Genomic DNA, 60,931 nt, shown 5'->3' with positions numbered 1-60,931 from the left:
AGGTTCAATGATGTTTTGAGGTTCTTTTGCTGCCTCTGGCACTGGGTGCCTTGAATGTGTGCAAGGCATCATCAAATCTGAGGATTACCAAAGGATTTTGGGTCGCACTGTTTCTGGGGTGCCAACAATTTTGGCCATGACTGTACATAAACAATCCAGATTTATCAATAGATAAGGATATAGGTGCCAAGGTCCACAAAACAATAATCCTGAATAGTTGCTGTCCTATTTTTATCAATAGGGAAACAAATGGAATTCATAAATGAGCAGTTCCCAACAATGCAAAACCTCTAAACTGCACACTTGTCTACTTTGCCAGGTGATTTTTCCAAGCAGAATCTCTCTCCTTTTGTTTGTCTGTCTCTGGATTTATTGCAAGTGAATTTATAATCTTGAAATGTTTACAGCTTATGCATACTACATAAATGATTTGCATGCAGCAAATACCCAAAGCATCAGGATTTTTGAAAGGCAAATATAGATGTTATCTAAAAACAACCCAGTTTCTAGGGTTACATATTATATGCCATATGTATTGTTATCTCAACATTTTATCTTCTGACTCTTTGCTAATATAGAAGTTTGCTGATTTGGATTACTCTTATAAATGTAAAATCAGAGTAGGTCTTAATATCTTCGCTAATACCATTCCCGACTTCTATTTTATTAAGGATTAAGGGTAATTTTACATCACACTGGTAAGATCATTAACAGTGTAAAATTTCCTACAGAATGTTCTCTACTTTTTATAATGTGTTTTGCAAGTAAAGAGGTGTATTAGTAGAATCCTATTTGTGGACCTGCAGATTTAGTCCAGTAATAAATAACAAATAAATGTTGTAAACTACCCACCTCTGTTGGTCAGTTGGATAGACAAATAAATGTGAATAATTAAATAAATAGTTCAAGATACTCTGTATTTTTCTTGACTATAAACTTTGGTAACGAGCCACTTAACCACTATGACTAAGAGCATCTGTATCAAGCCAAAATGGTGCTATTACTGTATGCAATTATATTTAAGTACCAAAATCAGGTAATATGCATATTGACATCTTAATGCACGTGTCATTAGCCATTCTGCTGCCCCGTGAATACCTACGATTGTAAGACTGTCCTCTTCAAGAGACCTGGGAACAAATACTGTTTGCAGTTCATGCTATCCCAGAATATTAAAAATATGTTCTACTCTAAACAATCCATACTGACAAAACTTCCTATCATCCTAAAGCATAATGGCTTACTAGACACATATTCGGCCAGAAGTAAGCCACAATAATTAGCTTGGTGGGGGAACCTAGTCATTACAAAAAGTTGCATTCTAAATCCAAACATTTTTTTTCAACCTGATGCCAAATAAACCTGTTGAATATACTCCATCATTATTCATAGCCAGCATAGGACAATGCATATAAGCCAGTATTCTTTCTCTACTTTGAGTGATTCCTTTCATGTTGAATGTAATGATGCTTTATGAAAAATATGAATCACTAGAACTCTAGAACATGGGATTATAATGCATATGTACTGCAGCACTAGCTGTTTGAAAGCTCCATTTACAATATTTTTTCTATTTAAGATGGATCAACAAGTATAAGGCAGCTGATACCCCAAATATCCCAAAACCATATGTATGGTTAAAAACACCAAAATGTCATACACTATACACAATTCACTTCCTCATTGTTTATGTCTGCTTACGGTATATTCAAGATTTTTTCTTATTTTTTAAAGCTGCATTTTTCATGTATCTGAAATATATGCAGTTGGTTGAATAATTTTCCAGTGGGTAGAAAGAGGGCATATACTTTTTAGCCCTAATAAAACAAATGTAAAATCATAAAATTCCGCAAATTTATTCATAGGGGGGATAAAATCTAGGTTTTCCCATTGAAATTTAATTTTCGGCATGACCACTCAAATCAACATACGATAAAGAAATATTCAAGATAGGAAAACAAGCAAAGCTGTAACTTACTGTTTCCTTAACATGAGGAAAGACAAGCTATCATGCTGTCATATTCACTTAACAATTTATACTGCTTAAATCTCAGTTATTTGTAAAATCAGCATCAATGTTGCAAGGATGCAATCTGACTGTTCAAGAGCATGTCTCCCACCGACTTTTCTGCAGGATTTTTTTGTTGTTCTCTTCACAAACTGGTTCTGCATAAACAAAGTGAGTAGTATTCACACACAGTAATACTACTGCTGAATTTCTAATGAGAAGCTATAGTGACATCTATTATTTGGTTTGCATTTTAGGTACAATACTTCATATATTATATATTAATCAACAAGGATGAACAAAGGAAGGAGTCCAAATTATGAATCAGCATTAGTAAGAGCTATTGTAACCACAGAAACTGTAGAAAAATCTTTTCATCAATTGCTGAAACAAAGACAACATTTCTCTATCAAGTATATTTTTTAGTGAGATCATTAACAGGAAAATTGTGCATACAACCACCGTTTCTATGCTTGCAGCCACATCTATTTAAAAAAATGATTCACATCAACCCATTTCTTTGGCACTCTAGTGAAATTTCAAAGAATTAGTAGAAACTTTCCAGCAAATAAGGAATTCAAACCAGGACCATTAGCCGCTATTTTTTTTTTGCCAATTTGAGGATTCTAACATGTTTTGGAAAGCAAATAGATGTAAAATCTTTTAAACCACCACTTTTATTAACTGATAGAAATAGTACAAATTTTTCAGTTCAGCTGTAATTTCTCTGTAACACCAAAAAGTCCTTTCTGGATGGCTACATCGTCAATTCCTGGAAAGAAACAGAAAAGAGCAAGTGAGAAACAACCTCTTTGTTTGTTCCCTTAGGTGGTAAGATGGGAATGTTCACAGCAAATTGTTTAGCCACTCAACACAGCCGAGTGACCCTGAGGGCTATTATTATAATTGCCTGTGAGGTCAAGGAACAGCAAGGGTGCAATTGTTGCTGTGACAAAGCACAGGCAAAGATACAGTGTCTAGTTCCTGAATAGTTGCCTAGGATATAACATTGAGCACTAAGGCATTTATATAACCACCGAGGAAACAATATTGCTGTATTTGTATTAAAAGCTTAAAAGAGGTTTTACTGGACTATCATGAAATGGAAGTTTCTCCTATATTAAGACACTTCTCTGCTTCACTGCAGAGTTAATCTACAGCAGTTAACCTAATTTTTAGAACATATGGCACCCAATGATATCCATTTCCCTTGTACGCTAACAATTATTAGCAAGCATACTGAGTAAAACCAGAACAATATTCTTGTAATGAGTTGGATAATCCAAGTGAAATAACCACTTAAAATGCCCATGGTCAGTTCACCCAACTATCTTCTAGATTTTGGGGTACAGCAACCTAGTCACATACAGCATTCAATCAGGCACTTACCATAATTGCATTTACGATATCGTTACTATTATTCTTTAGGGCACGAACGGCTTTTGCCCGAGAAACATTTGCTTGCGACATAACTAACTCAATGTCTTTCACCTCAACACCAGTCTCATCAACCTGGAAGGAAAAAGATAATCTCTCAAGGCATCTGCCAGGTTTTCTGTCAATCAGGAAAGAAACGCTCTATTACACTGTAATACTCAAGATTTCACAGTAACTATACGAACTTCTTAAGATGCCACAAAATATAGCCCAATGAACAAAATATAGCCTAATGAAATCTTAAAGATTATTACAGACATTCTAGTGAATTTAAAAAACTCATCTTTCATTTTTTATCACATGAGTAGCATAGAATGGTGTTTTCCTGGTCTGGTGAAAAGTATACCCAAAAGAGAGCTTGTTATAAAATCCAGGGAAAACAAATCAAGAAAAAGAACAAAATGGAGACTCATTGCTGTACAGTATATGGTATCATACACATCTAGGAACTTTAAACAGAACTTAATGAACAAAACACAGCTTGACCTGATTGAATTCTGCACTATCACATAGAGAGAGAGTGTGGCGTGATTAGAAAAAAAAATTATAGAGCAAACCAGTAGGTCTGCTATGTATACATGCTCACATTTCAAAGCACTTCCAACCCTGGGTTTTGCTCCATCCCAGAGTCCGTGCTAGGCACCTACTACTAATACCAGAGAAGTCTATATGCACTGCAGGGAACAGGCCAATCACAGAGCTTGGTGGTGTACAAGTTGTTATCTAGACATCAGTGAATGGCAGCTAGGTCAAAAAGGGATGACGCTCAAGCACAATTATAGTTATTAGGATTGTGCATGGCACACAAGATAGTTAACAAATGGATGCCTCTAGCAAAAAATCACTGAAACTAGAGATAAGTTGCATTTTTTTAATACACAGTATTCCAAATGCTGGAAGGGAGACACTGAAAAGACAATGTTCATTAATAGGCTCAGTTTCTTTCTGCCTGACACTTAAAACAGAAGAAAATATTTGAAAATGATATTTGAAGATTCAAAAAAGGATGTTGAAAAACTGGTAAGAAGCCAAGTGGTATGGCACTTCGCTGGCTGCGAAAATAGAGGCACATGTATACTATATTTTGAAGTACTACCATGACATAACCATGATAGAAACCTGGAATGAAACATACCACCTGCCTATTGTGGACCTGGAGATATAAAGGAAGCTGGATGTTCACAAGAGCTGGAAAAAGTCAGCACAGGCTGGCCAGTAGACATAAATAGGACACAAAGCAGTACTAGACTCCTTTTCTCAATGCCATTTCAGTTTGATACCTCTTTTTAGCCTAATATACGCTAAGCCCCAGTAAATAACTTTATATCCCCCAGGTAGGCTCTTCTGGTCATACATACGTCTCAGCAGACAAGATTACCAGCAATGATTTAGCAAAAACTACTAGGTGCATGTCTTAAACTTCTTGGAAAGTCCACCTCACAAATTTAAGAGGGCACCTTACCTCTTCCTCCTCACTTTCTTCTTGTACAGTGGGAGTCTGTGTGTTTTCCTGGATGTTTGAAATAGCTTCTCCTTGCACTTTGAATTTCTCAGCAGCAGCCAGCTGTGCTTGCTGAGAGAGATCTTCAATCTGGTAGAAATGCATGAGGGGGGAGAAAAAAACCCAATGACTTGTAGATTTTTTGGTATCCACAATCAAGTAGTTTACAATTGACAATGCTAGCGGAATGCAAAGAAAGCAAAATAGAGAACTTTATAAATACTACGATGATAGGCACTGCAGTTTGGAATGATTTTTTCCCTTTCGAAAAATGTTAACCACTTCCCATAAAACGAACCACACCCATCCATATGAACCTGTTGTCAGAAAACCCTGCAGAGGAAGGAAGTGTTCTTGTTTGAATGACAAGCCCAAAGTTCTAACTCAGGGGTGTCAAACTGCAGGCCCGCGGGCTATTTCCTCATACCGAAGCTGCACCCACCCCAATGCCGGCAATGCAAAAAGTGTCGTGTCGTGATATGTCACGATACGTGACGTGGCAAGTGTGACACCCGTGTTCTAACTGGTAGCAAATCTATTGACTGTTGCAAAAACAAATGGTAAAGATTTCCTTGCTGGGTATTCCCTAAATTTATTTTACCTTTGCTTCTCCAAAGACAATGTAAGTATCTGACGCAGGACTTTTATATACATCTGGCTTGGTGATGACAAAGAGGATATTCTTGGATTTCCTGATCGTAACTCTGGTTACACCTGTGACCTGACGAAGGCCAAGCTTGGACATTGCCTTAAAAACAAAGCATAATTGTTTGAGGAAAAGATTTAAATGCAGAGCACCTGAGTATTTTATTTCACTGCTTTATTTAATTTGATAGCCACCCACTTCACACGCAACTCTGGGTAGCTTACAATAAAATAGACAAAAACAATTAAAATATATTATATAAAAGTGCAAGGCAGCTGAGCTTTATAAAATAATGATCAACAAAGCCAAGAGGCAGCCTCCATCACAGTCTCGGGTTCCACACTGTGGTTTTAAGTTTTTTTTTTTTTTTTAAAAAAGGCCAACAGGGTCAGGGCTAAACCAATCTCAGGGGGAACGAAGTTCCACGGGCCAGGTGCCATAGCATTAAAAGGCTCCTCCTGCCAGCTTATACCCCCTCAATTGATGGCACTCAGAGAATGCCTCTCCTGCTGGATTAGATGGGATGGGTACAAACAATTGGGGAAAGATATACCCATAAGTAAACCAGCTGTGAAGGGATTTAAAGGCAACTACCAGCACCCTGAATTGTGTCCAGAAGCCAATGCAGCTGGAGCATATACAACGAGAAAACAATGCCATTAACTGCTTGTGCCACTGCATTTTGCATCACCTGAGGCTTCCACATGTTCCTCAATGTACAGCATATTGCAATAGTTATGATCTGAAGGTCATAAGGGCTGTAAGATGGGCTGTGTAATGGAAGACACACTCTTTACTATTTGATGAATGTAGAACACCTATACAATCCTTTTCTGAAAGGGAAGTGGCACCTCCCTCTTAAAACCCAATCCAGAATTTTGTGCCATTTTCATCTTTTTCTATAAAACAAGGACTGCACTTCAGAGTTTGACCATTTTTAGAATAAGACTTCTCTGGACACAAAAATTTCCTGATGGAAATCCAACAGACTCGAGAGATTTATTCAAATATATTCTTTTCTGTGATATTACAGTTTTGGGATGCTATCTTTTAACTCACCCTAAGCCCTCTTTCGATCAACAGCTTTTGCAAAATACTGTAAGAAATGACTTGTAGAAACAGCAACCAAAAAAATTATTTTGATGGTTGCAGTAGAACAGGCATTGCAAGACAACCTAGGTGGTTTGTTTAAATGATTAAAGATTCAGGGATACCAACACCTTTTGTTGGCTGAATCAAGCAAGCCACCAGGAACTGTTAATCTGATCTTACCTTCCGTGCTTTCTTTTCACTCCGGCTCTGTTTTGCTTTGCTAACGGGTTCTTCATCTATTTCTGCTGCTGCTGCAAGCTGCCAAGAACACCACATATTTTTTTTAAAAAAAAAATACCCTGACCATCACAAGAACTCCAATGTGCACATGCATTTCTTCACCAAAAAGCCTCCAGATTAAAATACAGGGCCAGAGTTTTGCAAGACAACTCCCAGTTCATTTAATTATTCCCAGCTTCTTGCACCACTTCAAATACTGAACTGAAAACTATTATTTCTGTACCAAACTCAGATCATAATGATCTGTGGAGAAGCAGCTTTAGTGGGTAGTGTCCTCTATTATCTTTGGAATTTTCCCTGTGTACTCTTTGGAAGAGAAACAAGTTCTGATTGAAACTGAGTGAGGCCAAAGATAAGATGACAAACATTAGAATCCACAGCAGGGAAATTCCTTATTTAGCTCTACAACTGCAGCACTCCCCTTCAGATCAAATGTTAAACAAAGCCAGCAAAGAAAAAGTTAGGAAGGGAAAGGAAGCAAGGCATGAAGAAAAACCCTCGAGGTCTCTCAGGAACAGCTGTATTTCCATTATTTTGGGAGAAAAATACAGCAGAAACAAATTCAAGAAACTGCCCAGTTGTTTCCATTGTAGTTTATCTAACTCATGAAATGTTCTGTTCCTAGCATGATTCATTTCAACCATATCCAAACTCTGGATGTTTTGAATTGTTACCCCCATAATCTTTGCTCCATGCTAGATGTGACTTATAGAATGCAGATATATTATACTTCTTCCTGCTTTATTACTTTGCTGTTACTTTAACTATCTACCTTGCAGAAAATTCAAAAGGAAAACACCCGCTTTTCAAGATGTGTAACGTATGTAGGATACTCTTCTCCTAGTTTCATGTTTGGGAATTGTAGCATATCAATTTTAGATACCAATGCATTGTATCTACCATTTCTCTATCTAATATAGACAATGACATGGATAAAAATTAGGTTATAACCATGGCCCAAATTAGAACGTGCACCAATGTGCAAAATACTGCAAATTAGGGTACAAAACTTTTTGTTTAAGCGGAGGTCTACACATTGCCTTTGAAGTGTGTATGTTGGATGATGGGTACAATGAAAGCTAGGAACAGGACAAAAACTACCACTGAGCTGACCATGGCTAACTTTTTCATAATTCCCATATCCACGCTAGGTAGGAGGTGATATGTAGAATGAGAAAGCACTCCCCAATGCTGCTGGTGATATTGCCGATCCTGATTGGATAGCTGTGCAATTTTTTTAAAATATATTTCATGTTAGTTTTAAAAACCAGTTGGTGAAAAGTGTCAGCATCTCAGCAGCTGGGAGTCCATCAAAGATGGTTACCATCTGACCAGGATATTCCATAACATCTATTATTAAAATAGGGGATAAGTGTTTACCTTGGGCAGACAGAACAACGGCAGTTGTGCCATTGAAACAGTATCATCTCCTTGTACGTTTACTAATTTTCTTGATTTTAATAAAAATTACATCACAATGGCTAATTTTGGAGTGCCAGAACTATACCCCAGGATTTAGGGATGATATTTACATGCAGCCTAGATCTCAAGTTAAGATCACCTGTTGTAATGGATGTCTTGAATATTGCAGTGTTGGATCTAACCTAACTAAATTATGCATTCACAATTGCTGTGTGAGATTTTTGAGGTTGAAATATACTTACTTTTACAGCCCTGCCCAAGCATATCAAATAAAGTTTATGGTGTTCTTCTTTCCCTTTCTCACCTGCGCCTGCTGTGTGGTGGCCTGCGTGGAGTCTTGTTCTTCAAGTTCTGGCACTGATTCATCGCTGTCGGATTCTGTTCCAGAACCTACGGAAATCAACATGCATAATTTCTTCCAACTTGGTGTATCTTGGGAGTGGCAGGCAGGCCCAGGCAAAACATGCAGAGCTTTGCTGCTTGGTCATGAAGAAACAAACTTTCATTCTTTTATTGTGCCAACATCGTTAAAAAATACTTTCAAGCCAACAAACTTCAGAAATGTCTGGTAGTAAAAGAACATATTCCCAACATCACCCACAGACATAGAAAAAAAATATAGACAACAAAATTCTGAAATGGCAGTGATTTAATATAATAGTGGTTTAACTTACGTGGCAATAGGACAAGGAGTTTATCTATGCTCAATCAAGCTTCCTAGGAAGAACATGTTTCTTAGAGCAAGGTGTTGATCACATTCTCAAATAAGGATATTATTTGATTTGAATAGTACTTTTTTAAAAAAAGAACATGACAGTTTCATTCTGGCATAATTTGGCCCATGATGGAGACTAGGAATATGCTATGGATCTGAACATTCCCTTCCTTTTCACAATTTGTGAGACCTAGAATTTAGCATGATGTGTACATAGGACAAACAACAGCTAGCACCAATTAAGAGTGCTTCAAAGTGGATTCAGACATCACTCTAATCCCTATTTTAATTATGAGCTACTGTTCATAGTAGCCTGAAGCAGTTGGGTACACACATGGTAAACCAAAAAAATACTGGTTTAGTACATATTATCTCATTCAGAAGTTTGGTTTAAATTTGTTCTGGCAAACCGGTTATCCTACATCGTAGAACAAAGGAACCTGAGCAAAAGAGAGGAAGATGAAGATTGCTCAAGTTCATGGCACATTCCCAAGGTTTTAAAACAACCACGTTTAAGAAAGATGTTTGCAAGAACTAAAGTACACACTAAATGATCACTCACTTATAAAGTAATAGTACTTTAAAATCTTGTAATAGCTTGTATTTGTGTCTTTCAGAAAGATAACCTCAAAACAATCCTCCCCACCACCATTATATGACTGCCATCTCTGGATGCAAGTTTCAGTGAACTGCTAGCTCACATGCCTTAACATCTGTGTGACTGCAATGCAAGGCAACAAATGGGATTGCTGGTGAGAAAGTATATTTAGGACAGAGGTTTTCTGGAACAAGCACAACTGATGTCCTTCCTTGTCTGTCTCAATAATACCACATTAATTTCAGCTGATGCAAAATCCTGATACCTTTATCCCAAATTGCATATGCATGTGACTACATTTAAGTGATTGGTAACGGGACAGAAACACCAGACTACTTGTTTCTACTCTCTAACAGACAACACATGAATTTAACACAAAATATATGTAAGTATTTAATAGGAAACTTCCCATTTATACACACCCACACATCTTCCAAACTGCAGTTGCAAATATAGACACTGCACAATAATCTAAAGAGGGACATCAACATTAGACCACAAATTCTTCTAGAATGAGGGTAAAATATCACCTCACGGCACAGAACATTTATGCAAGTGCTATTAACAATATGTACTAGATATGCAACCACAGGCAAAACACTAGAAACTAAAAAGCAGACTGAAACGACCATGTGCCATTGGAAACAAAGCAGCGATTACTGTTTCTAGGTTAGTTCTCACCCAGAGATAGCAGCTTGGACAAGGCTTATGACACATCTATTAAACACACACATCATGCCCAGTGATTCAACCTTTCACATTAGTAGTGTATATAAATAAATCATAACATGACATAAATCACAAATCACAGTGTGCGCAACAAACGTCAACTACGATAACTTAAATCTAGGTTTCTTTTGACTTAGTAAATTTTAAACGGTGTTTTTCTAGTCTAAGAGTTAAAGCAGAGGGAATTCACACTCCATGCCTGTGTAACTAAGTTAGTATTCGGTGAGCGATCTTTAATATCCATGCACACAGCAAACCGAAGAGGCAAATACCCTTGTCATTCTTCAGGAAAGGCTGTTTGACAGGAGGAGGTGGTAAAGGAGCAGTTGCTGGAACCTCAGCAAGGGGCACAGCTGTCTTAGGAGAGAAGTCCACCAGGACTGGCTGCAGAGGTGACTCCTCAACATGTACCTCTGGTGGGATCAAAGGTGGCAGCTCGTCGTCTTCAAGGGTAGCAGAGATAGGGCTGGGGGTCATTTCAGGTGCTAAACCAGGTGCAGGTGCAACAGGGGGTGGTTTGGGAAGCACAGAGGAAGGCTCTAGCTTTTTCACAGGGGCAGAAGGAGGGGGTGCAGGAGAAGCCAGCTGAGTGAGAATGCTTGCAATAGGAGTAGTAGAAACAGAGGGATCAGCAGGTGCAAGAGGCAAAGGTGCCATTTTCTGGGAAGGCATCACCTCCCCAGATGAAACGGGAACCTGGTTTGTGTCTAAGGCCGAGACAGTGGAAGTAACCAAGCCAGGGGGCAATTTGGAGCTGGAGACAGGACTAAGGGTTGCTGGAATAGAAAATGCTGCTGCAGGGGAAACGGGAGAAGCCACTGCAGAAGACAGAGGTGCAATGCCAGGAGGAGGGATGACAGAGGCTACAAGGCCAGGAGAGGAAAGAGGTTCAAGAAAAGCAGCGAGGGTTCCAGGAACGGCCACTGGTGCAGGCGCCTCAGAGGGTACTGTAGAGGGTGCTGGGTGAGAAACTGGCATTGTTGGGCCTACAGGAGAAGTTAACGGGGCAGGCGCAGCTGGTGTCCCTGGAGCTGAAGCAGTCTCTGCTACCACTATAGATGATGCCTGAGGTTCAGAAGGAAGTACCTCTGATGCTGCTGCTGGATGGGAGGCAGGTATCAATGAGCTAGGAGTAACCCCTTCAGAGGCCACAGGAAGGGCTGTAGATTCAGAAATGGATGCAGGAGTATGGGCGGTAGGTGTTACAGGACTGGAAACATACTCCGCCATAGACAAAGAGCCAGAAGCAAGTTCAGAAGTTGAAAATGGCTTCGTAGCAGATGCCGGTGAGACAAGACCAGGCTCTGCTGTAGACCCAGGGCCAGAAACAGCTGCAGGCTGAGTTACTGAAGCAGATACTGAAGAAGCAGGAGCTGGTTCGAAAACAGACAGAACCATCTTGGAAGCAGGTGGTGAAGGGCCTATGGGAGGCGTTACTGGACTAGAAACAGATGCTGAAAGGGAAGCAGATTCCACTGGGGGTCCTGTAGGAGCCACAGGACTAGAAACAGTTTTCAGAGGTTGCCCTTTGGGTAGTCCTGGAGCAGAGGGGAGAATGGGCTCGGGAATAGGCACCGAAGAACTAAACTTCACTGGGGGCGATAGAGGAAGCGAGGGGGTAGGAACAGAGCCTGATGATGACATAGAACCTGAAGAGATTTCTGAAGAGGAAGCAGATTTTACAGAAGGAAGTACCATAGGAGCTGAAGCAGGTCCCTCTGGCTGTGAAGAAAGTGACACAGGTCTAGAAGGATCTACTGGGATTCCAGAAGGGCCTATAGACTCAGAAGCAGATTTCATGATTGGACCTGCTTTGGCTATAGCGTCAGGATGTCCCGATGGGAAAGGGGGTTTCACGGGGGACTTGGCAGGAGCCATCTGTTTAGAAGTCATCATCGTTTTGTCTAGAGACGTAGTTGAGTCAGGGACAGCTGCCAAAATAGGAGTTTGTGGCTGAGAAGAAACAGATAGTGGACCAGACATAGGGCGTACTTCTGGGGCTGCGGGACCAGATGCCAATTTCACAGGTGGCGGAGTATCAGAAACAGGTTTGCCTGCAGGTCCTTCTGGTAACGATAGCGTAGAAGCAGGCTTTGCCGGGACCGTGATAACGGATTCAGGACCAGAAGTGGACTTTACAGGTAGCACGGCAGGAGCAAGCTTTGCTGGAGATAAAGCATCAGCCCCAGAAACTTTAAGAAAGGAAGCAGGGATCTCAGCGCTGGAAATAGGTGTCACAGGATGAGATGCGGAGTCTGCAGGTGACCCTGCAGGACATCCCAGAATTGACATAGGCATTGGAGAAATGATGGAACTGGGAACGGTGACAGAATCAGGAAGAGAGGGAACAGGATTGATGGGTATGGAAGGCTGTTGAGAGGGAAGAGAGGATGAAATGTGAGCCCCTGGATTGAGAGGAGGAGTTGCAGTATTAAGGAAAGGAAGTGTTGGTGACAAGGCAGGAGCGCCTGCAGAATTTGGAGGGAAAGGAGTTGGGCTAGAAGGTGAAGCCACAGTAGGAGGAGCTGGAACTTCAGCGGGGATGGGAGCTGTAGCCATAGGAGGAGACACAGGAGCAATTGGGAGAATGAAAGGAGCTGGGACAGGAGATGATGGAATTGGAGAAACTGAGGCTCCAGAAGTTGTCCCTACTGGGCTTATAGGAGATGTTGATGGAGCAGAAGTAAGAGATTCAGAAGAAATTACTGAGGCTGGGGGAGAAGCTACAGGCCCTAAAGGTAGGGATATACCAACAGGTGCAACACCAGCCATAACAGGTGGTTTCATGGGGGTAAGGGTCTGAGATAATATAACTGAGTCAGCAGAAGACAAGGCAGCATCAGGAATGGCTTGCACCGAAGAGACAGAGGTAACCAGTTCTGGTGGAGCAGTAAAAGGACAGGGGCTAGCAAGGGGAGAGTTAGCATCATGGCACAAAGAGGAAGGGTGGAGGGGGCTATAAATAGAAGAGGTGGAAACAGCTGCTAAAGGAGAAAAAGTAAATCAGCATTGGAAAAAGAACATATAAGCAGAATAATTAAGTTTACCTATAAAGCCTCCCACATGGAAGTGCTATTATTTGTAGGGGAGAAATTATTGGAGCTGCTGCCAGAAAAATTTTTTTTTCTCCCATCCCAAACAACTTTTCTTGGACACTTATTAATTTTTAGCCATTATATCATTGGCTTGCTCTTGTGTACTGTATTGTATTATTCTTTATTATGTAAAATGTTATATTTTTGTGCAGGCTTTTCAACCAGTGGTACGGGTATCACCTGTGGTACATTGGCACCTGGCAGGTGGTACGCGTCCATCCTAGAAAAGTGGTAGCGGGGGAGGGGAATGAGCTGAACCGGTGGCAGCACCGCACAAGCCTGAGCGAGAGATGGCTGGAGCTGCAGGGCTGTCAGGGCTCAGCGGAAGCGCCAGGATCAGCACTTCTTCAGTGCTGTCAGGGCTCAGTGGAAGTGCCAGGATCAGTGCCAGGCGCTTGGCGCTGATCCTGGCGCTTCTGAGCCCAGAAGAAGCGCTGATCAACTGGAATGTTGCAGCATCTCCAGGGTCTTGTGATTTACATTCAGATGCTTGGCAACTGATTCATTTTTTCAGTGCCATTGTAACTTTGAACAGTCACTAAGCGAACTGTTGTAAGTCGAGGACTACCTGTACTTCATCACTTTCTCTTTTTTTTGTTCGTCAAGTTTTTGACACCTTGCTAGGTGACTGGTGGTACTTGGATGTTGCCATATCCTAAAAGTGGTACAATGGGTGAAAAGGTTGAAAAGCCCTGTTTTAGTGTGTTCCAAACTGATAAAGTTCAGATAATTTGGCAGCATGCACATTTGATGAATAAAACAAAACTGTCTTTGCAGCCACACTTTAGAAAGACTCAACATTTCCCATGAAGACACAGGTAGAATTAAGCACTCGAAAGGCAAAAGTATAATCTTGAGTTGAACTTATTTCCTAGTCATTTTCTTCTGTTTGAGATATTATTTTCTCATTCTAGCCATTTCCCATAGTTTCCTACCTAGTTAGTTGTTCTGAGATCAGCCAAAGTCAGCTACTATACCAGAGGTAGGCAACTGTGGCTCTTTTATGACTTGTGGACTTCAACTCCCAGAATTCCTGAGTCAGCACGGCTGGTTCAGGAATTTTGGGTACTGAAGTCCACAAGTTGTAAAAGAGCCAAGGTTGCCTACTCCTGTACTATACCATAGCTAAGCTTTTCAGGTAGTTGTTGGTTAATAACTGCCTAATTCTGTGTCTCTTTGAACAGTCCTGGAAAAAAGTAGATTATGACCGGTCCTCAAAATATGGCCAGTGTAGCATCCTCAGTCACGTGACCATGACTTGGGCATTTTGCAAACAGTGGGCACCTACAATGGTCACAGCATCCCATGCTCACGGTATTGCCATTTGTGGCTCTTATGGCTTCTGACAAGTCAAGTCAGTGGGGAAGCTGGCAGTAAGTCGCAAGTCATGGTCATGTGACAGCAGGCTTAACTACCATGGGTAATTTGCTTAATGACTGCAGCGGAAGAGTGTAAGATGGGTACAGTCATGTGATGTTTCACTTAACCACATCACTTAGTGCTGGAATTGTCAGTCCCAATTTCGGACATTAAGTGAGGATTAATTGTAGTTGTTCTTGCTTTGACAACTGGCACAAGTGAATCTTACCACAAATCCAACTTTTTAGCATGTGCTAGTAGCCTTTTCTTTCTCTCTCTTTCATTTTAAGATGGCAAAGCTGCTAATTCAGGAAACAAGTTGCAGCATTTAAGTTTGAAGCGTTCAGTCCAGTGTGGTGCATTGGAATTTGGGAACTTTGTCATCTATCTTAATGAGAAAAGCCTCTGTGACTTCATATAAAGTTTATTGCAGAAGCCTCAAGCAAGTGAAAGCATACTGTATCAACCCATTTTAGGCAAACCATCTTAATCTATGAACCCAGGCATTTCATAAGCTAAACTAAGGACAGAACATGAACATAGTTTTGGAGCCTGGCCTTCAAGTGTAATGATACCAACTACCACCCACTCCCATCAGATTAAAGGCCACATTAAAGTAACTGTAAATATACTGCTTAAGATGGCATATGCTAAGATTAAGAACAAATACCTGAGGCTAGAATGGGAGGCTGAGAACAGACTGGAGGTGCTTCAGCAGCACCAGGGAAAGAAGCAGGAATGGCAGATGCTGAATGAGCAAAATCAACAGTTATTAAAAGGCACACTGATAAAACAAGCTCTACTCTAGAGCAATCTAGAAGACTCAGCTCGATCAATACAACCAATAAAACCTCCACAATTAAAGGATTTTGGATCAATTCATGGACGTCATGAGTATCCAGGGCTATTGATGGCACTGTAAATGCCTCTGAAGCCAATCTACTGAGAAACTATGGGCTTCCTTCTACAGTTGGTTCATTTTGAAAACAGACAGCTGGACTAGATGAGCTGGGGCTGTGATAAAATAGGCCATTGTCTATGTTCTTGTATACTACACATGCATCAGAAAAGCAAACAGTTGCATTACAGTGACCTGCAAGTCTCTTGGGATGAAATTAATTTAGAAAAAGCTAGAAGCATAAGCTCAGAGAGGTAATATAAAATATGCATTTGTTTGATTGCATCGGACAAGGAATGTCATGTGACTGAAGGGCTCTGATATCTTCAAATCTTCCTCTAGTTCAGGGGTGTCAAACTCGCAACGTCATTGCTGGCAACACACACACACACACACACACACGTACACATACACACACACACACACATACATACACACACACACATATACATATACATGCATACACCTACACACCCACACACCAATCAAGTCCTTTATTCCTTCATCTAGACCAGACATGTCAAACTTGCAACATCACGTGACGTATCGGAGCTTTTTCCCCATTGCCGGCAATGGGGTGGGCGCGGTTTCGTCATGACGCATCCGGCCAGTGAGCCGGCAGTTTGACACCCCTGATCTAGACTAATGGGTGAGCTGGGCAAAATATTTTGCTTGTGTAATAAGATTAACAGTGTGAGTTGGGATGACAACAGGACTGGGATGATGTCCAGAATTCAAGGCAAATATAGCAAAAGAGTGATGTAAAAGCTAGATTAAGCATGTGCTCAGACTATATCAGTATGAAAACCAAATCTGTGAAACTCAATCCTATTCCATTTTGAAGTTGATGCTTTTCTGCTGCTTGCACTTAAAACTCATTTCTTAATTCAAAATATTCCAGAAAAAACGCTGGAACCCACAAAATGGAAGGGTTTAATCTTAATCTCATCATAATTGGCTGTTTTATAAACTATGAAATTACCTGGTCTTAATCCTATATTTTTTCCGTTAGGCAAATAGAAGAGAGAAGGCAAAGACTGAACTGCTGCTTAACAGCTCGTTTAATAAGGAAAATGGTCACATTAAAAGATTAGTGGTTCATATGTCAATTCCTGTGCATCAAATCTTAGCAAAACTGGTGAAGCAGTTGTAACACATAATTGTAGGAGAGAACTGAACATATATTCCAAAATAAGAGTAAAAAAGTTCTAGAACAAGGTAGCAAAGCAGCCCAGGATATAATCAGAAAGTGATAAGGTTCATCTTGGCAAGTAGAACTATTTCTCTGTGAAGCACTGTACATTGCCATGAGTCTAGCATTAATTTGAAAGGATTATTTATTGATGTTTCCACCATTAGAAACATTTTAGAAAAATTAAGATGCAACATTTCATCTGACTTTCCAAATAAAATGCCTATAGGAAATAACAGAAGGCAAACCTTATACAAATAGTCTTGAAGTTACGACCAGTCGCTTAGCAACCATCTGAAAGTACAACAGACCCCCCTCCCACCCCCCAAGCTATTTGTGACCTGAATTCAAAGTTCTGATGGCTATTCCCCATCATATGACCTCATTTTGGGTGCTTGGCAACTAGCCCACATTTATGGCTAGTCAGTGTCCTGTAATAATGTGACCATGATTTATTACTTTTTTTTTGCCAGAAACTGGCATTTACTTCCAATTTCTGGTAAAAAATGCCCATTGGGGACAATGGATTTGCTTAATGACCATGAATTCACTTAGTGATTATGGTGATTCCCTTAACGACTGCTGCAAAATGTGTTTTAAAATTGGGTCAGTCATGTGATGACCCACTGGCACAACTTATGAATGTAATTCCAGGCTTTCGGTTGTGAGTCAAGGACTATTAACACTTTTGGAAAGGATCAAATACAGTACTGACCAGCTGAAGAGAACCTACCGGTAGTTGTTTTTTCAAATTTATCGAGAAAGAGGGAGAATCAAATATAAGGCAGCCGATTAAACAGAGATGGCATTTCAAAAACACTGGAGTGTTACCGTGCTTTTTAAAAATTTTAAATCATATATATATATATATATATATATATATATATATATATATATATATATATATATGTGTGTGTGTGTGTGTGTGTGTGTGTGTGTGTGTGTGTGTGTGTGTGTGTGTGTGTCAATTCTGCTGTTTTAACTTCAGACCTACCTGAACACTCTAAAGCAGTCCCAGCCTGAGAATCCTTGCCTCCTACCTCAGGATTCTTGGCAGCAACTGGCTTATTCATCATTTCCATGGGGGCCCCAGGAGCTGGAGCTACAACAATAGTTTCAACCATTCAGAAATCCTACAATGCCCCTATATATGCCTTTTGAGGTTAGCTGCTCAAGTGGAAAATATATCCAATCATGCAGAAAGATGTGTTATCCTCAAGTTGCCAAAGACAAAAAGCACAGGAATAATAATAATAAAAAACACTACAGAAAATGCCAATATTAGAAATAGACAAATCAAATCATCTAACCGAATACTGGCAGATTTGAATTAATTAAATGCCTACTTCATGGCTTCTTCAGATTGTGACAAGTTGTTTACATGCACTCATTTGAATTCAGTTAACATCAGCTGCTGAATGTTAGTAATGATGCATCAAACGCCAATCTAGATGAACTCATGGTGCATTAGCAGGCACGAATACAACCACTTCATCATAGGATAGAAACCATTAAAAGATAACTTAAAAAAAATGAGTTGTCAGAAACCGCTTGTGTTAGATTTGAATTATCAGCTAGAAATGCATTTTAGATTTATAATGAGTTTTTTTCCTATACCACCGACATGACAATTTAAAACCGGTCTCTCTCTCTCTCTGTTCCAGAAATAGAGCTAGATAGATATTTTTTACAGGTCTTATAATTACAAGCCAGTTTACAAGCAAATCTGATTTATAAGTAAATCTGAAGGAATATGGTAGAGGCAAATTAGATTCCATAGTTGTGAATACATGTGGTCCTTCTTTAGTGACTGCCTCATTTAGTGACCATTCTCAGCTAAAATGATGAGTAAAAACTTTAGAACTAATCCTTGCATTTATGATCTTTGCAGGTCTGTTAGGCAAAGCAAAACTGAAGTAAGATTATAAACAGAGACACAGTTACTTAGCGATTGCTTCGTTTAGTAACCAAATTGCTAGTCCTAACTGTAGTTGGCAAGTCCCCATATCCAGTTGTCCCCAACCCTTTTGGCACCAGGGACGTTTCATGGAAGACAATTTGGGGAGCACAGAATAATGTCGTTTGTTTCTCCTATAATGGGGGGGCATTTTCTGGGGTGGAAGTTGGGTTTGGAAGTCCATCTGGGGCTGTGGGATGGGGAAATAATCCTTGCTGGGAACTGTTTTCTGTGTTTATTTGGTCAAATGATGGTTTTGATAAACTGTAATAATTAACAGCATTTTACAAAGGAAGACATAGAGGAACTTCCCATTCAACCCATGCAGTTCTTCTCTAACTTGGATTTGGTGCAAAAGGTGAAGATTGTTTCCTGGCTCCAGTGAAATGCCATGTTTACCTCCCCCCCAAAAAAGAAAGAAAGAAAGAAAGAAAGAAAGAAAGAAAGAAAGAAAGAAAGGAAGGAAGGAAGGAAGGAAGGAAGGAAGGAAGGAAGGAAGGAAGGAAGAAAGAGGTGGATCTAAGTGTACAAGCAATTATATCTAGCCGGATGATGCAGAACTAATTTTTGGCTGAGAGCGCACCTGTGTCTGATTTCCACTGGGCAGACTACATATTCTTTAAAAGCATCACTTTCCAAGTCAAATAATGCAGGGATGATTTGCACAAGAGTGACCAGGACTTGGGCAAGTACTTCTAGAGTCAGTTAAAGGTTTAATCATAGCCATTCATAGTTAGATAGCAGAGAAAACTTCCTTTAAAATATCTTGGTGCAAGATTGGCAAAGTGCTCTTCACTGCTCTCCGGTGCTAGAATTGAGGAGAGGGACAACTCTTATATGCAAATGGCTCGGTTACATCACCTTGTTGAAGTCCGCGTGTAGGAAAGGCAAGACCTGGGAATAAAATCTGATGTTGTATGTAGACCCTCCCTTCATTTTGGGCTCAGTAATAGAAAGCTCCCCATGTGAATTCATACATGTAGATGGTAGAAAGTCACTTGGATTTTATAATAGTCTGTATGATTTTGTAACTATTTCTAGTTTGGTAAGATAACTCCAATCTCCTGGCACATAGGTCTAGTAATGTCCAGAAGCTCTTTTAAAGAAACTGATAGGCTGACTAGATTGAGGTATCAGTGTTTCCCGATGCAGTTGGGTGCTATTAGCACATTCAGTATAATTCTGTTCTGCAGCTCTGAACTAGTCTCAGGAGCCTGAGTTAATGGAGATTGGGGAAGGCATGTAGCAGGTCTTTGGGCCATGTGGCTTAAAGGTGTTTACTGCCCATAATTCCTGAGACAGGGAGCATGAGATGAAGTTATTTTGCCTTGAGTGGATGGGAGCTATCAGAACATCATCCACTGTTAGCTTCTCAACATAATCTGCTTGAACGCCCTGAGGCTGAGGTCCATTACCTGAGTTCTAAACCTCATCAGTTGAACTTATCTGATGCCCAGCCCAGAAGTTTGTCTTATTCATCAGCTTTGATTTGCTTGCTTGAGCTTTGGTAATGCTATCTTTTCAGAAGTTCTTTTAGATTATCCCAGAGGAAAGAAGCTTTGAGTTTCCTCTTCTTAAGCTACTTATCCTAAACAATTCAGCCTCCTCTCCTAAGGGTGGTCTCTCTGATTAATAAAGCCTGGTCAGAGAGCTTTCCAAGAGTCACAACCTGAGAGGTGTCTTCATTTTCAGTGGAACTGATAGGTGTCTTCTGAATATTTGGGCTAGTTGGTACTGGAAAAGGAGAAGCGTTTACTTCAGGGAAAGGAAATTTCAATAATACATTGATACAGGCAACAATCTAACCCTGGAGACTGCGAAAATTATACGTTTCAGGCAGCTGGTTTGGAGGAATTGTGTGACAATCTGTTGGATGGGTCTTTTCTGTTCTTTACAAGAGAGATCAGATCTCTTTGGTGTCCAACATGTGTCCAGGTGTGGTAGGGCATGTGCTGGTTGAAATATGTTCTTGACTCTTTGATGGTATAATAATGATGCATATGTCTCTCTTTGCCTGTTCTGTCAAAGGGAACCTGAATAGCAGGTTATTTACTCAGAGGTACACATGTACTCCCTATGATTTGAAGTGGACTATGATAGTTACTATCGCCTTCATGCATATTCTGTGAGCTGACTGGATAAATGAGAAACTCTCCGATGCTGAAACCCAAGGAATGTTTTGTGGGATGGATAAGTTGGAATATGTAAATGGGCCACCTGTTAAGTCTAGCAAGCCTGTGGCATATTTTTTTCTAAAGATTCTCTCACTGGCTACCATGTTTTCAATCTTGGAACATGCAGTATTTGATATGGCAAGATAGTCTGCTCTTCCCTGTTCTTTTTTCGGATATCATTAATATGAAGAAGAAACCATAAACTCTCTCGCCCATCTGACCTCTACGCTGTGATTTGGTGACAGCGTATAGCAGATGTTTGGTTGTTCTTTGTGACTAGGAAGAAGTGACACACTTGGGACAAGGGGGCCTGGTAAATGTGATGGTATCTGTGAGATTCTCTTTAGGAATGTTATACGTGATATGAATCCAAAGGTAGGGCAGTGTATTGGCCATCTCATTACCTAAAGGAGCAGTGACAAATCTGCTGGATTTGGACACCACTATGTTGGCTAAATTCCCTAGGAAAAAAATTAAACATGGAATTAAGAAGTTAGAAATTAAAACTACTTATTTGGCCTCCTCATAGAAAGCCCCACAAAATCTCCAGATGCTATGTTGCTGTCCATTGCTGACTACTAGGTTAAGGTCTTCCAAAAAGGAAAGTGAAAGCCATGAAAACTAAATAAAAGAAAAGGAAAAAGTGTCATCAGGGCAGTTCTAGCCATGCTAGCTTGCAGGCTTGTCTACTCTCCAGAGGAAGCCAGGATCAGGGAAACTATTGCCTTCTACAGCAGAGTTCCCCAACCTTTTGGGCACGAGGAACCGGTTCATTGGAGAAAGCTATTTCCACGGACCGGCGAGTGCGTGGTTTTGTGTGCTGCCTACATCCCATGGATGGGGCTTTGTTTGTTTGTGCAGACCAGTTGCTGGCATGCCGCGGCTGCCCAGAAGAGCAACATCTCTGCTGCCCAGAGCACTCTTCACAGAACACTCAATGGAACTCCAAAGTTCCAATACTATACCTTCAAACCACACCTGCCATCCTTGGGATAGAAACCACTATAACAATTCAGCATTGGACAATAAAATTAATTTTAGGTTTTATGATAATTGTAAATCCTATGTTTAATTACTGCCATATTACTCTATAGGTCTCTTATCTTTTTGTAGCTCTTTGTTTCTTAAATGTTTTAATAAACACACGACCTTATTTACAAAAAAGATACAACAATCCAATAATAGACAAATGCTACATACATGTGTGTATAGGAGAAGCCAAGTCATAAATCATGCAGTATCCCTTAAGCTTCTAGCCAGAAATGTGGCAAATAATTAAATCTACTTAATTGCTATCCAGCATACAAAATTTCCTCAAGAAATATAATAGGCAGTAGAGTTCATAATAAACAAATCCAATATAGTAAAGGTATGCACACAACACACCCAAACACATTAAAATACAAACAGGGTTTTTAAAAGCTCATAGCTCACAATTCTAATCCATCAAAATGAGGCACACTCTTTGCCAATCTCATGTATAGCCAAGAACAGCATGCTTTATAAATGCCAATCTGTTCTAATCTCATCTGATAACACCAACAAATTAATATATGAAGAAGAAAAAAATCCAGTAGCTTAGTTATTAGTATTCTCCATGTACATTAAAAGTAGCTAATGTCTTCCTGATGTTCTGGATTAAAGCACAAATTAACATTCAATTAGCACTTGTGGGGAGTCGGAGGAAATGAAATGGAGCTTTTAGTTCCAGCCTTCAATCATGCTGTTGCTCACTCCGAAAACATTGTATCAGATCCCCCAAATATGTATGTAGCCATTTTGTAATGTTTCCTCTAAATCAGGGGTGTCAAGCTCCATTGAGGACATCAGCACTGTGGTGGCCCTCAGGGGCTGGGAGGGCATGGATGGGTGGGTGTGGCCAGCTCATCACTTGCGTTGGGATGTGCTAAGCGGGGCTAACGGAATCTGAGGGTCTCTGGTGGAGGAGGGTGGGACTGGGGCAGGCGCTGGGGCCTAGTCCACTGGAGGAGCCTTGCTGTCCTTCTTGGCGGCACGGGCTGCCCAGGACCCTGGGCGGTGGGTACCCGTCCTGGCCCTCAAGCTCCTGGGGCACTGGGACCCTGTGACCTGCCTGGCTTCCTGGGAGGCGCCCGGCCAGGCGTAGGGCAGCTCTGGGGCTGAGCTCAGGTGGAGCAGGGAGGAGTTCCTTTTTTGCTGGGGCCGTTGCCCTTCCCTTTTGCTGGGGCCGTTGCAGCAGGCAGGAGGTTTGTCTCACATATGTAGTGGAATTTGGAGGATAAAGTTGGACAGTGCGGGCCCACTGGGCAGGAGCCGCAGCATGGCATCTGCCTCACCGCAGCCCACCGTCCGTCTTTGCTTGCCACGGCTGGGATGTGACAGCCAGCCAGATCGCGTGCCCCCCCCACGCTTCTGCCCCTGCCTGCTGGGAGGGCTGGCCCGGTACTTGGACCCACCTGCCCTGTGTGGGCTGTGGAACTCTGCCCACCCCTGCGTGCTCGCTGCCTCCTGTGTGTGTGAGGGGGTGCACCCAGCCGGGCTGGGGTGAGCAGGGGCAGCCAGTCCCTTGCCATCTCCAGGGTGGCCCCGCGGGCCAGATCTGGGCCCATCAAGTGCCGGATGCAACCCACAGGCCTTGAGTTTGACATGTCTGCTCTAAATTCTTATTTAACCATACAGCAGCCCTTATAAGGTAAATGTGTATTTTTGATTCCACTACTACAAGTAAGAGGATGAAGATAACAGATGATTTCCTTAAGGCTATTGGGCAAACTCATGGTTGAAAGCATGGAACTCTCTCCACAAAGGAGTTCTAGGTCTTCATGCTGATAGAGAATGTATTCTAAAGGTATATAAATCATCCAAAATACTAACCTGTCTCAGCCTGAGGCTGGGGCAGCTCCTGTTCTGTTGCTGGGACAGTTTCTGTGGCTTCTCCAGGCATTTCTGATAGAAGAGGAACAAAATAAAATATGTTTCCCTATATCTTATCTATTATAACATTGTAGAATACTTTACTACAATAAAGACTTAATCTGTTGCAATCACAATGCCGAGGCAAACCACTTACCTAAAGAACTTTAGGTACAGTCTTAAGGTATTAATCCTAAAAAAATCAATTTATTTCTATATTCAACTAAACGTTTTAAAGTATCCAAAAACATTGATCTAGTCTTCATTTTTGTAGTCTTATAACTAACTGCCTTATCTCAGTTAAATGGTCAATGCTTATGATCTAGCAAGAAAAATTAAGGTCCAATTATTGGTCTGAAGTTATTAGTGTATATTCTGCCAGTTCAACTGTGGAACATGTATACACCTAACGCAAGCATCCATAGCTAAGTTTCATTATCAGACATTGCTCCTATTGAAAAGCCTTTACACACAACTTCTACCCCGTCCCTAATAAAGTTTGGTTCCGAAAGCTCCTTTTTTATCGCTTCCATCAATGTTGTACCTTCCATATATACCTTTTATAAAATCAACATCCCTTTGCATGCCACTTCATCAGAAGGATGAACTGAACAAGGGGAGTTTCAGTACTCCTTCCGCTAAAACATCTATTATGCCTGTGTGTTGACACTACCACCACCACCGTTATTCCACTCACCATCCTAATAAGTTTCATTACTAAATTTTGACCCATCTTTGCTCGGTCCCTTGATTTTATGGGAGCATCTTCCAAGAACAAAGCGTGTGAACGGCAAGGAATTCACTCTCCTGGCAAATTCTGTTGCCGTACCCGGTACTTTGACCACATGCAATAAAATCGATGAGGTCCCTAAGAGTCGACTCCAACTCTGGCCACAACCCTTTCCATTATTTATAATAACACAACGCTCAGGGGGAAAGGAGCGATCGTTTAGCAGAGATCATCCAACCACCGACCGCTATTAAGCACAAACCGAGACCAGTCCCAGATCGTAAGCTCTCCTGCTTCTAAGCTGAAGACCTCCTTGCTTTAGCCCAGGGGTAGGCAACCTCGGCTCTTTTATGACTCATGGACTTCAACTCCCAGAATTCCTGAGTCAGCATAGCTGACTCAGGAATTCTGGGAGTTGAAGTCCATGAGTCATAAAAGAGCCGAGGTTGCCTACCCCTGCTTTAGCCGAAACACCGGCGTCTTCCTAAGGGACGGCCTTCTGCCTGTGCGTTCAATACCGAACATCATTGCCCGTCCCGAAACTCCAGTGAGCCTCTCCCCGGGAACCGAAGTCTTTCCAAGGCCGCCCTGACGCCGCAGAACCCCGAGTAAATGGCCCAAACGGCCTATTTGGAGCCCCCGCCGAATCTAACCGTCCCAGCTCGCCTCCCCGCCATCGGCACATCCCCTTGAGCGACTTCGGCTTTTCCCACTCAGGCGGCTCCCCGCCAGCCGGGTTACGGAGCCATCAGAAGCAGATGCCGGCGGATACAAACGCTGACACTTACTGTGCGAGACGACCCGGGCGCAAGATGGCGGAAGAAAAAAAGGCAGAGCGGTGGAGGGGAGAGCCGACTTCCGGTATGAGTCAGAACAGCTTCCGGGTCCGAAGAGTCTGTTTTACCACGTGCATTTTTTCGGCAATGCTTCCCGACTCTTTCGGAGGTCGCTCGTTAAAGCTTGGGGTGCGTCAAGCAAAAGTTGTGCTTGATTCACGGAGGGGGAAAAAAAAAACCAGTCATCGACAAGAGGAAAAATAAAGACGAATTAATCTGTTTATGAATAGATGGCTCTTAGTATTTGCTTTGTTGTATGGTAACTAGTTACCAATTTCTGCACCGCCCAGCTTACTTAAATGACACAGGAGTTTTTACAAAACTATAAAAACACAGATTAAAAATAGAATGAAAGCAAAGTTAAAGCTGTTAAAAAAAGGTAGAAAGCACTCTCAAGCCACCAAGTATCCGGTATCACTCTAGATCAGGGTTTTTCAACCTTTTCACCCATTGTACCACTTTTAGGATATGGCAACATCCGAGTACCACCAGTTGCCTAGCAAGGTGTCAAAAACTTGATGATGCAAAAAAAAAGAGGAAAAAAGTGATGGAAGTACAGGTAGTCCTCGACTTAAAACAGTTCGCTTAGTGACTGTTCGAAGTTACAATGGCACTGAAAAAAGTGCCCCCCAAGCCACAGCCGAGCAAGACAACTGCCTGCCCGCCTGGCGGCCCTCTTCTTCCTGTCTGAAGTTTTCATTGTTGTGAACATTTCTGTTGAGGATTGGCAGCGGGGGTGGATTGGGGTGGGTGTTTGGTTTTTATTCCCCCCCTCATCTGCTGGGTGTTTGCAGCAGGTTTTGGTCACTGAACATGACCATGGGACACTGTGACTGTCATAAATATGAATCAGTTGCCAAGCATCTGAATGTAAATCACAAGACCCTGGAGATGCTGCAATATTCCAGCTGATCAGCGCTTCTTCTGGGCTCAGCAGAAGCGCCGGGATCAGCGCCGAGCTCCTGCTGGAGCCTGGCGCTGATCCTGGTGCTTCCGCTGAGCCCTGAGAGCCCTGCAGCTCCAGCTATCTCTCGCTCAGGTTTCTACGGTGCTGCCACTGGTTCAGCTCATTCCCCTCCCCCACTACTACTTTTCTAGGATGGTCGCATACCACCTGCCAGGTGCCAATGTACCACAGGTGGTACCCATACCACTGGTTGAAAAGCCCTGCTCTAGATCTCCATGCTAATTGGCAGAACTAGGTCCTGACGATCTTCCGGAAAGCCAAAAGTGTGGGGCCCGTCTCTGGGGGTAAGATGTTCCAAAGGGTGGGGGCATCGGCAGAGTAAATTGTCTCTTCCTGGATCCCAACAGTCAGAATTCTTTCACCAACATACCTTTTCTGCCTGACCAGTCGGGATGGATCGATGTAGTAGAGTCAAGATGGTTCATTTCGAACATCAGTTACAGTGGTGATGAGTGCATTGTGTTGGGAGACTTGAAAAAAACACAGGTTAAGGATAGATCATAGACAAAATCGATGTGGTTGCTAGGGGTCAAAAACGACTAGATGGCATCAGTCAGTTTCCAAGATTGAGGCCATCCCTTGTTTTGGCTGCAAATTATGAAAAGTTGTAGCTCAACATCTCTGGTGGTGTCGTAGCTGGCGGAAGCTGGGCGAGGGTGCCAGAAAGTTGTGCTTGTCTTGAGAAAGTCAGGAGGGAGATGCTGGGTCGGCGGAGAAAATCCTAATGCATCTTACAGTGCAGTTGCGAGTATAAGGGGAGAAAAACCGGGAGATCTTAATATATTGTTGTCCTGCGCTTGAAATAGACTTCAGCAGGAGTTACCATCAATTTCAGGTAGGGAAAGCTTATCTTGGTTACAACAGAACCAGATTCAGTTCCCCAGTGTCTGTGGGAGACTCCCTAAGTGGACCCTTAAGTGAAGTTTGGCCCCTGGAGAACTGTACAGAAGTGGTGTTGCCAGGTTGTTTCTATTACAGATATTGCATAAATGTGTTTGTGCTAGTTTTTTGTAAGCTGTGTGAGATATCCACCTCAGTCACTCGATTTTACAAATTCTTATCCCACTCTTTTTAGTCTTTTTTTAAAAACAAACAAACACAACCTTGGAGTAAGGGGCTATGTGTGAGAACTAGATGGGAAGCCTTCTAAGTCTCTTATAACCAACAAAATTCTGTGTAGAGATCAAACAGTAATATGAAGGAAATTAGTGGGCAAAAGAGGTTTTTAAGTATTTGCCTCTTTGCTGTTTTAGCTTGCTGCTTTTAACTCTGGGTCCAGCACCAAAGTAGAGAGGAAAGTTTTAAAATTTAACTGAAGTGAGGCAAAATTAATAGAAGATGACTTTTTTAAAAACTTTACATATTAACAGAATGTATTGTACTATTGAATCATAATTACCCCATGTTTGAATTACTGCTCATTTAAAAACAATGCAGGCCTAGTCTGAAATTTTGACCTGCCCTTCATTTTTTTAGTCTAAAATATGAAATACAAAGTTCTGTGAATCAATAGATATCTATATTGGATTTGATGTTACCAGAGTAATAAAATGTATGCTGTAGCACTCTTGAACTCATTGGGAATTAATTCCAAGTAAACATGCATAGGATTAAGTTGCAAGTAAGATTCTTTTCAATAGGCTGCATGGTATGATTTTTTTCCTGTTCTGGAGCATTATAATTTCTGTTGGAGACGTTTCAATGTTGCCATGTTCACATAAACCTAAATTCATATGCTAATCATGTTGCTTATCAACAACACCTTCTATAATCTTGAGTGCCTTATATTTATGGACAATACTGCTCTTCCATTCTTCCAAAATAGGGTGTTTTTTGTGCTCTAGACTAGTGCAAATGCAGTCTTTCCTCTATTTGGGAACCACATTGGGTCTTTTCCAGTCCTCTGGTAGTTCCAGTGCTCCAGGATCACTGTTTGGATGCAAGAATTCGTTAACAAAGCAGGGAGATCTGCATCTCAAATCTTTTGACAAGATCCTCTGCTTGTGAGGAAAGTTCCCCACGTATCTTTACACAAAAAACAATGCAATTCTTCAAAGACTTAGTAGTTCTGCTTCATGGTGATCCTGAGGTTTTCTGTGCACTCTACTATCCACTGAGATAATTAGTGAAGTAGCTGTTTTGGCCAATATCTTAAAGCAGAGGTGCCCAACCTTTTGGGCACCAGGGACTGGTTATGTGGAAAGAGGTTTTTCTGTGGACCAGAGAACACATGGTTTTGTGTACCTCCTGCATCTCATAGATGGGGCTTTGCTTGTTTGTGTGGACCAGTTGCTGGCCTGCTGTGGCCTGGTACAGCTCCATGGACTGGGGGTTGGGGACCCCTGTCTTAAAGTCTATTGTTCTTTGTGCAGACATACATGCTGATCCTTTCAATGGCTAAGACTGCTTTGCAGGGTGGTGTTAGAAAAATAGGCATAGGCCTTGTATGGAATGTCTGTTGCCCCAAAGTTCCAGCTACAAATAGCCAGGAAAGCAATTGTTGGTCAACTGAAGGAGTTAAATCCCTTCCAGGTACATGCATCAGGCTGTTGTATATTCTAGAAGCAACTCCGATGGGTGTGTAAAGGTTAAGCAAACTTGTCACTTTTCAGAACTAATTTTTAATGAAATATTTTTTATAAATTATAAAGATTTGGTGCTGGCTTCCGGTTTGCGCGCGGGGCGCTTCCAAACATCCAGGAAGAGTCCGCTCCCTGCCATCCAATCTTTCTTCTTTGGAGGACTCTGAAAAGGGTTGAAAGTCACCCTGGAGGGACGACCACCACGAGGAGGCCCTTCCTGTGATTGCAGAAGGGCAGCAGCCCTCCGCTTGAATCTGGAGCAGCTCCTTTGGCCCGAAGAAGAGACCGGCCATTAAGATGGCCGATCATTAAGCCGCTCCCTGCCGAAAGCCAAAAGCACTACCTAGCACTAAGAAGCAATCTGGAGTACCTGGGTGAGATTTTACCTTTCTTATTCCCCTAACCATCTTTCTGTGGGACTTTTCTGAAAATTTCCTCCCCATTTTTTGAAAGAACGGCGTTTATATACTTGGGGAATAAAGTTTAAAGCCTTAAAGCCTTAAAAGAAGTCAAGTGACTGAGCAAAGAAATTAAGCAATCTTATCTGTACTTACTAAAAAGCTTCTATTTTTTATGGGGATCTACTACCCTATTTTCTGTTCAAGCTGTGAATTAAGGAAAAAAAGAATGGACTAATGCTACAAAAGTTTTGTATTAATTTGGAATTTTCTTTTACATCACATTCTATATGCTATTGATGACATCTTGTGGCGAAACTTGGTACAGCAAGTAAATCTTTTTCCTATTGTGAGAACTGACTGAATAAGAGAGCTGTCCTTGACATTACTTTCAAAGATAAGTGTGGGAGCACCTGACACCGAAAACAACTCTTTTGGAGGTGGATAATCATTGACTCTTATTAAAATAGCCTCCATGGAAGATTTAGCTGTAAACAACAACAAAATGGATGAATACATCCCACCACTTAATTACAAACTGATACTGGACACGATTTTGGCAATGACAGCAAATTAAAGCCACACTGCAAGATAAATCTGACATCTTAAAGCCACCAAATCAAACTGACCTTAAATGAGGAACTAACAATCCAAAAGCAAACAGAAGTGGAAACTAACACTAAAATAGGAGACTTCAAAGAACAACAAATGCAACCTACAGAGAACCTTAAAGTCCAAATTTCAACGTCAACTACAAAACTTACAACTCAAAAAGCAATAGCACCCGAAGAAAGCAACATTAAAAGTGAAGATATTAAAGGCCTTCAAATACACTATGTTGAGGATTCAGCTAATCAAATGATAACCATAACACCAGCTACTACTTTCTACCTAACCCAGATAGAATTGGAAGAAGAAAAACGCCAGACTGATCTAATGACAATTATATTACACCAAACATCAAAAACGGAGCTATTAAAGCAAAATTTTAATGGTTACAAAGGGGGCACTTTCTTTGCAAAACTGATATTTGGATGGTCTCCCTGGATTCAAATAAGGGGTATAGGAAGAAAGGGAGATACATTTGAGAATTTTTAAATTCCAAAAGGAAAGCCTGATTGGCACAAAACGAAGGCGAGAGATAGATTCAAAAAACTGAACTTGTCTCTTTTTTGGGATTCCTAAGGATAGAGTTTAAAAATATCTTTTAATGGATTAAGGGGAATCTCTAAAAAATATAAACTGATTTTACATTTAGGTTTTAGATCTGTAAGGGAAAACAAAATTAAGCTTCTAGAACAGACATGTCAAACACAAGGCCCGGGGGCCGGATCCGGCCCGCGAAGAGGTTTCATGCGGCCCGCGAAGCCATCCTGGAAACAGTGAGGGAATGGCCCCCAGTTCCTTGGCCCTGGCCCAGAGACCCTCCTTCTGCCAGAGACCCTCAGATTTGTCCCACTCCTGCCTGGGCCCCCATAGGCACCCTTGATGCAAATGATGTAGAGCTGGCCACGCCCACCCAGTAAGCCATACGCACTCTATCCACGCCTACCCAGTAGGCCACGCCCACCCTGGCCATACCCACCCGGCCCCCTGAGGGCAACCGCAATGCTGATGTGGCCCTCAATGAAATTGAGTTTGACACCCCTGTTCTAGAATATAACTCTGAACTATATTATAGAATCTGGAATGATATAACTAAAGATAGTATTTTAACAATTGATGAATGGTTAAGATGACATATTGAATATATTAGTTGTAATGATATAGACAGAAACTCATCTTGTATTTAACTTTTAAAGGGAAGTTGCTTATTAGAATCGATGTATATTATAGAGTTTGGAAAGGTATAATATATTTTGCTATAATTGGTGAATAGTTAATAGACATTACTGGTAAAAAATAAGAATGTTTTGAAATGAACAATGTAAGTTTTGTAGACAGGATAATTACTCTTTATTGAAATAGGGAAATGTGGGTTACCCAAATAGTAAGCTTTCTTCCATTTATCATAGGCTACCATAGATTATTTTATTGCAATTAGGTAAAACCTAAAAGCAGGATATTGATATATATTAGTGAAAATATATTGAAAATTATTTCAATTGACTAGGTCACAATTAGAAATGTATTAATTTGATTAATTTGACTATGTTATAACTAAGGGAATCAGAGAGGGAATCCTTGTTGATGTACCCTGAGCTATTTACAAATAATTTGATACTGTTTAGTTTTGACTACCCAACCACCGTATTGCTTCACAAATATTTGAATGTAAATATTAAAAAATTAATAAAACTTGAAAGGTAAGATTTGGTGCTTAAGTATAAAAGAAAACAAAGCAGACTAAACAAAGTAAGTTGAAAGAAAAGGAAGTTAAGAATGTAACACAGGCACACAGTTTTTACCAATTTATAGTGTTGCAGAATCAAGAAATTCAGACCCCAGAATCACAAGAAGTTTGTTTTATTTTGCGCAAAAGGTTCAGAACAGAAAGCAGTATCAATGTCTGAACATGTTTTCAGGGAAAAGCAAGTACAGTCTCCAAAAGTAGCAAAACACGGAAATGTAACTTATGAGCTCTGATTGGTTACATGAGTTCTAGGCCCCTTCTAGCTCATCCCTAGCCCCCCCTTAGTGATGCTAAATTATAGCTAAATGTCTTGCAACCTTTGACCTGTGGCAAAGATCATAGGTGTCTTGCTAAGCATCTAAGTTTCTGGCACCATGTTTGTGGTTAGCTACAAGTGAGACATATGTGGTTAGCTGTAACTGAACTCTGTGCGGGCCTACGAGGTGTGACCAACAGTTGAACTTGTGGTTTGGCATCTTCTATTTCCTTGTTCTTCTTCCAATATACACATTTTCTTTATGCCTCACTTTTATGTCCTACCTCACTTTTATGTCATGCAGCATTTTTATGTATTCTTTGTATCTCTCTTTATGGCCTGCCTCAATAGAACCAACTTTTACAGCAGCCTTTTTTAACAGAGAAGGGACCACTCTGGAGGTTAGGCCAATTTTCATCTGGTTAAGAGATTACAGAAACTACAGAACAACTATCTCTGCTACATTAGGAAAGACTGCTTTATTAGAAGAAAATGGAGCTGAAAAGCCTGACTTTTATGCATTGGATGACTGCATTTTACTCTTGTTTTTTACCTGATTTTAAATTATGGATAGATATTTTACTGTAACATGGTTGTGCATTAGCTCAGCAAAGATTGCTACTGACAGCATTTATCTGCATGTGGACCTCCAGTTCTTTTTCTGTAGTATATATACAATTTTATGATTCAACGAATTTCAACAAGGATGATGTCATCTGAAAGCTATAGTTTGCAATACTGGTGTTTTGATTTTAGAAATCCCTGACAGTTTTATATAGCATTGAGGTAAAATCCATCTAAAAGTGGGCTGCTTTAGCTTTTCAGTGAGGTACTAGTGTAGGGGTGTCAAACTGCTGGCCCATGGGCCAGATGCGTCATCCGGAAGCTACGCCCACCCCATTGCCGGCAATGGCAAAACAGTCCTGATACGTCTCGCGACATCACGAGTTTGACATGTCTGTACTAGAGGGTAAAAAACAGATCTACAGGCTATCTTTGGCAAATGACCATTCATTCATGACTGTTTGAAGTTATAATGGTGTTATGACCAGTTGTCAGAATTCCAGACATCCCAGGATTCCTGCTGTAATGTGACCATAATTTGGGCACTTGGCAATAGGTTTGCACTTACGATTAGTTGCAATCCATTTACAATCTTTCCTGCCGGTTTCCCCAGAAAGTCAGTGGGGAAACCAGCAGGGAAGGTCACAAGTCACTTGGGTAAGCCTCTCCTATCTATGCACTCCCCCCCCCCCAGCAGCAGCCACTTACCTGCCTGCCTGGGACTTGCAACTTCCTACTGGCTTTTCCATTTACTTTTGTTATGGGAAGTGGGCAGGAAGTTGCCTCACTTAATGACCGTGGGATTTAGTTAACAATGGTAAATGAGACTGCAGGGATCGCTGTTGCTAAGCGATGCTGCTGCACTTTATAACTGCATTGCTTAGCAATGAAAATTCTGGTTCCAACTCCCATTGTAAGTCGAGGATTACCTGAACTAAATAAAGCATATATGTGTATGTTACAGTATTCATAATATAAACCCCTATTGTTTCCTGTTTGACATGTGTACCCCACTGATTACACTCCCATGTTATGCAAAACCAAATATTTATTTTATGTTGTGTTCAGCTGTTGGAACCTGAATGGCTTATTAGCACTTTTATTACCTCATCAGCAAGAAAAGTGTGTTTTGACTGTGTCTGTAAATGGCTGGTTTGTGCACAAATCTAGCAACAGTCAAGAGGTCTACAATTATCTCACCACAGGAAACTGCCCTGTGACAATGCACTGTGTCTTCAAAACTTCAGAAATCCATCTGCATGTCTTTAAGAAAAAAAGGAAAGATAATTTTAAATACAATTAAGACACATTGTGAAGATACTTAACATGTTATACAACAAATTATATCAACTACCTCCAAACTGCAGAGCCGTTAACTACAATTTTTTTTCTGCATGGGTGTACAAGTGGTTATAGGAATTGTACTCCAGCATACCTGGAAAGGCTTTTGCAGATACAGGTAGTCCTCAACTTACAACCAAAATTGAACCCAAAATTTCTGTTGTTAAGTGAGTTTTGACCCATTTTATGACCTTTCTTGCCTCAGTTGTTAAGTGAATCACAGCAACTGATAAGTTAGTAACCTGGTTGTTAAGTGAATCTGGCTTCCCCATTGACTTTGCTTGTCAGGAGATCGCAAAAGGGGATCACATGACCTCGGGACACTTGCCAAGCGTCTGAATTTTGACTATGTGAACATGGGGATGCTGCAAAGATCGTAACTGTGAAAAATGGTCATAGGTCACTTTTTGCAGTGTTGTTGTAACCTTGAACATCACTAAATGAAATGTTGTAAGTCAAGGACTACCTGTAGTTAATGTTGAAGGTAGTGGAGAGGGGGAGGTATATTCTGCAAAGGTTTTCTTTTTTAAATTTGAAAACACAAATGATTTGGAGATGTCTAAAATTTCCTCACAATAGGCAATAAGTGGCAATCAGGGTATTTAGATGAAAGTACTTGTCACGTGAAGCCAAAATTACTGTGCAATAATTTGGATTAAATTCCAAAAAAATGTGCTAGTGTGGTACGGGATTGCAAATATAGCCTGTTTGCAACTCTTTAAAACAGACCCACCCTCTCCTGGAATTGTACAGCTGCCCTCTCTTGATGATTTATTTAATTATCCAAATGTTCTGGGCTCACATGATAACACTGAATCATAAACTGATCATATAATTTATGCAACCCACACAGCCACAGAATTGACTTTTGTGATTCAATGTCATGCATCCACAAGCTAAGAGTTTCTATCCCAAGTAACTTCAAATCGACATCCTTGGTCTGTAATACATAATACAATGTTGCCTGATATTGCTAACGAGCTACCTAGCTCACAGCCTGAAGTAAGTCCTAGGTTGCTTAACTGTTTCATTAAAGAAGTCAGTTGCCTCATTCCCACATCCTACCATTTACAAAGTACAATGCCAAGTTCAAAAAAGCTACTTCATATTTAATAAATGTATAAATTTAACTTATCTCTCTGTTAGTAATAGCCAAGAACAAAGAGAAAAAACACTTTATTTTTTGTATCAATTTATGTTGCTTCCCATGTCACCATCATGAGTGGTGTCACTGAAACAATTGGGAGTGGGGGTGGAGGGGTTGAAGTTGGCATCCTTCTGAAACAAGCCCTTACCGCTATCTTTCAAACGTTGTCCTTTGTAAGATTTCTCCATTTCTTCCAAGAATTGTTCAAAGACTTTCACATATGGAGCTAAACTGGTTTTCTTATAATCTGTTAAAAAAGGGAGGAGAAAAAAACTCATTTTATTTTCAAATTTTAAAATCACAACTATTTAAGCAGACACAAGGAATTAAGTTTGGCTCTCAAGTGTCCATTTGCTCCAATCAGTACAAAAAAACCCTAAAACTTCACTTCCAGGTCAGATCCTTTATGCATTCCTGATTTGACCCCAAGGACATGCCAGATTTAATTCTGATTATGTTGCATTTTTCTATTTGTAAACATTTCAGAAAACTTATCTGTTACGTCTCAGTAAACCATTTGTCTTGCTATGCTGCTTATTACTATTATTTATTTTTTACAACAAATGGGGTAGCCTTCATCAAATGTCTATACCCTTTACACACTTCCCAGAAAAGCAAATCTCTTACAAAAGATGTCCCAAAAGTGCTTTTCCAAAAGGTAACCGGACTTTAAAAAAATGCTGACATTTGTAATGCAAATACACTAAAATTGACACTTCCAGTTTTGACGTCGCGGCGATACAGAGGCAAAAAGAGGGGGCTGTCTTTCACATTTGGTTTTGCCCTGCTGGGGGACCCTGAAAAGGGTTGAAAGTCGCCCTGTAGTGGCGGCAAGCAAGGAGGGGACTCTTGCTGATTGCAGGGGGTGGTGGCAGCTCTCCCGTTTGATCCAAGGAAGCCCTCCAAAGCAGGGGAAAGACTGGCTGCATTCGTGTAGCCAGTCCGAAGCTGCTGACAATGGAAGTCAACAAGCACTACCAAGCAACTTTACAGCAACATGGATGAAACTGGGTGAGACCTGATCCTTTATGATTTTAAGACCTCTTCCTGAATATCTGCCCAAAGCACTCCCCCCCTGATGAAAGAGGGGAAGGGAATTTCCACCCCATTCCCTCAGAAAAGAAAAGTGGCAAATTAATTACTTGGGGAAAATGGCGAAACCCATAAGACCTATTTGGAATAAATATATACATACAGCTTGAAAATTTGGGGACTAAAAGTGTTTTTAAGACCTTTTTTAAAAAAAAGAAAAAGACTTGAAAAGTTTACAATATAAGTTCTGGATCTAAAAACTGAAAAGCAGTGTTGATGACATCTAGTGGTGAATTATGGCACTACAACTTATTTATGCCTAAAAGAAACCTGGCTTGAAGCCCAGAATAAGATAAGACTTTGGCTGGCCTTGGAAGCTTTTACTACTCAGCTGAGAAAAAAGGAACAGGCTTGGGGGCTGCTTATCTGGGTGGCAGAGATAATAAAATATTCTAAATTTGGCCTGTCTGAATTTTGAACATAAATATTGACTTTCACAACTGTATTGTGGAATTATTTTCTTGTAGAAGAAACATATGGAAAACATGCTGCTTGGTGGTGTCCTGCAGGAACCCTACCGAGGGCGCGCATAGTGCAGGCGCAGAGCGAGGCCCCACCCTCCCCAGGGACTCACTGTGCAGCAACCGGGCCAGCGGGATCCGTGTCGCCCTTCCCCCCCTTCTTACTTCACAAGTAAGCACCTGATGGGGACAGAGCCATCCACTCCCTCGGCAGGTAGGGGTTTGAGACCGCTCGTGTTGCGGCCCTGAGTGCCAACATCGCAACCGGCCCCTCCTTCTTTCCCCCCTTCTCTCTCTCTCTCTGTTGCAGCCTCACTCTCTTCCATCTTCTTTTCCTCCTCCCCCCGCAACCTTGCAATACCCCTCACATTGCCTCCCGGGGGTCAAGACTTTTCCCCCTCTTCCTGAGGTGCCCAACTTTACAGAAGGGAAAGCAAAGCGGCCAAACAGCACACACCCTCCCGGAGGACTCATCACGCAGCAGCAGTATTGAGGCCGTTTGTTTTGCTGATGCGTGCCAGGCGAAGCCATCAGAACATGGGTGTGGAGGGAAAAACGTGCCCGCCTGATTCCCCCCCTCCACTGTTTTGCAGCATTTAACCCTTTGCCATCTCCACGATGACCAGCTGGAGGGACAATGGGAGAGAGGGAGGGAAGGAAGGAAGGGACAAAAAGGGAAGGAAGGAAAGAAGGAAAGGAGGGGCAAAGAGGGAGGGAATGAAAGAAGATAGGGACAGTGGGAGAGAGGGAGGGAAGGAAGGGACAAAGAGGGAAGGAAGGAAGGAAAGGAAGGGACAAAGAGGGAGGGAAGGAAGGAAGGAAAGAAGAAAGGTAGGGACAATGGGAGAAAGGGAGGGAAGGGACCAAGAGGGAAGAAAGGAAAGAAAGAAGGAAGAGAGGAAGGAAGGGACAAAGAGGGAGGGAAGGAAAGAAGAAAAGTAGGGACAATGGGAGAGAAGGAAGGCACCCATCCCATTCACCCTCCTCCACCAGAGACCCATGGATTTTCCCCTCCCACAGGCACCCTGCAACCTGAGTGATGAGCTGGCCATGCCCCCAGAGCCATTGACTTCGCTTGTCAAAAAGTTGCAAAAGTTGATCACATGACCCTGGGACACAGAACACCATAAGTATGAATCAGTTGCCAAGCATCCGAATGTAAATCACATGACCCTGGGAATGCTGCAACAGTCATAAGTGTGAAAAATGGTCAACTTGCTAGGCGACTGGTTTTTGACACCTTGCTAGGCGACTGGTGGTACTCGGATGTTGCCATATCCTAAAAGTGGTACAATGGGTGAAAAGGTTGAAAAGCCCTGACATAGAGATAAAAGAACAATTTTCTAATCTAAATCAACAAACTCAGAAAACAACCACAAGGAACCACCAACCCAGAAAACAGAAGGAAAACTAGAGAATGCTGACACAAATATTGACGATCTAAAGCAGGGCTTTTCAACCTTTTCACCTACTGTACCACTTTTAGGATATGGCAACATCCGAGTACCACCAGTTGCCTAGCAAGGTGTCAAAAACTTGATGACAAAAAAAAGTGATGAAGTACAGGTAGTCCTCAACTCAAGTTCGTTTAGTGACTGTTCGAAGTTACAATGGCTCTGAAAAAAGTGACTTATGACCATTTTTCACACTTATGACTGTTGCAGCATCCCCAGGGTCATGTAATTTACATTTGGATGCTTGGCAACTGATTTATACTTATGACGTTCTGTGTCCCAGGGTCATGTGATCAACTTTTGCAACTTTTTGACAAGTGAAGTCAATGGCTGGGGTGGGGTGGGGGGCATGGCCAGCTCATCATCCAGGTTGCGGGGTGCCTGTGTGTGTGTGTGTGTGTGTGTGTGTGTGTGTGAAAATCCGTGGGTCTCTGGTGGAGGGGGTGGGACTGGGGTGGGTGCCTTCCTTCCCTCCCTCTCTCCCATTGTCCCTACCTTTCTTCTTTCCTTCCTTCCTTCCCTCACTTTGTCCCTTCCCTCCTTCCTCCCTCCCTTCCCTTTCAATTCAACATACACAGGAGAGAAAACAACTACAATGCTCCTCTTCTTTGCAGTACTGATATTCAATAGCTAGTCACCAAATGATAGCATTGGGGCAGAAGGAAGGAAAGGCATTAACCCCGAAGTAGACTTGGTGCATTTATAAAGTTGGTTTGATTTGCTACTTACCCCGAGAGAGGGAAATCATAGTTCCAATGAGATACAATCCTGATACAGGACTATAAAATAAGACAAATTATGCATAATTGAAGAATTTAGTGCTACCAATGCAGCATTTCAATCTGTTCCTATCTACCTATGTATCAAGGAAATGATACATTCCCAGTGACAACAGAATTGGCTAATTATTTATCCTGATCTATGACAGCACTCACCTCGGCTTTTACGAGAGCTTTCCAGCAGACCTTCAGTTTCCTTTCCATTCCCTTCATCTTTCCCAATCATGTCCAGCTCATGACAGAGTTGGCTAACAAATAGAACAAAAACATTGGAAATCCCACAGAATTTGGCCAACCTATATTGACCATGATCATTTCACTGTGAGCTTGTATCCAGTAAATTTACAATTTATGCAGTGGAATCGATCAATCCACTCCTGATTTATGTTTGAAGAGACTGACTGGGTATACCTATCATATTAAGTGATACCATGCATTCTCTTTTGCTTGAGCCACTGAGTGAATGTAGGCACTATGATGTTTAATCCAACCAATTGTTGATTATGCAGCAAAGTGGATAAAGAACCATAGCCTAATGTGTTGAGTGAACCTAGGCACTATATCATTCCCACACCTTCTACATGCAAGTTTGTCATAGATCCCAAAGAGATGAGCCATACCTTATAGTGGGGACAGCAAATGGATCAAAGTCATCCAATTTCTTCAGGTCAATTGGAACTGAAATGCGTCCTGAAAGAGGTCAAAAGCAACAACTTCCTATAAAAGCAGAGTTCTCCAACCTTTTGGCTTTGTGCACTGGCCGGTGGGGGAGGGGGGAAGGGAGATGGTTCCATGCGAGTGGTGAGCAAGCACGCACATACACAGCTCAATTTGCATGAGGGGTGGTGGGCACACACATAAGCCGATGCAGAAATGAAGTCCCCATGTGCTTGCACAAGTGGGGACAAGCACCCATGTACATGTGCTCACCCGCCACTTGCATGGCCTGGTTCCAAAGAGCTCAAGGCCCAGTAATGGACCGCAGCCCAGGGGTTGGGGATCCCTGTTTTAAAGACTACTAGTGGAAGAGCAAAAGCATGCAGCAAGGGATTATATTTCTGAACAATTCCATGAACTGGCTAAATGTCCACATGGAAGTTCTCCAGACCTTGGAAAGGTCTATTTTTCACACAACTATTGCAGCATTCTCATGGTTATGTGATCAAAATTCAGACCCTTGGCAATTGACTCATATTTATGACAGTTGCAGTATCCTGGGGTCATGTGATTATCTTTTGTGACCTTCTGATAAGCAAAGTCAATGGAGGAGCCAGATTCTAATTACTAACTTAATAACTGCCATGATTCACTTAACAACTGTGGCAAGAAAAGATGTAAAATGGGGCAAACTTACTTAATAAATGTCTCACTTAGTAACATAAACTTGGGGTCAATTATGGTCGTAAGTTGACTACCTGTATTGTCCTATACTCAAAGCATACGCTAAAGCACCATTCTGAGCATACTGGGAAACTCAAAACAGCAACTTCATGATTTAATTTCTTAACATAGAAGAGTCAAAACATCAGTTGTTTGGCCCTTGGATCCTGGTTGTTCTTCCTAAGATGACATACTAATATAGAACCTATTTAAGGATTTTCAATTTAAAATATTGCTTTATATTGATTAAAACTCACAAACTCCACAAAGACCACATGCCCATTTCTATAGTTATCATTTTATCTCATCATTATATGCAGCACCCTCCCCCCCAAAAATGACCCCTTTAGTCATCAAACAACATTTGATTTTAGCATTATTTCTTCTTCCAACTGCTCTTAGCTGAAAACACTTAACAGGGAAATGTACATTTCAGAAGCAGCAGAAGGAATAACTGGCACGTTAGACAAAGCAGTATGTTGCTACTAACAATGCTTAAATACTCCCTGTTCTCTATGCTCAATTTTGCATATGCAGCATTACCTTATTTTATCTTCCAAAAAGCATGAAAGTAAGCCAGGCTGAGAGATAGCAAGTGGCTGAGACCAAACAGTGATCTCCAGGGTTGAAATGAATTCCCTGTGTTTCCACCTCCACCTTCAACATTCCCTGCCATTTTAGGCCCTTGTCGGATTTCCATCAAAAGGAAATATGCACGAGCATTGTTTAGCAACTGACCTGTCTTTGGGTGAACGCTGAAAGGGCTCTTCAGCAAATGATTGATGCCTTTGCTAACGTTCATATCCAGGCGGGGAAAACAGTATTGCAGCATAATCTCCCTTTCAGCATGTACCATTTTCTTCAGAAGAAAGAGAAGAAGATTAATGCAAAAGAAACTGGCCTAAGTCAAGACAATGCCCAGGTCTAGCTAACTCAGTATAAGTAGTCCTTGAATTACAACAGTTAATTTAGTGATCTTTTGAAGTTACAACAGCACTGTAAGAAGTGACTTATGACCATTTTTCACATTTATGACCTTTGCAGCATCCCCACGGTCACACGATTTACATTTGGATGCTTGACAACTGGTTCATATTTATGACAGTTGCAGTGTCCCAGGGTCACATGATCCCCTTTTGCCACCTTCTGACAAGCAAAGTCAATGGGGAAGCCAGATTCACTTAACAACAGTGTTACTAATTTAACAACTGCAGTTATTCACTTAACTAATGTGGCAAGAAAAGTCGTAAAATGGGGCAAAACTCACTTAACAAATGTTTCACTTAGCAATATAAATTGTGGGCTCAATTGCAGTCGTTAAGTCGAGGACTACCTGTATTGCCCAGGCAAACCAGCTTCCTGCCTTTCTAGGATTTCAAGGCTGTCTTTCTCCTCCCTGTTTGGAGACTGAACTTTAGGTTTTGCATATATCATCATCATTTTATATATTTACACATTATCAACCACCAAATTTATATGCTGCCTGACTTCCTATAACTCTTCTCCAATCCATTAGAGCTTTTTTGTAATTCAGCAACCAAAAGGCTTTCAGAATAACTGTAGCTCCTTCTTCAGATGCCCAATTTTCTATAAGATATAAACAAACCCTTTTATGGTGGAAGAAAGAATAGGGAGAATCAGCATATTAAAAATAGAAAGTGTAGTTTTATTCTGGATATGTCAACTCGCTGTCTTAATGACTCTCATTTTATCTCCATTTATTGATTTTCATAGGCCCTTGTGCTCTCAAAATCCAGGGCAACTTCAAAAGGCAGAAGTATCCAAGTTTAAATAGCAAAGCATTCCCCAGTCTTGAGTTATTGACCTTTTCAGCACTATAATTTAAAATGGGAGTCTCACCCATTAGCAAAGTCCCATCCCCAGTGTTAATTTTGCATATACTATTTAATTCACCTTTTTTTCCAGAACTTCCCAGCGCTGCTCTGAATTGTGCTTTTTACGGAATTCCGCACGAAGATGATCTTGATCTGGTGGCAGAATTGCTAAGGACTTTCAAGGTTAGGCTCTGAAGCAAAATAGCCAACTTTTCGTACTCTCTCCAAGGGGAATAGCTTTGCCTTCTTTCAAAAAGACTTGCATGTCAATCTTCTATTCCTGGTATACAGTAGGTCAGATGGACCCACTGACCAAATCAGTTCTTTCCAATTCAGTGTATCTCAACCTTGGCAACTTTTTAATATGTGTGGATTTCAACTCTTGGAATTGTCAACATTGAGAAACTCTGTTCCAATGGTCAGTTATCAGGACAAAATGATGGATGTCAGCTGTCATTCAGGTATTACCTCTGAATGCTCATCTCCAACATTCCCCTAGTCACGCAGGGGTAGGGAACCTCGGCTCTTTTATGACTCATGGACTTCAAGTCCCAGAATTCCTGAGTCAGCTATGCTGACTTAGGAATTCTGGGAGTTGAAGTCCATGAGTCATAAAAGAGACGAGGTTGCCTACCCTTGCCCTAGTGGATATGCAAACGCTTCCTCAGGCAGATCACCATTCTGTAAATGTGGAGACTATTTCTCCACTTTAAGATGACAGGCTGCTCACTGATAACTTGAGTGTTTGGCTAAACAAAAGTCATGCTTACCAGGTCTCATGATGCATCTGGATCCTCCTATGAATCTTCATGGGACTTCATTGCAATTAAGTCTGCTTAGAACTGATGCTTTAAATTATATACAAACCTTGCATGTGCACTATGGAAGAATAAGATGGGAAGAACAGGACTTCTTTTTCCTGTGCATGTATCTCCCATTTTGGAGGAGCCCTCCTGGAAAAACTCTCTTCAGGAAGAAAATTAGACCAGCAGGGTCTAATTATTCTTGACCCTTTCTATCTAAACATCCTGTTCTACTGGCACAAATAATTTGGGAAAAGGTATCTTAGGAGTTGATTCCTTTTAGGATATCAGTAGAGAACCATTAGTCCTCCTGTTATTGCTGAAATACAATTCCCAGCATTTCTCACCATTAGTTATGCCAGCTTGCAACTACTGGGAGTTGCAGTTGAACATCAGGAGTTTAACAGGTCTCCACCCTATTGCAAATAAGCCATCTATGCTGTTTTCCAACACTGATGGTTTCTTGCTATATAGATCCTCCCTCCATTTTAATCTTCTCTGCTGCCTCTTAGAAATAATGTTACAACTAAAGACCAAGTGCAACCGAGCATTGTCTGTTAGAAGGAAGAAGGCAGAGGGTGAAGGAAATGTTTAAGGAAGATGTTGTCCAAGAAGCTTACTTGCTTCTGCCTTAAAGACGCCTTGGCCAACTGTGTTGATAAGGGGTTTTTTTGAGGGAGTGGGAGTTTATTACATTCTGTTAGAAATAATTTTACTTCCTGGATATTGCAACAATCCAGATGCTACTCTGTAGATATCTGGATTATATTTTAAACCAGGGGTCCTCAAACTTGGCCCTTTTATGACTTGTGGACTTCAACTCCCAAAATTCCTCAGCCAGCATGCCTGGCTGAGGAATTCTGGGAGTTGAAGTCCACAAGTCATAAAAGGACCAAGTTTGAAAACCCGTTTTACACATTGCCTTGACTATTTATTAGTAGTCTGGCCATATAGTCATACAAAACTGCTTTTTGCCTATTTTTGTATAATGTCAAGTCCATCTTTGACAGTCCCCAAAGGATATTCTCTGGAACCAAAGCTAACACTTTTTCCCATTTTTCTTTATTTTCAAGTATGTCCTGACCAACGAGAGCATATTCTTTGAAGTAACGTGTCACTATATCCAGTGATGCTCTGGAAAAGAAGAGAGGAAAGCATCAAAGAGACAAATGGTTCCCGAATGTTTAAGATTTTATAAGAGAACATCAGGCAGATGCTACTTTCTCATGCAGAGAAAAATAAAACAACTTCTGCTGAAGTTGCCTCATCAGCATTTAGTTTGCTCCTGCTTGAAACTGGAGGCTTTTTACCATTTACAGTGGTGTGCAAAGTAACAAGTCCAAATTCTACATTGATCTCACTTTCAAGTATAAGGACAAAAAGGCACGGAAAGGACAAAACTTTACTCTGCCGATTTTGCCAATACGCTAAGCACTTCTTTTAAGGCCTGTGTATATATGCAATAAAGTAATGTAAAAAGCGCTAAACAGTGTATATCATCTGAGAATCCAAAGTACACATCTAAGGGTTTCTAAGTCTAAGCTAGTTTCTTCATGTCAGTATTGGGCGAATTAGAGGAAAGATTTTAATCAGCACATTAGTATCACTGCCTAGAGACCTTTATCAACCTGCTCATTCAAACCAGAGCTATCATCAGGATAGTATTAAGTAAGTCACCCTTGGCAATAGCCAACAAGCTTATCTGTGGTTAAAAGCTTCAGACTCTATACCAGGGGTAGGCAACCTTGGCTCTTTTATGACTCGTGGATTTCAACTCCCAGAATTCCTGAGCCAGCTGGGAGTTGAAGTCCACGGGTCATAAAAGAGCCAAGGTGGCTGTTGTTGTTAGTTGCGAAGTCATGTCCAACCCATCGTGACCCCATGGACGACGTTCCTCCAGGCCTTCCTGTCCTCTATCATCTTCTGGAGTCCATTTAAGCTCACACCTACTGCTTCGCCCCCCTGAAGCTTTGCACCGGTCCGCCACAGGGCTGTGTGCTTAGCCCCTACCTGTACTCTTTATACATGTATGATTGTGTATCATCTGACCCATCCACTGCGATAATCAAGTTCACAGATGATACAACTGTGGTGGGTCTTATTACAGGTGGGGATGAGACAGCATATAGGGCGGAGGTACAAAAACTATCCATATGGTGTAGTAACAACAGCATTAGGCTCTTCTCCAGTGAGTCCTTCCTTCTCATTAGGTGGCCAAATTATTTGAGTTTCAACATCAGGATCTGGCCTTCTAAAGAGCAGTCAGGGTTGATCTCCTCTAGGACTGACCGGTTTGATCGCCTTGCAGTCCAAGGGACTCGCAGGAGTCTTCTCCAGCACCATAGTTCAAAGGACTCAATTCTTTGGCACTCAGCCTTTCTTATGGTCCACCTTTCACAGCCATACATTGCAACTGGGAAGACCATAGCCTTGACTATACACACTTTTGTTGGCAGGGTGATGTCTCTGCTTTTTAGCGTGCTGTCTAGATTGGCCATGGCTTTCCTCCCCAGGAGCAAGCATCTTTTAATTTCTTGGCTGCAGTCCCCGTCTGCAGTGATCTTGGAGCCCAGGAAAATAAAATCTGTCACTACCTCCATTTCTTCCCCATCTATTTGCCAGGAATTGAGAGGGCCAGATGCCATGATCTTGTTTTTCTTAATGTTAAGTTTCAACCCAACTTTTGCACTCTCCTTCTTCACCCGCAAGAAGAGGCTCTTTAGTTCCCCTTCACTTTCTGCCACTAGAGTGGTATCATCTGCATATCTTAGATTGTTGATATTTCTCCTGGCAATCTTAATTCCAACTTTTGATTCATCTAGCCCTGCCTTTCTCATGATGTGCTCTGCATATAAGTTAAATAGGCAGGGTGACAGTATACAGCCTTGCTGGACTCCTTTCCCCATTTTGAACCAATCAGTGGTTCCGTGTCCAGTTTTCACTGTTGCTTCTTGACCCGTATATAGGTTTCTCAAGAGACAAATAAGATGGTCCAGTACTCCCATCTCTTTAAGAACTTGCCAGTTTGTTGTGATCCACACAATCAAAGCATAGTCAATGAAGCCGAAGTAGATGTGAGCAGTTTTACTGCATTGTCTTTTAAGATTTTGAATAGCTCAGCTGGAATACTGTCACCTCCACTAGCTTTGTTGTTGCTCAGCTTTCCTAAGGCCCACTTCACTTCACATTCTAGGATGTCTGGCTTGAGGTCAGTGGCCACCTCATCGTGGCTATCAGGGATGTTAAGCTCGTTCTTGTATCGTTCTTCTGTGTACTTTTGCCACCTCTTAATCTCTTCTGCCTCTGTTAGGTCCCTGCCATTTTGGTCCTTTATCATGCCCATTTTTGTATAAAACGTTCCCTTCATCTCTCCAATTTTCTTGAAGAGATCTCTGGTCTTCCCTATTCTATTGTTTTCTTCTATTTCTTTGCACTGTTCATTTAAGAAGGCATTCTTATCTCTTCTAGCTATTCTCTGGAATTCTGCATTCAATTGAGTGTATCTTTCTTTTTCTCCCTTGCCTTTCGCTTCCCTCCTGTCCTCAGCTATTTGCAAAGCTTCCTCAGACAGCCATTTTGCTTTCTTGCATTTCTTTTTCTTTGGGATGGTAGCCTACCCTGCTCTATACTATGCTTTGTCAATGCTTCTTCTAAAAGGCAGCTGAGTTGGAAACAGATCACTTCAGTAGGTGGTCTGCTCTTTAGCCACATCAAGAATTGCACCTATCCTGATTCATACCACCACAATGCAGTGTTCTGTTTATATGTATTTATTTGATCTGATGCAATGCAAGTCCAAATAATGTTAAGCTTTTGCTTAGACCACACTTCCTTAAATCCTACGATTCTCAGTTCAGTTCAAAACTGCTTTAGCTTGGAGTGAGGCATCCATGGCCTCTCAGTATTGTTGAACAGTACCAGGTATTATTGCCCAAAGCAAAAATTGCAATTCGGCAATATTTGGAAAGTTCGAGGCTCCCTATTTGAAGTGTTGTTAGATAGACTTTAATTGGAAACCAGAGGGCACCAAGTACTTCATGGCACTTGCACACATTATTGAAAACTTGAAATTTACATTAACTTACCTGATGAAAGGATGAATGTGGTTATCTGAGAGGGTTACTTTCTTGATGGTTCCTTCACCACCCTAGAAATGTTCAAGGAAAAGCAAGGTTAGAGTCTGTTTATGCCTGCTTTCCTCCCCTTTGGACACTTAATGGCACTTCTGGCCACACGTCCCAGAACTGGGACATTGTGCTGAATTTTCTGCCTCACTTGTCTCTTTTCCCAATGTTTCAATTGCCCCTCACGGCACCATTTAGTTCAGCATCAGGATCAACATTAAAAAAAACCCGTCACACTATCCTGAAGGAAAAGCTAAGGGTAAACTTTCAGCTAGGAAGTAAGCATTTCCTTAGTATTGGAAATTGATTTCTGAACCAAGGGAACATACAGAACTAATTCACATTGTTTTTCTCTAAGAAAATCAAGAAATGGCGGCCCAAGGTGCTACATTAACAATGAGCAATGGGGGAAAGAATAGTACCAAAAGCATCTGCTGGAGTCCTGTACGCGATAGGGAAGATAGAATATTTAAAAAGTGTATCTTTTCTGATTTGTGCAAGTGCAGAAAATGCCCTCTTTCACCCTATTATTAAAAATACTGAAACCTCATCTTCCTGGACATCTAGGCAACCTGATAAGGCATACAGTTGGCTTTAATTTAAAGCAGAGGTCCCCAATCCCCGGTCCGTGGACTGGCACCAGGCCGTGGCATACCAGCAACCAGGGCGCGCAAACGAGTGAAGCCCCATCTGCTGCATGCAGGCAGTACACGAAACCGTGCCCCACTCTGGTCCGTGGAAAAATCTTTCCCCGCAGAACCTGTCCCTGGTGCCCAAAAGGTTGGGGGATTCTGATTTAAAGGGTTACCACTAAGAGCTAAGCAAAGAGCATTCTGTGCTGAGAAATCTACACAACATATGCAGGGAATGGGAGAGAACAGAAGAGAACCTCATTGGTTTCTGAACATGGAGAACACACTGAACTTATTCATATATTGTGCTAAGCCGTGTGTGTGTGTGTGTGTGTGTGTGTGTGTGTGTGTGACACATTGCCCTGTGTAAAACTATATCAGTAGTTTTCAAACTAGAGCGGGTACATTCATGTTGTGCTAGGACAAAACTAACTAGGCCACACTGCCCTAGCTTATTATGTACTGTTTCTCTATGTCTCACACAAAGGACAAAACGACAGGCTCACGTGATAGCTGTGTAGGCAAGCATCTGACCTGTGGAACTGTGCTCACATGGGCAGCTGTTTCACAATCTTGCTGCTCCTTCACATTCTCTATAGACTTTTTTTTTGCCCAGGATTTCAAAAGAACACAGAAGTCCCTCTTTACTGATTCTCTGCTTCTCCCATTAAACAATTAAAGAGGAGAAAACCTTTCCTTGAATGATTTCCATTCCGACCAGCTGTGGTAAAAATACCAACAATGCATGCCTGTATTACAGCAGATAATTATATTGTGAATTTTATTAAGAATTTACTTCTCTTGTTTTCTTTCCCTCTATTTTCTCAATTTGAAAGAGAATGGGAAGCGCATAGATTTTATGGATCCATAAACCATTCTAGGAACCTTTATGGTTGAAGAATGGATTAAATATAATGTAAGTAAATCAATAGCACGTCCATTTACTGTCTTTTCTCTTTCCAGATGCAGGCTCTGATATAACAGCCTATTGCCAAGACTGTATTCATGGGTGATCAATTCCCTTACTCTTTTGATGTGAAGGTTTACTTATTTCCCTGCGTAAATGACAGATAGGTAAGCTGAGCACAAGAGATGGATCTGCTGTTCTGTAACTTCTAGCATCCACTCTACTTGCCCTGACAAAAAAATGGTGCCAGTTGGAAATCAACAGTGCAGCTATTAAAATTTGCCATTGCAAAATGCAGCCGTGCTCTGTTCCAAGAGGCCATTTCCCCTGGCTACAGGAACACACCTTGACTAGGGAGAGATATTCCACTGCAGCAGAGCGGAGAGTTGAAGACCACTTCCTGACAGCATCATCACACACCCAGCAATGGACCCCTCTGCGTCCTGAATACACCCACAGTCTATGCTGAATGCCAAAGTCCTCTGCAAGGGCAGAAGCAAAAATATACACTGTTTAGATTACCAAGGAAACAAACAAACAAATAAAACTTTGAGCTATAAAAATTTTACATTTATTTTGTTCAGTACAATCTGTCACTCAAACCATAGCAATTTGTAAACAATGACTTATTGTAGAATGTGTGGTATGAACTCCATTATGGCTTACTTATAGTTAAAGTCATGGCTTCAGACAGCAGATCAAAGAAAATAGCAGCTTGTTTACAGCTACAGCCAAAAGGCTGTATTTCTGACTCAAAACAATGCAAATAAGAAAAATGAATAGGAGTGCTAGTAGCCGGTTTACTATTTATTTATAGCTTATTTGATTCTGTACATTTCTGTGTTTTACTCTATGTTTTAATCTTCTGTTTCAATTTTTTTTAGTTTTATTATAAACTGCTTCAATTTTTTTTTAAAGTTGAAGCAGTAAAAAGATGACTGGTAGACCACTAAATATGACTATTTAAAAGAGTGCGCCAGTTGCGGCCCTATCTGGACCGGGATACCCTGTGTACGGTCACTCATGCGCTCGTGACCTCTCGCCTTGACTACTGTAATGCTCTCTACATGGGGCTTCCCTTGAAGACCACTCGGAGGCTCCAACTGGTACAGAATGCGGCCGCGAGAGTTGTCTTGGGAGTTTCCCGGTACTCCCATGTTACACCTTTGCTCCGCGAGCTGCATTGGTTACCAGTTGTCTTCCGGGTGAGGTTCAAGGTCTTGGTCATGATCTTTAAGTCCTTACATGGCATGGGTCCGGGTTACCTCGGGGACCACCTGCTGCCGGCGTCAACTTCCCTCCGCCCAGTACGTGCCCACAGAGAGGGCCTCCTCAGGGTGCCTCCGGTCAGGGAATGTCGACTGGTGGCCCCCAGGGGGAGGGCCTTCTCTGTGGGCGCTCCGGCATTATGGAACCAACTGCCGGTTGAGCTCCGGATGGCACCTGACCTCCGATCCTTCCGCCGCGGGCTGAAGACCCACTTATTTGAATTAGCTGGTCTGGCCTGATGGGGGAATATGGGTTTTTAAATTGGTGTTTTTTAGTACTTTATTATTGTTGTTTTTTAACTGGGCACTGGTTTAATTTCCTTTTAACTTTTGTATCGCTATTTATATATGCCCTGTGAACCGCCCTGAGTCCCTAGGGAGAAGGGCGGTATAGAAATCAAATAAAACTAAACTAAACTAAACTAAACTATTGTTCTCTGCTGTAAAACATGTGAAGAGAATCAATGAGAGTAGACCACACAGCTCTAAAAGATAGTTTAGTTTAGTTTATTAGACTTATATACCGCCCTTCTCCCGTAGGACTCAGGGCGGTTCACAAGGTTTTTTAAAAGAAACAATACTACAATTACAAAAGTTAAAACAATTAAAATGATTATATTAAACCTTGAATATAAAAAACCTAGCAGCCCGACTGATTCTGGCTGGTCTTGAAAACCTAAGCAGAGCTGGTCTTCAATCATCCTTAGATGGGTTACCACCAGGAAATCCTGGGACTAGTTCGGGAAGACAAAGTAGTCCCAGAAGGTGGCAGTGAAATACTGTTTGCAGAGCAAACTATGTATCCTGACATGTTCACATAGTCACCAAGTGTGGTGCTCTACTCAAGAATAGGCAGGAGCTTCAGATGGGAGCTAAGACATGCATGAACTGAGGCACTGAGCTGAGCACTGCAAAGAAAACTCAGGTAACCTGCCAAACCAGACTACTTAGCACATATCTACTAAAAATAGAAATGGGCTGAGCTATCTTTCCTATTGTCAAACAAGAGATGAGGTCAATTCTTCTCAACCCAGTGCACTCCAGAAGTCTTAGAACTGCTGCTCCAATAATCTCAAGCCAGCATGACTATAGTTCCCCGAAGTGCCAAATGAGGGAAACCCAGATTAGCCACTGTCCAAGAATATTGTGCCAATTCATGACTCTGGTTCTTTCTTTCTCAAGTGTAATGGGCATGCAAACCTATAGGTTTCTCCTCCAACTGTGTAGGACCAAGATCAAGGAGTGGGAGGCTAGGAATAAATTAACCTTGATATAATTTTATAATAAATCAAAGAAATAGAGTTCACATGACTATCCCTGTACAGTCAACAATTTTCCTACCATATTAAAAATTGCACCTGGATGGTACCATGTCTTGGAGGGATGCCTGGGGGCAACCCAGGTCATCCATTGTTGTAACACATAAGGGAACTATAGAACGTAACATCTATACATATCCTTTACCTTTTACCTTTCTATGACTTGCAACATGGAACACATTTTAAAATTGTTACCAATTAGATATAATTTTGCCCGCCCTATTGCATATAGTTGGGAACTTCTTGAAACAAAGACATGTATTCTCTTTTTCTTAGGCTAGGCACTTTGTGCAATCAAGAGGGTTGAAGAAATCACATAATTCTGAAATACATCTAGGCCAGTGATGGCGAACTTTTTGAGTACTTCTAGGCTGCTCGAAGGCAGGCATGTTCTAGCTTTGGTAGAGGAAGAAGGTTAGACTGGACAGCTTGGCCATAGGGATTAGATAGCTATCAGCCACTTACCCACAAGGGCTCGGTCTATAATGTGGATGGCAATTGTCATGAGAGTCCAGCATTTGGAGCAGATCTCTGCAGAGCTGAAGAAGACAAAATGATTCCTACTTGTATCATAAAAGGAACTTACGTGATCATAGTCAATACAGGTAATCCTTGACTTACAACCATTCATTTAGTGACCATTCGAAGTTACAGTGGCACTGAAAAAAGTGACTTATGACTGTTTTTCACACTTACAACTGTTGCAGCATCCTCATGATCACTGATTAAAATTCAGATGCTTGGCAACTGATTCATATTTATGATGGATGCAGTGTTCTGGAATCATGTGATCACCTTTTGCCACCTTCTGATAAGCAGTCAATAGGGAAGCCAGGTTCCCTTAACAACCATGTTACTAATTTAATAACTGTAATGATTCACTTAACAGCTGTGGCAAAAGTCTAGGACAGTTTAGCAATGGAAATTTTGGGCTCAATTGTGGTTTTAAGTTGACCTGTGCAATCTTGAATTCTCTTCCAGGTTGTCAGTATGGCTAGTGGTAAGGATGGGCTTTGTAGCACCACTCTGTAATTTAGTGCTACACTGTTAGGTACACTTACTGATAAGGCACTTATACAGCGAGAATTCCAAGCACTGGTTTGAGTTGCATATGTTGACTAAATCATGTTGCTTTGAAAAGACAGAAAAGCAGAATGCCTTCCCACCAATATCTTGGACAGTGTATGGTAGAATTGTTGCCTTGAGATTTTAAAAATAAACACAGTTAAACGTAGCTGGGAATGAGAACTCTTTGTTCAGAATGGGAAGATCTAGATTCTCAAAGGCAACTGGCAATACAGGCAGGCGTTTTTATTATCTTGTCCCCTGGCAATCTTCCCTGCCTGTTGACATAAAATTATAATAAATCATAAAGTTTGGAATCAGATACAATTCCTTGTGTGTTTGCTTGAAAATAAGGTCCATTGTGTGCAGTGGGGTTTACTTTTGAGAAGTATTCATAACACTGTGGCCCAAGGGATTCTACTATTCAGAAAACCAAACTTTTTGTAGCTCAGAGGAATAGAGACTTTGCTAGGAAGGGCCATCTGAAAGGTCTGTAGATCCAAGTACAGTACATCATGTTCTTTGTGCATAATATTTGCCCGCTACAAATTGGCTAATGAACATCAAATAACGATCACAGAAAGATAAGGATACCTGCAGCATTCCCTAACATCATCATAATCTGTCAGGTCTATATCAAACACCAATTCCTTTTCCTGAGCTTGAAAAGCACCCATGTGGACAGTGTTATGCTGGATAGGCTGCAAAGAAACAAACAACCCAAAATAAGCTCAAGTATTAGCATCATACTATAATTTATAATCTAAATTTTATTCCTTCATAACATTTTAGGCTTTTGCATTTTTGTTGTTGTTAAATTATCCTTGACCACTGATATGCTGTCAAGTCATTTTCAGCCACTCAAACAGCAAATCTCAGAGGAAAGCCTTGAGGTCTGGATAGGTACTATTCGGGAATGGCTACAGAGGTTTTCCAGAGTCATTCGCTGTAATAGAAAGTAGGATACCAGTCGTTTGAGGAAACAGTTCCCTCCAACTGACATAGGAGAATAATAAGGATAAATATTCTGAGATTATATATAATAGCTGCAAAGCCTTTTCTAAATTCTTATAATTATAAAACCTGAATGAGAGCACTATTCAATGCCTATTTTCTCTATGTATCCTAATATATAAATTACACAAAGGGAAAAAACAGCCCAATCTATCAAAAACAGTGCCATAAAAAACAGAATGGAAACACAAGTTAAGATAGGCAAGAAAATGGTAAGTGAGCACCTGTCCAGACGAGTTCAAATCACCAGGACCAGATGGATTACACCCCAAGGTTCTCAAGGAACTGGCAGATGTGATCTCAGAACCACTGAACTATATCTTTCAAAGACCCTGGAGCATTGGGGAACTACCAGAGGACTGGAAAAGAGCTGATATGGTTCCCATCTTCAAAAAAGGGAAAAAAATGGATACAGGAAACTACCAACTTATCAGCCTGACCTCAATACTTGGGAAAATTCTGGAAAAGATAAGCAACAAAGCAGTGAACACCTAGAGGCAAACAAAGTCATTACCAAAAGCCAACATGGGTTTGTCAAAAACAGATCATGCCAGATAAATCTTATTGCATTCTTTGACCAGATGACAAAATTAGTCGACCAGAGGAATGTTGTGGATATAATTTACTTTTTTTTTAAAAAAAATCCATTTATATCCCGCCCTTCTCCGAAGACTCAGGGCGGCTTTACAAACTTAGCAGTAGCCTTCATTCTATGTATATGCCTGCTTATTAGGGCTTTCACACACCCCCCAAGCGGCATTATTACAAAGTCAGCTTAATTGCCCCCAACAATCTGGGTCCTCATTTTACCTACCTCGGAAGGATGGAAGGCTGAGTCAACCTTGGGCCTGGTGGGATGCGAACCTGCACTAATTGCAGGCAGCTGGTGTTACTTAAGGAGGCATTAGCCCACTGCTCCACCAAGGCTACTTGGACTTCAGTAAGGCATTTGATAAAGTAGACCACAACCTACTACTTGATAAGGTAGAAAAATGTGGGTTAGACAGCATCACCACCAGATGGATTCATAGCTGGTTGACAGGCCATACTCAGTGTGTGGTCCTCAATGGAACTGCATCTATATGGAGGGAAGTGTCTAGTAGGGTGCCCCAGGGCTCTGTTCTGCGCCTAGTGCACTTCAACATCTTCATCAATGATTTGGATGAGGGGATTGATGGGGAACTCATCAAATTTTCAAGCAACACCAAGCTGGCAGGAATAGCTAACACTCCAGAAGATAGGCTTGAGATACAGAAGGATCTGGAAGACTTGAACATTAGATGCTATCTAATAAAATGAAATTCAATGTGAAAAAAATAACTGTGAGAGGGATTTCAGAGTCCTAATGGACAATCACCTAAATATCAGCCAGTAGTGTGTTGCAGCTGCCAAAAAAGCCAATACAGTGCTAGGCTGCATTAAGAATCAAGATGATGTGAAGTGTTAATACCACTTTATAATGCCTTAGTAAGGCCACACTTGGAATACTGCATTCAGTTTTGGTCACCATGATGTAAAAAAAGATGTTGAGACTTTAGAAAGAATACAGAGAAGAGCAACAAAGATGATTAGGGAACTGGAGGCTAAAACATATAAAGAATGGTTGCTGGAATTGGGTATGTCTAATTTAATGAAGAGAAGGGTGAGGGGTGACATGATAGCAGTGTTCCAATATCTCAGGGGTGCCACAAAGAAGAGGGAGTCAAGCTATTCTCCAAAGCGTCTGAAGGCAGGAAAAGAAGCAACAGATGGAAACTAATCAAGGAGAGAAGCAACCTAGAACTAAGGAGAAATTTCCTGACAGTTAGAATAATAAGTGGAACAACCTGCCTCCAGAAGCTGTGAATTCTTACTATTTGTGAATAGTAAACACACGGATGTTCAGGTAACATACCAGGACAGGTTTCATCTGTTAATCCCCATAGGTTTAACATATTTGTAACATCAACAAAGAAAGTAGGATATTTTATTTATGATTAGAAACACAAGGAATTTGTCTCCGATGCAGAAGCTCTCATTGTACATGCAAAGCAATAGAATCACCATTACCATCATCCCTCCAATAATGGGTGGGTGGGTAGAGTAAAGAAGATAAAAAGAATAAGTGATACTACTATAACCATATTACATGGGTATTTAAATATACATAGACATTGGGCAGGGGGAAAAACTGTCCCTGTGTCTAGTTGTTTTGGCATGCAATGGCCTATAGCGCCACCTGAGGGGAAGAATTTAAACAGTTTATGTCCAGGATGTTGGGTCTATAGATATCTTCTCAGCCCTCCTTCTGACCTGCACAATATACAAAGTAAATATGCAATCTACAAGTAAAAGGCAAGAATTGTAAAGTTAATTTTGTAGTTTATCTTGGTTTAGAATTATCTTCACATGGGCTTGCTGAACGGCTTATTTTAAGGAAATAAATCTCAGTTTATTGCTGACTACTGATTACAACTGTGGTTTAATGTGATGAACTAATTATAGTTTTTAATTTTCTGATTTGTACTTGATCCATCCAAATCTCAAAATAATCCCTAAGAAGCAAAAGAGTAGAACAAAAATAAAACAGAAGCATTCCTACACCAGTTTTTAACATGATACATGAATATAACATAGAAATCGGAAAGCACTGTATATAATTGTAATATATTTATGTAGGAATCGCACATTTTTCATGGTACTTATGTTTAAAATTTGAGGATCTGTTTATCCACAGGGGCCTATCTGGGAGTATATGGAATATATGGGTATTTTTAAAAAGCTGAATATATATATCATATATATATTCACGGATAAGACCATCTGCAGGTAAGCCAAACCCAATTTCTTGGGTGTATTTTGGCATCTAAAATTCTGAGTATATACAGTGCACAATAGTTTCAAAACTATGCTGATGTTATCTGAGGGATAAATAAAGTCTTTCTATTTGTTCACAGAGAAAAGGGGGTCAAACTTTCTTCAAAGCACCTGAGGGCAGGACAAGAAGTAACAGATGGAACCTTTTCAAGATCCAGTCTAGAACTAAGGAGAAATTTCCTGACAGTGATAATTAATTAGTGGAATAGCTTGTCTCCAGAAGTTGTGGGTGCTCCCTTACTGGTTTTTGAGAAGAGATTGGGCAGCCATTTCTCTGGAATGGTATAAGGTCTCCTGCTTAAGCAGGGGGTTGGACTAGAACAAGGCCCCCAACCCAAAGTCTGCGGCATGCCAGCAACCGGTCCACACAAACAAGCAAAGCCCCATCCGTGGGGTGCAGGCAGTACATAAAACCATGCACTCTCTGGTGGGAGCCGGTCCTGGTGCCCAAAAGGTTGGGGACCTCTGGACTAGAAGACCTCCAAGATCTCTTCCAATTCTGTTACAAACCCTCAATAATCCTATTGTGCAACAGTGGCCTTCCTTAAATGTTACCCTTCAGATTTGCTAAGATTCATTTAGGCACTTCAGATTTTGTAGGCACCTGGCTGAGGAAGACTTCTTCATATCAGAATATTTCATTCCATACCTTGTGTGAATACACGGCTCCAATGTCAATTTTATATGGACACAATTTTTGGATTTCTTTTTCCAACTCCTGTGGGGTGTTGAAAGACTGATACCGCACATAGATATCATCACGGAGTGTGAATGAGAACTCCCGTCGCTGAAAATAGTTCTTTGATACTACAAAAGGAAAATACACAATCCTATCTTGGTTTCATGGTAGAACATAAGAAAATTTCCTCACATCTCAATACCATCATGAGATGGTAAGTCACTATTAGATTGTCTACATCAAAATTTCCTTAGAGGGTTGTTTCAAGAATATAGGCAATGCATATTATGTAGATTGAAAGCTCTGAAAAATGCTATATATCTATTATTCCGGGTCAGTCCTTTGATATAGGCCAAATCGGGAAACAGACACTTCGGGAATTCTAAAACTGTTATATCTTGATATTTGTTGTTGTTAGTTGCAAAGTCGTGCCGGCTATTATAACAGAATCTTACTTATACCAAAGGAAGTCAAATAAGCTATGTTTATGTCTCAAGCTTTTTTATTGTTCAAAGCAAGCCCCCATTTTGCTAAAAGTCTCTGTATACTATCATTCCCTATATCCTGGTTCATAGTGACAAAGAATGCAAACTGGAAGAATTGCAGAGGACAATTGATCATACCTATTCTTTAAACTAAGCTGAGACACCAGATTGTTTGGGTTCCTCTTTCAGAATTGTTTCCAAACCAACTTTATAACTTTTCCAAATTACAAAAATCCTTGTAAAATGCTTTACAGCTGCTAACCAACTTTGTTTCCTCGCATATTTGATTCTTTTGTAGTATATGTTCTAAAATGTTTTTCTGTCTCTAAAATCCAGCTTAAATGAGGTTCCTTTCTTCGTATAGTGTAACCAGTACCTGGTACTCAAAGATACACTGCCTCCAAATTATGGTGAATGCTTTGTTCCTGCTTCATGAGTCAATTTAAGTGATTTGGAAAAAAGCTACCAACACCTCTTGCATTACTGAACACATGCACGCAGTTAAACACAATATAAAGAAATCTGGTCAGCACTTGTTGCAAAATGCCCTCATTCAGAGACCCACTAGCCTGCTGCGCCAACATCAATGCCCGTGTCCCTATCATTCCCGTAAAATCCCATAAAAAGCGTGTTGACCTCCCTTAACCCACCTAAACCTCAACCCGGAAAGCTCCTCCCTTCCAATCTTACAGAAGTGGAGCGTTCAGGAGCCGAATTTTGCACATGCTCAGAGTCACGCATGGCTGAGCAGTTTCCTGCGGACCTTTCCTTTGCTTCTTCCTCGGCTTTCCGCGCCCTCCCACTGTTGTCCCGAAACGCCTCGCCCCTTCCTCACCGTCGCCGTAGCGGAGCCAACGGCCGTAAAGGCCGAAGGGGAAAAGGCGGCGATAATAAAGGCGCAGCAAGTCAGGCAAAGAGCCGGGATCGAAGCTTGCCATGACCGCGGCAAAACAGGAGAGCGCGGGAGAAATTAGGCACCGCCCCTTGCCGCTTTACAGCCAATCCGAGCAGCGGACGCGTGTCTGACGAGATGTCTTGGTGCTTCTGGGAATTGTAGTTCCAGAAAAAAGTCGGACAGAAAGGAGCTTGCCGATTGTAAAGTGGCCTCTGACGACCTCCAGTGGTTCCCCCGCCCTTCTCTCTCTCTCTCTCTCTCTCTCTCTCTCTCTCTCTCCCCGCCGTCTCATCGTGAAGTGTGCGTTTTGCCCGAGAGCTTATCTATTCATTTATAGTCTGATTTTCTACTTCAGCGAATATTCAGATATCTAGAAACAGTGGATTATTCGAGGATTTTAAAAATGTAGCGAGAAGGAAGAACACTCGCAGTACAGCCGAACTTTCCTTCAGTCTGTGAGGAAGCCTCCACAATGGAAGCTTAATTTCCGGGGTCCTTTAGACTAATGTTTCTCAAACTTAGCAAATTTAAGATGTCTCCATAACTCCCAGAATTCCCCAACTATAAACACTGCTATAGCTGCGATCTAGTTTGCCTAAATACAAACTGGCTAACAGTACTTGTTAAAGTCTGGTGATAGGTGGATTTTTGTTATTGGCAAAAACATCCACCAGTCATACTTCTTAAGCAGTTCGCTGCATCATATGGGCATTTCCCATTGCACCTAATTTCAGCACAAACATCTTTTCCCTCCCTGCTTTGTCCCCAATGACATGTTCTTAATTTCATTCACAGTCGATTCTGGGCAACCTGAAGTCATATATACCTAAATATTGTGACTTAAGGGCAGTTGTGTTTGAACATGGTAACTGCATCAAGACTCATTCATTCATCCATCCATCCATCCAACATAGCCAACATACTTTCCTCCTATTTTCCCCATGATAATTTGTGAGATGAGTTGGACTGTGAGAAGGTAAATAGCCCAAAGTCACCTGGCTGGCTTTCACAGCTAAGGCAGGATTAGAACTCATGGTCTTCAGCTTTCTAGTCTGGTACCTTAACCATTATGCCAAATGGCAAACTGGCAAACGTATGCAAAGATGGAAAGACTGAAATACCCACGACAGAGGAATAGTTGGTGAAGATGACAGAATTTGTAGAGGTGGCAAAACTGATTTGTGTAATTGGAGAAATGCATTTTTTTTTATTTAAAAAGTTTTACAATACATTTTGACTTTAATCCCCCCCTCCCCCACCCCTATCCCTCTCCCCCACTCCCTCCTCCCCCCCCCCCCACTTCCCAGAGCTAAATACAGGGCATAAAATCAAAAAACAAACATAAACACCGCTATATTATCAACAATAAAGTATAAATTCTCTCTCTCTCTAGCTCATATAAAATGAATACAAACAATATTAATATTACAAATAAAGTAGAGAAGAAAAAGAGGAAAACAAAAAAAGATCTTTACTCAAAATAAATTTTCTTAATCCCAGTCCTTATTCATATTAATTTCAAAAAAAAAGGGAAAAGAAAAAAAAAACTTTCACCTGCTATTTGCATTCTCCCACCTTTCTCTAATTTCCAAACAAATTCTCAATTACGCACCAAAAGCGCTTATCTCTGTTAATCTTAATAATCTCCAACCAAACTAAACTATAATCTAAAATAGTTCTTGCGTGTATCACGCCAAATGTCTCACAGTTCCAAATCATCCTTAAGTTCAAATAAAAGTTCAAATAAAAAGAGTATATATATATAAAAAAATTTTAAGCAATCTCTAAGACAACTTGTTATTAATTAGGTGCTTACATACCCACTCTTAGTTCAACACATACTTTAAGTCTGTAACCCTAATATACTTTTCTAGCAAGCAAATAACATCAATCTTAAATTATATAAAATATTAAAAAAAAGAAAAAAAACATTAGGCCCATAAATTACAAGTTCACTTTTTCTGTTTTCAGCAAAAAGTCCATAAAGTGTTATTAGTCATTAAAAAATGAGAAATGCATTTTTAATGACTAATAACACTTTATGGACTTTTTGCTGAAAACAGAAAAAGTGAACTTGTAATTTATGGGCCTAATGATTAGAAAGAATATGGAAAGAAAGAAATCATTATGTAACCTTAGAGAGACAGAAAGAATGAAATATAACTGTCTTTATAAGGGCTATAAAGAAGATTGGAAGCCACTCCTTTATATCTTCTTTTGTTTCATGTCTTTTTCATTCAAATCTATTTATCACTTTTTCTTTACTTTCTTTTTAAATTCTGTATTGTTTTTATTTTGTAAAAAACCTGTAATAAACATTATTTTTAAAAAAATGTTAGCTATTTTTACAGTGTGTAGATTACTCTATCACTGGGATGATTTTTAATAATAATAATAATAATAATAATAATAATAATAATAATAATAATAATAATAATAATAAGTTGGAAGGGACCTTGGAGGTCATCTAGTCCAACCCCCTGCTCAGGCAGGAAACCCTATACCATTTCAGACAAATGGCTGGCCAGTCTCTTCTTAAAAACTTCCAGTGTTGAAGCATTCACCACTTCTGGAGGCAGGCAGGTTGTTCCACTGGTTAATTGTTCTAACTATCAGGAAGTTTCTCCTTAGTTCTAGGCTGCTTCTCTCCTTGACCAGTTTCCATCCGTTGCTTCTTGTCCTGCTTTCAGGTGCTTTGGAGAATAGCTTGACTCCCTCTTCTTTGTGGCAGCCCCTGAGATATTGGAACACTGC

General features: G+C 41.0%; 2 protein-coding genes across 9 annotated transcripts; both read right to left on the bottom strand.

Annotated features, from left to right (window-relative positions):
• Nucleotides 1-2,667: 2,667 nt before the first annotated feature.
• NACA (nascent polypeptide associated complex subunit alpha) lies at nt 2,668-25,663 on the bottom strand. Of its 8 annotated transcripts, none has more exons than XM_083353969.1 (11): nt 25,474-25,540; nt 23,917-23,988; nt 17,927-18,034; nt 15,513-15,590; nt 10,661-13,372; nt 8,651-8,736; nt 6,865-6,942; nt 5,548-5,694; nt 4,908-5,036; nt 3,398-3,520; nt 2,668-2,780 (listed from the first exon to the last, which is right to left on the bottom strand). In XM_083353969.1, exons 2-11 carry the CDS (start codon nt 23,984-23,986, stop codon nt 2,766-2,768), a joined length of 3,546 nt encoding a protein of 1,181 aa, XP_083210095.1. In that variant the 5' UTR covers nt 23,987-23,988; nt 25,474-25,540; the 3' UTR covers nt 2,668-2,765. The 8 variants fall into 8 exon arrangements, 7 of the variants coding, with proteins under 7 accessions (XP_083210095.1, XP_083210097.1, XP_083210096.1 ...); XM_083353971.1 differs by having other exon boundaries at nt 10,661-13,369; XM_083353970.1 differs by having other exon boundaries at nt 23,917-23,989; nt 25,358-25,486.
• A 6,301-nt stretch (nt 25,664-31,964) lies between these two features.
• Nucleotides 31,965-58,220, bottom strand: PRIM1 (DNA primase subunit 1; the record flags this gene model as incomplete). The annotated part of the gene is made up of 13 exons (XM_083356661.1): nt 31,965-33,904; nt 35,278-35,376; nt 39,072-39,163; nt 39,536-39,605; nt 41,034-41,154; nt 42,210-42,283; nt 43,955-44,067; nt 47,019-47,080; nt 48,942-49,078; nt 51,649-51,722; nt 52,843-52,949; nt 56,768-56,925; nt 58,118-58,220. The coding sequence occupies 13 exons, from the start codon at nt 58,218-58,220 to the stop codon at nt 33,885-33,887; spliced, it is 1,230 nt and encodes a 409-aa protein (XP_083212787.1). The 3' UTR covers nt 31,965-33,884.
• Between the last annotated feature and the right edge of the window lie 2,711 nt (nt 58,221-60,931).

Source organism: Vipera ursinii (assembly GCF_947247035.1).
Source record: "Vipera ursinii genome assembly, chromosome: 2".
Classification (NCBI taxonomy): domain Eukaryota; kingdom Metazoa; phylum Chordata; class Lepidosauria; order Squamata; family Viperidae; genus Vipera; species Vipera ursinii.
This window is presented reverse-complemented; position numbering and strand designations above follow the sequence as displayed.

Excerpts from the sequence above, each read along its gene's own strand:
- NACA (XM_083353969.1), bottom strand. The coding sequence starts at position 23,986 with ATGCCTGGAGAAGCCACAGAAACTGTCCCAGCAACAGAACAGGAGCTG. Across the intron at positions 18,035-23,916 it reads CCAGCCTCAGGCTGAGACAG|CTCCAGCTCCTGGGGCCCCC; the intron begins GTTAGTATTTTG and ends CTATTGTTGTAG. Across the intron at positions 5,037-5,547 it reads TTGTCTTTGGAGAAGCAAAG|ATTGAAGATCTCTCTCAGCA; the intron begins GTAAAATAAATT and ends CATTTCTACCAG.